At 37.1% G+C, this 72,089-nt stretch overlaps 1 protein-coding gene across 1 annotated transcript; it reads left to right on the forward strand.

Annotated features, from left to right (window-relative positions):
- The first annotated feature begins 1,463 nt into the window (after nucleotides 1-1,463).
- On the forward strand, nucleotides 1,464-30,649 carry RAB18 (RAB18, member RAS oncogene family). Its single transcript, XM_007188419.2, has 7 exons — nucleotides 1,464-1,743; nucleotides 6,067-6,122; nucleotides 19,900-19,961; nucleotides 23,908-23,980; nucleotides 25,296-25,414; nucleotides 25,488-25,554; nucleotides 28,698-30,649. Exons 1-7 carry the CDS (start codon nucleotides 1,676-1,678, stop codon nucleotides 28,871-28,873), a joined length of 621 nt encoding a protein of 206 aa, XP_007188481.1. The 5' UTR covers nucleotides 1,464-1,675; the 3' UTR covers nucleotides 28,874-30,649.
- Nucleotides 30,650-72,089: the final 41,440 nt, after the last annotated feature.

Genomic DNA, 72,089 nt, shown 5'->3' on the forward strand with positions numbered 1-72,089 from the left:
ACCTCTGGAAAACTCCACTCTAGTATCAAAGAACCAGAGTGAAAAAAGTAAACAGCATCTTGAATAACTATGAACATAGTTTGATCTTGTGTACATCCCTGAAGGGGATCTCTAGGGATCTGGGGACTACACTTTTAGAATCACTGCCCCAGAGCAGGAGAACTTGACAATATTGTGAGTCTCACTAATAAGCTCTTGATGCCATGGCCAAAAGTAGGCTGGATAGTCTTGATTGAGGTTTCAAGTGCTATTTTGAGAGGTTGAGGTTGCCTGGTTGACATCACCTTCCAATGTTAGGAATGGAAGAATGTTCATTCAATTAATTCATTTAACAAATATTTATTTAGCACACTTTATATGCCAGGAACTACTCTAGACACAGAGGGTAGAACGAACAAAACAGAAAAAATAAAAATCCTTGCCTTCATGAAGCTTCCCTTTTCTTTGGGGAAGATTAGACAGTGAACAAGGTAGTAGAATATATATCGGAGGGCAGTAAGTATACGCAGAAAAACAACAAAAAGAGGTATAGGGAATGTTGGAAGGATTTGCAGATTTCGAGTAGTGTGTACAGGGAAGGCTTCCTTAAGAAGGCAACATTAGAGCAAAGACCTGAAGGAGGTGAAGGAGCCATTTGGGTATCTAACACAAGAGCTTTTCCGGGTATTTACAAGGACTATTTCCTTAATTTATTTTAAATTTTATTAACATGTATTCTTTAATTAAATATCTATTGTATCTGGCATTAGCTGCAGGTAAAAGAAGAGAAGATGGGAGGCTAATGTTTATTTAGTGTCTGCCATGTACCAGGCACTTTGTTAGTTACTATACATGAGGTTTGCCGCCCTCACTAAGATTTATAGCTTGCCAAGAAGAAAAAGCATGTACATACAATTCCTGCAGTTGTGGTGTAGCAGCTCTTGAGTAACAGTTGGTTTGAGTAGCACCACCAGAGGTTTGTATGCACCTGATCTACCTGAGGTTTACATCTCTCTTTGAATATGAAGTGAGGTGTGAAGGGTATTTGTCAAACAGCCAGGAAGTTAATAATACCAGATCACACCTTTTATAGAGCGCTTGAGTTTACAAAGTGCCATCAGAAATTAACTCATTTAATCTTCATAACAATTCTAAGACGCCGGTCTTGTTCGAAGAAGTATAATTGTGCCGACTGAGGGGAAAAGGCTCAGAAGTCTAGGTAATGCAAAGCGGTTATACGGTGGCTGGGACCTAAAATTAAGATAATCTGCCTTCGCGCAGAAGACTCTTGCCACTGCAATGCAGCTGTTTTGAGCAGCTATTGAAATCAAAGAGCACCATACTCCCCTGACTCAGTCCTCTTCCGAGTACGTGCACCAAGGAAGGACGGTTAAGTGAGGGTTGGAGAAGGGGAAGGGCCTGCGAACCGGGTGAAAACACACCCGGCGCTCTCCCTCTGCGCTTGCGCAAGGGAGGGGTTGCCCTCTCCGGAAGGACACCTGGGACTTGGGTTTGCGCCGACGCAGAGCTACCTCCAGGCGGAACCCGGGCGTGCGGGGCTCCTGCAACCTAAACACCCGGTGTGAAAGGAAGGTGGCCCCGGCGGGGCGGGGCGCATGCGCGGCAGCTCCCCCTGGGGAAGGGCTGAGAGGCGGAGCGGGGCGGCCAGCTGTGAGCGGAGCGGAGCAGGGTCAGGATGGACGAGGACGTGCTGACCACCCTGAAGATCCTCATCATCGGCGAGAGCGGCGTGGGCAAGTCCAGGTGAGGCGGCTCTGCGGGCCGTGACGAGGGTGGCGGGGCCCTTTCCGCCTCGGTGGCCGCTGTGCCCTGGGCCGCGGCGGGAACGGTAAACGGCGGTGGCCGGGCGCGGCCCGGGCTGGGGCGGCCTCCGCTCGCGGCCTCCGGGCCTCCCCGCTGCGCGGCCCCGCGGCCCCGCGGCCCCGCCGCCCCGCCGCCCGGTCCACGGCCTCTGCCAGGCCCGGCTCCCTGGATCGCTTCGTCTCCTGTCGCACTCAGAGGAAAACAGTTCCGCGGCCGCCGCCCGGCCGGCGGTTTGCTGTAGAGGAGCCTAGGGCGCGGCGGGCGGGCTTGGGCCCGAGTCCGGCCGAGGGCGAGGCCTCTGGGCCCCGGGGCCAGGCTGCCCGCACCCCGCGAGTTGAGAGGTGTAGCTCTACCGCTGGGGTTTCGGTCGGCCTGCCTCGGAATACGTCAAGTTCTGCACGGGAAGTTTCGCGACGCCGTAGGTCGCATTCCTGGCCTATTATGGTGCACCCCGCAGCCGCTTTTTTTTTCTTTTTTCTTTTTTTGAAAATGAGTCCGTTGTGAAAGAACTCTTCAGTCTTCTGATTGCTTAAATAATTCACTTTAGTCTAAGACGGTAGAGTTTAAGCTGTGGGCCGCTTTTGAAAATCAAGTGATTGTTACTTGTAATTGTGCCGCATCATGTAGAGGTAAAAGAACACATTAGCATGTGTCTCTTCTTTCTTGACCCTTTCTTGGGGGAAAACAACGTTGACAGTAGTTAGAGTTGAGTATAAGGGAAGACGTGGAGCCTGGGGCGTATTGCAAGAGGGCTGTGATTTCATCCACATCCTGGGACAAAGTTCTCCAGTGAAGGTGTCCTCGCCATATGATTACGAGCTTCTTGTATTCTACGCTGCTTTGATCTTCCAATAATATCCACATTCCAGGAGCTGCAAGCAATTTCATATTTTAGCTACACCTCCTGATAAATGTATCTTTCACATTACTTCGTGAAGTCTTATTTTTTTAAAATACTTGAGTATTTGAAACCTTACTCTGTAAATATATTCTGAAACTTTATGTGTTTTTAAAGCATGACAGTACATTTTCATAGTTTCTCTCATTTAATGTACTCTGCATGTTAGAGTGAGGGATTTGTACCTAAGAAGGAATAAATTAATGAAACACTATGGGCTAAAAAGATAGTATGATTTGTGTGTGTGTGTGTCACTTAAAGGGCTGAATAAAATCACTTTCATGATCACCATCTATTGTATTTGAGGGTTAAAAAGCTAGGTAATATATAAACATTGTCTTAATAGGAATTCCTTGGCCTTGTGACCATTTTCTTCCTGAGATGTGACCCTCATTTAGGTTAAGACATATGAAATTGCTGATTTTGAAGTTAGGAATGGCTGAATGTCGTTTCATGTGGTTCAGCCCCAAACATGGTTGATTGGCACCTTTTCTAAATGTATTACATGGGTGATTACTTGAAGGCTAACTGCAGTGCAGTGTTCACATAATTGAAGTTCTTCCTCTGGAGTAAAATCTGTTAAGTGGATTTACTGGTTCCCTTGGTTCCCTCCCCTCAAACAAATTTATTTGGATCTAATATGCTCCAGACTTTTTCTGAGTAGTTAGTGGTGAATTATCAACTACTCACTGCAAAATTTTAACACCTTTACCTCTTTCAAGAAAGGATTGCATTTAACGAGAAAGTTGGCTTATTTTTCTGGCTAGATGTACATTTTTGGTGTATGTCATATGCTATGGAAAAAACTTTGAACACTTTCTGGATAAGATGAGAATAAATGACTCTTTAGAAGCCTATGCTTTTTAAGGTAAGTACAAAAACACTTGTCATGGATATAATCTTACAGGGTTGTTCTAACCAGTGGTTTCTATTTCTTTATAAATCTAGAGTTAGTGGAAGTGATACATCACTTGTGTTGTTGAGATATCATTGCACAACAAAGGATATCTTAACTAATTCAAACTAGTAGGTTATTTTTCCAGTTTATTTCGTACTTGGAGTGTAATGAGCATGTGTGAGAGGAGCCAGGAGATGAGAATGATGAAACTGGTGCTGCCTCTTGTGTGACCTTTGTCACTCAGACACTCCAGGCCTTCATTTCTTTGTTCGAAAAGTGAGGTTGGGTAGAAATCTCTCAGGCCCTATCACATGTTAAATGTGTAATAGTCTTTGATTCCGTGGCTAGCCATAGTGAAGTGAAGAAGTAGCAAGGTGTTTCAGAAACTGGGACGGATTATAGAGACCTTCTGTTATTTAAGTTGCTGTCCCTCCTGTGCCCCTTATATCCCATCCTTTTTGACCAATTTCATTTGTAAATTGAGAAATGCATGTTAGTTATAATCGCACTGATTAATTACAGATTTGGTCTTCTCCAAGTGGAATGGTGGTCTCCTTCCATCTATAGCTCTGCATGGAGAGTATTTTGCTCCTTTAACTTTGAAAATATGAAGGCTTAAACATACATCCTTTAGAGCAGTGGCTCTTAATCACTTTCAGGTTGTGGGTTCCTGTCAAAATCTAATAGAGAAATAGACTCCCTGCCTAGAGAACTGTACACATAGAATTTAGAATACATTTCGAGCTAATAGGTTACCCCTGGCTAAGATCCGCTGCCTTATACTCGAAGCCTGTGTTAAAATTTGTTGCTTTACACCCTTGTCTTTCCTGACAAAATACCATTAATGACAAGCCAAGAAAGACCCCTGGCTCAGTGTCTGCCGCGTTGTCGATGTTTAATAAATAACAGCCGATACCACTGTTGTTATTTATGTTATTATGGTGTTATCATTATTACTACTCAACAAGGTTCTACGTTTTTGTAATAATATTTTCTTTGGTGACTGAGTATAGATACACAACCTTTCTATTCTTAAATTGTGAGTAACTGAAATTTTTAGTGAAATCTTCGCTTTTATTGATTTGAAGTTTAATGTTGGGGAGAGAAGAAAATTCTTATGAGTAGTGTTTTAAGATTCTTATTAGTGCTGTCACCTAATTCATGTTGGAGGTAAGTAAAATTAGTTATAGTCAAGAGTGTTCAATGTTAAGTAGAAAAATCTACAATATGATTCTTTTTACTTTGCTTTTGTGGTGCTGGTTTTATGATCAACAAAAAGCAAAACCAGGAAAGGAAGAGTTAATCCTTCAAATAGAATATAATGACACTGGGTTTGGGAACTACCAAGAGGCCATTACGTTTTGCAACACTGTGGACAAAAAAAAAAAAATCTTTAGCAGCAATAATTATAATCTATAGAAATATTCATACATTTTTTTCCTGCAATTCAGACATGAGATAGCTATTGTCTTGATTTTATTAATGCAAATAGGTCAATAGAATGGTCTCGTCCTACTTAGGAGATCATGTGAGGGGCAATTGATTAATTTTATAAATCTAGGGCTTTAACAAAAGCTTAGATTTTATTTTTGAAGAGCTTCTAATAACTGACACTTCTGCCTTATGTTAAACAAAATAATTCTGGGAGACAAAATCTTGGAGTACTCTTATGGTATCTTTTCATTTCATGCCTTCCTTTCTAGTTTCTTTACCATTTCCTAGGTTTAGTCCTTCATGATCTCTTACTATAATCATGGCAGTTGTCTTCTGTTGTTTTTCTTGTATTTTTTTGCTGGCATTAAGTTTTCAAGATAAAGAGCAGTTCCTGCCATTCCTTTCGGTGAAAGCTTTTGGTAGCTCAATGTTGCCTCCTTGATTTCATACACCCTACCCAGCATTTGCCAGAGGCTACCTGCTCTGGCCATCATGTGACCTTTCTGCCTTTACTTTTTATTATATCTCTTTCCACTTAGGTAATAGTCTTACTACTTGTTTCAAAATGCTAGACTTCACACCTTTCTGTTTTTACCTGAATTCAGAGTGAATTATGCATTAGATTTTTTTTTAAATTAATTTGTTGCATTCCAAAAGACTTACTTTTCCCCTTTTTGTCCATGTCAGTTAAAGTGTCACATGTTTGCTAATATCATTTTCTCAGAAGGACATACCAATACAGTTATAAAAAAACAAAAAACACAGTCGTTTCCACACTTGGGGAATTGAGCAGGGGAGCATGGGGAACCTATTTTCTAGTAAACTGCTTTGTTTTTGGGATTCTTTAATTGCCGTTCCAATAATTTAATTCCTCTGTATATACCTGCACTGAGGCTGTATTTCTGGGAGCAGACTACATCAGCTATTCTTATCTGCATCTAACTGGTGACAAAATACAACAATCAGGAAGATTTATCAAGTGATTAGAAAGAAAAGCCAAATTACTAATCTGTCTCTTTCACGTCTCTTTTAGCCTGCTCTTGAGGTTCACAGATGATACTTTTGATCCAGAACTTGCAGCAACAATAGGTAAGCCTATGTTTAAAAATTTAGTAGAAATGCCAAATATTTTCTTGCTTCAGGCTGTTTCATCTAACTCCCCCTACCCATCCTCTCACCACCCCATTGCTTCCATGTCTGTCAAAATCTTATTTGTCTTTCAAGTCTTAACTTTGGTAGTCATTAAATTTCTGAATCTTTGTAGATCTCACCAAGCAAAAAAAGTCCTTTTCTGTTGTCTCATGGTACTTTGTTAACACTGCGGATATTACGATTATCTGTATACACATTCCTGTGCTATGGGTTGTCTGTTATTTAGCAGCATACAGTCATTTGAATGTTTATTGCATGCCAGGCACTGTCCTAAGAGGTGGGTTATAATGTTCAATAATGCAGACTTGGTCTCTGTCATAATGGACCTAGCAGTATCACCCAGCAGTAGAGTGTGTTAATTTTGTATTTTTAGTACAGTACATTTAGTACAGTACATTTTGTATATTCAGTACAGTATCTGGCATGTATTCTGGCAGCATATTTATTGATATTAGTTATTAAAGACTATTAGAAGCAGTAATACATAAATGCCTTTTAAAAATGAAATTTAGATTGCCTGAAAGTGGTTTGCCACACCAGCTTATTAGGATATATGAGAAGATAGAGCTAAATATTCTCGTGTCACATGTTTAGGGAGTAGGTGACAATGTGAAGGGACAAGAGACAGCTTGCAGCAGTAGGAAGAGCTGAGTCAGAGCAGGATAATAGTCTTGGCTCTGCCTTGAATGTTGTCATCTTGAGCAAGTCATTCACTTCCTTGTCTTCTGTAAGTTGAGGAATTTTGGTGAGAGAATACATTTTTCTTCTAGCTCTACAATTTCATGATCTGATGAGTAGAATGTAGTAAAGATGATCCTTGTATTATTATTAGGCAAAATAAAGAGTTTCTATTAACTGGGTTGATTTTTTTCCCTTTTTATTCTTAAATAATTTCATACTTAGAGAAAAGTTGTAAAAATAGTTCAAAGAATTCCTGTATATCTTAATCAAATTCCCCAAATGTTAACATTTATCACATATGCTTTATCATTCTCTCTCTACATACACATACACAGTATTCTTGCTTTTTTCGAATTGTTTGAGAGAAAATTGCAGACAGTGTCTTCAGTGTCTTTAACCTCTAAGTACTTTAGTGTGTATTTTCTAGATGAACATGGATACAGTTCTCCTGTATACAGACAGATTTCATCAGTTGCCCCACTGATGTCTTATATACCAAAGAAAGAGAGTTGCTTCTGGTCCAGAATCCAGTCCAGCATCACATATTGAATTTTGTTGTCATTTTTCCTTAGTCTCTTTTAACCTGAACAGTTCTTCACTCTTTCTTTGTCTTTCATGGCCTTGACATTTTTGAAGAGCACATACAGGCCAGTTATTGTAGACTATCCTTCAACTGCATGTGTCCGTGTGTCCTCATGGTTAGATTCAGGTTACGCATTTTGGCCAGGATTTCCTCAGAAGTGCTTGTCAGAGCACGGTGTATATTTGTGCCATTAGTGGTGACGGGACTTCGCTCCTTAAGATGATGTGCCCCAAGTCTCTCCACTGTACACTGTCATCCTGTCATTCCCACTATGGTGGTTGGCCAGCTGTGGATTTTCAAATTCCATCCTTCCATTTACATTTCTTATTTAGAATTCTGTAAAGAAGAGTTCTTCTTTGTTTCTTTCTATCAGTATGAGCTCACGGTGCCTCTAAATGTTTAATAAATTATATCAGGCATTACTTAGCTTTTGTATGACGTGTTAACATTGACAGATTTACTGTTATGTGTGTAAAAGGGAATCATTTAAAACACTAGTAATTCAAAATCTATTTAATTTGGTTTTGGTGTATTATTTGCTCCTTTAAAAAATCAGTTATTAATAAAACTTGATTTTGCTCAGAACATACCTGGTATTGGATAAGCGAGGAGTAGAAGAATAATAACTGGCAGGAAAATAAACTTGCCTAGAGTTAAAATTTTCCTAAGGGAGTGATCTTATATATACTATAAACTATCTGTCTTCATTTCAAACCCAAATGTAACTGGGGACTTGCAGATTGACAGATCATTCGTTGTCTTTATTACTAAAAAGGCTTTGCTTTAAAAGCAAATACTAAGATTGTAGCATACTGATGAGAATATACATAATTTGTTCCCCCAATGGGCCCTGGGTCTTGAGAAGTATCTTTTACATTTTGGCATCAGATAGTTTTCTGCCCTAGGTTATAACCGATATACATGAGTTTTTGAAATAAAAATAATTAGCCCAGTTGTTAATGGCCATATGAAAATTAGTATTTACCTCACAGTGTAATAGTAAGGAAAGCACACCTTTATCTTTCAGTAATACAGAGAGACACTCAAGTTTCTGTCTTGTATAAAATACTCTATTAAGGTAATTGTTGGATTTGGGGTTTGAAGATGGTACTATAGAGTTGGCATTTTCTTCTTTTGCTTTCTGGCAATTGACTAATAACAAAGAGAGGGAGAAACTAAAACCCCAACCCCATAGTCCACTATACTAGAAGGCGGCTAAAGCGCCAAGCCACAAAATAGGTGGTATGGCTGCCAAGAGCAGTGGGGACCAGACAGGCCGCCTGCAGGAGAAAGTAGGCGATGTCAGGGCTGCAGAGCTCAGAGCCAGCAAGAGGTGCTTCATGAGGTTGAGGGGCCCACTGTGAGGTGCAAAACCTGTATCCCTTGTTTGTAAAAGCAAAATGGCTTCTTAAGCTAATGACAGGAGTTGCCCTGCATCTGGTTTGGTTTTAAGAAGTTGGGAGTGTGAAGCCAAACAAGGAGTCATACAAACCAGCCATTTTTGCATTTTGTCTGTCTCTGTAGCTGTAGGGGAGGAGATGCCTTTGAAAAACCTCAAGGTTGCCTATCTCCTCCGAATGTTGAGAAGTAAAAAACTAACTGATTCTCATGTAAAACCCCGAATCAAGACAAAATTTTGCCAGTGCAGAACTGATCCACTATGGCTTTCTGCATGAACCTCCTGCAAATAGCTTGTCCAGGAAAACCTCACCACTTTCAACTATGACTTAGTAAAAAAGAATCCAGCTCAAGGCCACTACCACCATTCAAGAATCGAAAAGGAAGAAAGGAATGGAAAAACAAAGGACAGTTGAAGAATCCTCACCAGAAAAGAATATTTCTGTAAAGAAGATGAAAATAATGACCAAATATTTTGCCATGAATTTAAAAGCCTTAATGGAAATATTTATCCGTGAGAGCACAAAACAGTGATATAAGAGGTCGGGGAAGAGATAGTGCGACTACATGAGAAAATGCAGTGTGAGCTGATTGAGTGGAAAGAAAGAAAAGATAAGAAAATAAAACCATCACTGAAATGAAGGTGAGATTGGAAGGATCACAAGGGACAGTAGAAACTGGGAAACACAATAAAGAACATAGAAGCTAGGAATGGAAAAGTGGGTAGAATTTACCAAAGTGAATAAGAATATTAAAACAAATTAGAGTGAGAAAATGATAGATATGGAAATCAGAAAAGGAGATTTTACAGTCTGAGTCTTAAAAGAAGAAACATAATGAAACACAACCAATATTTAATGATATATAATCTGAGGTAATATTTCTGACATAAAAATAAACACACACAGACAAAATTGTAAGAATATTTTGACCAGGTTTTTGTTTGTTACATGGGAATGTTTGGGGAGAAAATAATAAGCATTAGATTTCTCTTTTTGTTATGGTCAGGCCATAAGATGGTGCTTAATTAGGTCTTTACCTGAGGTATTTAATCAACTGCATAGATACAATTGGTTGAAATTTAAGCATGGATATAGAAAGTAGTTACATTAACTTTATATAGTATGATTGATTAAATAGGCAAAATTTGTTTCATGCTTTTTGTTTTTGTTTTTTTAATTTACCCTATTTTAGGTAACCTTTGAATACAAAAAAGAGCACTTTAAGTAAAAATTTTCAAATAAAGAAATTAGAAAATTTAAAACTGGCTCTCTACTTAAGACAGGCTCACAAACTATTTCTTAATCTCTAAGACTTACAATTGTTACAGTATGTGAAAGTGTTTTTTGAGGGTTGATACATTTCAACTAAAGTTAGACAAATTTTGCTTGTTGTTGGTTGACTTTAGATCAGTGATTCTTATCACTCCCTTGGTAAGTTTTTATAAATACCCATGACTGTTTGGCTTCTAAGGGCAGGTGTCAGATCTGTTTCATCCACAAGTTACCTTACAGTTTGGGCTTACTTAACAGAAAGATAATTTAATTAAAATGCAAAGTAGTTTATACATCTTGTTTAATGCCACAACATAAACTTGTTAAAATACTTGGGAATATGAGATAATTCAGAAAGTAAAACAGAACTATTCTATTTCATATAATTTCATTCAATTAAACATGTTAAAGTAATAAAAATGGCTCTGACATTTCTTTATTTAGAATAATGACAAATGGTCTTGATCATATATAGATTGTTTCTTTCTTCCATTCTACTTAGAGGCTTTATTAGGAAAGGTTGTGATTTTTTTCATATGCCTTTTCAGCACTGACTAATGGTTGATAGACCTTTTTATACTGAAATGTCCTTGCTTTCTTAGATAAGCCTTCACTCATTTTGTTTGACGTATTTCTGGATTCTGTTGACTAATTTAGAATTTTTACTTCTATTTTTATATGTAAGATGGTCTCTCCTTTTCTGTATTTTTAAAAAATCAGAATTTGGTATTAAAGTTGTATTAGTTTATACAATGAAGGAGCTTTCCGTCTTTTTAAATTGTCCTTACTTGCTTAAATACTACTGAAATTATCTGTTCTGTGAAGGTTATATTTCATCTGAGTCAGTCTGATCCTGCTTCTTCCTCACTGTTACAACCTCTTCGGGTTCTCTGTTTCTTAGGACAGTCTTAGGAGTGCAGCTAGGAAGGAAAATCCCAACTCACTTGTTAAGTTAGTTGCATGTAGTATCTTTTTTTTTTTTTTGGCCAGCACACAGGATCTTAGTTCTTGGTTCCCAACCAGGGGTGGAACCCATTCCCCCTGCAGTGGGAGCACTGGACCACGAGGGAAGTCCCTGTAGTATTTGTTTAAACGCTTCATTATCTGTGTTTATGTTCCCTCACTTCTAAACTTGTACATTTTTTTGGTCTTTTCCTTAAGGAATGTATCTATTTTATTGTTTGAGGAATTGCTTTATTTTTTCCCCTCTTTCTCCTTCCTACTTTTATTTTGGTTTATTTTGTTAGTTTCTTAAGATGAGTATTAAGTTCCCTTCTTTTTAGTCTTTATTCTTTAATAAAGATGTCCTCTAAGAACAAGTTTTACTGTGTCCCAGAGGTTGTGATAGACTGTTTGTTTTTCATTGCTCTCTGCATAGTTGAAATTTTCAGTTTTGCTTTCCTCTTTGAATATTTGAAATCTTTGATTTAGGAATGTGTTTCCTAATTTCCAGGCTTTTTTGGGTCGTTTTATTTCTTATTTATTGGATAATGACTTCCATTTGGAGTAAAGCCACCCACCCCTCTGCCAGCCTCATGTCCATCAGCAAGAGTCAGGTTAGCCTCAGAATTTAGACTACTTCTGACGAGACCTTCCTCCACACCCCTCTTTCCTCTCCAGATGTTCTTATCTTGCTACTGCTAGCCGCCGTAAGACCATCAGGCATCATAACCGTTTTTCCCTCTAAGTAGTCTCCACGGAAAGCCCTGGTGTCTCTTCGTTTCCCAGACTCGGATCTTCGTAACGTTGTTCACCTTCTTTTCTTGCCTCCAGTGCTCACTCCTTCTCAGCTCTGTCTTCTGGGGGAGCAGAGCACTTGGCACATTTCATTGTTAATACTCTTTAGGTTGTTTGTAAACTGAGACTTGGGGATCTAGGTCCTCCTAATCTTGTTCTCCTTGGATCCTTAAAGCTTTTATGGTTCTTCTGCCTCATTTTTCTGCTATGGATTCCTTCTAATGTATTTTTCATTTCAGTTATTGTATGGTTCATCTCTGTTTGTTCTTTAAATCTTCTAGCTCTTTGTTAAACATTTCTTATATTTTCTTGGTCTGTGCCTCCATTCTTTTTCTGTGATCTTGGATCATCTTTATTATTGTTACTCTAAATTCTTCTTCAGGTAGATTGCCTATCTCCACTTCATTTAATAGTCCTTTGGGTTTTTGTATTGTTCCTTTGAAACATATTTCTCTGCCGCCTCATTTTGTCTGACTTTCTGTGTGTGTGGTCTCCTTTCTGCCAGCTTCAGGATCGTAGCTCTGCTTGCTTTTGGTGTCTGCCCCTGATGGGTGAGGCCGGTCATGGGGCTTGTGCAGGCTTCCTGGTGGGAGGGACTGGTGCCTGCCCAGTGGTGGGGGGAGCTGGGTCTTGTCCCTCTGGTGGGCAGGGCCGTGTCAAGAGGGTGTGTTTAGAGGTGGCTGTGGGCTCAGTATGACTTTAGACAGCCGTTTGCTGATGGGTGGGGCTGTGTTCCTGTCTTTCCAGTTGTTTGGTCTGAGGTGTTCCAGCACTGGAGCCTGTAGGCAGTTGGGTAGAGCTGGGACTTGGGGTCGAGCTGGACATCTCCGGGAGAGCACACACTGATTAATATTCCCTGGGCACAGGAATTCTCTGGTGGTCCAGCATCCTGGACTCAGCGCTCCCACCCCAGAGGCCCAGGCCTGACCCTATTTCCTGGCTTCTGGGGTCTCCCGTGTCCTCCCTTCCACTCCCACTGCCCATGCAGGTCACAGCACTGTAGGTGCTGCAGCAAAAACACCTGAGACCTTTAGGTGCAGGTAAAATGCCTCAGAGTGGTTACATACATACCTTTCACACCTTTTGTGAGATTTAGCCCTAAGTATTTTATAGGTTTTTATGTACAATGGTAGTAAATTTTTTAAAAATATTGTTTCTTTTCATTACTATTATATAGAAATACTGTTGATTTTTTAAATGTTTATTTAGTGTTCTCCAACCTTGCTAAACTTGCTTATTCTTTCTAGGTGCTTTTTTAATCCCATAGATTCCACTGGGTTTCTGTATTCTTCCTTTCCAATCTGGATGCCTTTTATTTCTTGTTTTATTGCCTTGGCTGAAGATCTCCAGTGCAGTGTTGTGATGAGAGCTGATATCCTTCTTTTGTTCCTGATATTAAGGGGAAAACATTCAGTCTCTACCACTGAGTGTGCTGTTAGTTGTATCTTTTCATAGATGCTGTTTATCAGGTTGAGGAAGTTTCCTTCTATTTCTGGTTTGCTGAGAGGTTTCATTAGGAATGCATGTTGGATTTTGTTAAATTCCTTTTCCACATTTGTTGAGATGTTCATATGAAGTTTCTTTTTTGGTTTAAAATAGTAAAATCCACATTGATTTTTTTTTCCCGTGTTATATCAACCTTTCATTTCTGAAATAACATCACTTGGTTGTGCTGTACTGTTCTTTTATACCTATTTGGATGACTTATGGTAAAATTTTGTTTAGGATTTTCATCTATGTTCATGAGGGATATTAATCTGTAGTTTTCTTTAATTATAGTGTCTTTGTCTGGTTTTGGTATCAGGGTACTGTAGAACTCATAGGCTGACTAAGGAAGTATTCATTCCTCTTCAGTTTCCTGCAAGAGTTTGTTTGTAATGGATTATTATTTAAATGTTCAGTAGAATTCATTTGGGGCCTGGAGTTTTTTCGTGGAAAAGTTTTCTCCACAGATTTAAATTCTTTCATAGATATAGGATTCTCTGGTTATCTATTTTTTATTGTGAAAATATACATAAGATAAAATTTACCATTTTAACCATTTTTAAGTGTATGATTCAGTGGCACTAACTATGTTCACATTGTTTTGCAACCATCAGTACTATCCATTTCCAGAACTTTTTCATAACCTCAAACAGGAACTCCACCCATTAAGCAATAACTCCCACTCCACATTTCCTCTCAGTCCCTGGTAACTTGTTCTGCCCTCCGTCTCTATGAATTTGCCTGTTCTAGATACCTTGTATTAGTAGACTCATACAATATTTGTCCTTTTGTAATTTGCTTATTTCACGTAACATAATGTGTTTAAGGTTCATCCATGTTGTAGCATATATCAGAATTTCATTCCATTTTATAGCTGTATGTATTGGAATTTCATTCCATTTTATGGCTAATAATGTTCCATTATATGTACATACCACATTTTGTTTATCCATTCATCTGCCCATGGACACTTGAGTTGCTTCCACCTTTTGCCTTTTGTGAGTAATACTGCTGTGAACATTGTTGTACAATTATTTGTTTGAGTTCCTGTTGTCAGTTCTTTTGGGTATGTACCTGAGTGGAATTGCTACATTGTATGGTAATTCTATTTGTAGCTTTTTGAGGAACTGCCAAACTATTTTTCACAGGGACTGTACCATTTTACATTCCTACCAGCAATGCACAAGCATTCTAATTTCTTAATGTCCTTGTTAACACTTGTTATTTTTCACTTTTTTCTTTAATTGTAGCTGTTTTAATGGATATGAAGTAGTGTCTCATTGTGTGTCTCATTTGCATTTCCCTAATGGATAATGATGTTGAGCATCTTTTCCTGTGCTTTTTGGCCATTTGTGTATATTATTTGGAGAAGAGTCTATTCAAATCCTTTTCCCCATTTTTGGATAAGGCTTTCTGTTGTTAAGTTATAGGCATTCTTCATATATTCCAAATACTAATCCCTTATCAGATAACTGGCTTGCAAATATTTTTTCCCATTTTGTGAGGTTTTTTTTCCACTCCCTTGACGTTGCCCTTTGATGCATATAAGTTTTTAATTTTGATGAAGTCCAGTTTATTTTTCTTCTGTTGCCTGTGCTCTTGGTGTTATATCCAAAAAATCTTTGCCAAATCCCATGTCATGAAAAATTTTTCCTATCCTTTCTTCTAAGGTTTTTAAGATTTAGTTTTTACATTTATGTCTTTGATCCATTTTGGGCTAACTTTTGCATATGGTGTAAGGTTAGGGTCCAACTTCATTCTTTTGCATCTGGATATCTAGTTTTCTGAGCATCATTTGTTGAAAGGACTGGCCTTTACCTATTGAATGGTCTTGGCTTCCTTGTTGAAAATCAGTTGGCTATATATGTGAGGGTTTATTTCTGGGTTCTCTATTTATTCCATTGGTTTAAATGTCTGTACTTAATGCTAGTACCATTGTTTTAATTATTGTAGTTTTGTAGTAAGTTTTAAAGTTTGAGTCCTCCAACTATTCTTTTTTTTTCAATATTGTTTTGTAATTTAGTGCCTCTTGTAATTCTATACGAATTTGAGTGTCAGCTTTTCCATTCTGCAAAAAAAGCTATTAGAATTTTTACTGGATTGTGTTGGATCTGTAGATAGTTTTGGGTAGTATTGTCATCATCACAATATTAAGCCTTCCAACTCACGAACACAGCATGTCTTTCCACTTATTTGTGTCTTCTTTAATTTCTTTCAGCAGTGTTTTGTAGTTTTCAGTGTATAAATATTAAAGCTCCTTGGTTAAATTTATTCCTGAGTACTATTATTATTATTATCATCGTCATCATCATCTATTTTTAAAGTATTTTATTCTTTTTGATGCTATTGTAAATGAAATGATATTTAAAATTTTTCTTTTTGGATTGTTCATTACTAGGGTATAGAAATGCAACTGAGTTTTTGCATGTTGATTTTATATCCTGCAACTTTGCTGAATTCACTTATTAGTTCTAACAATATTTTTGTATGTGTATGGAATATAATCATTAGGATTTTCTACATATAAGAAATGTTGTCTGTAAACAGAGATAATTTTACTTCTTCCTTCCCAATATGGATGCCTTTTATTTCCTTTTCTTGCCTAATTGCTCTGGCTAGGACTTCCAGTACTCCGAGAGTAGAAGTGGTAAGGGTATGCATCCTTATCTTGTTCTGATCTGTGGGGAAAAGCTTTCAGTTCTTCACCAATGAGTATGATGTTAGTTACAGGTTTTTCTTATGTATTCACTTGTGTTTTCTTCTTCATTGTCTAATCTGCTGTTAATCCCATCCTGTGTATTTTTTTTTTTAATCTCAGACATTGTCATTTTCATCTCTAGATGTTTGGTATGGGTTTTTAAAATCTCTCTCACGTCAGCTTAACTTTCTGAACATGTGGTATACAGTTATGTGTTTTTAATATCCTTCTTTGCTAGTTTTAACATCTTTGCTAGTTTTGACTCAGTTTCTCTTGATTGCTTGTTTTTCTTTTCATAAGGCAGATGATTCCATTGATATGTTGTGGTTTCCCATTCATTGGTATTTCTTTACAGTGTAGTTGATATTATCTTTGGTAAATTTTCATGTCTCACTTACTGCTTGTTTCAAAGGCTTTATTGGTTATATTATCTAGTTTTAACTAACTTAACCTTCATAAAATAGGCGTGTGCCTATAAAAAGATTCCTGCAGAGGAACAGAATTGAATATTGTATTAAAAATGCAAGCCCAAATGAACAACTAGAGAAAAGCTGAAGTGACAGTTCTTCTGTGATTTTGTAATTCATAATAAGAAATATATGTTTGGTTCCTAGCACTGAACTCTGAAAACCCTTGGATTTTCTTAAGTGATAAGAATCATTAAAGATGTCTTTTGTTTTTCTTTTCTTTTTTTTTTCTTTTTTGGCTGCACCACGTGGCTTATGGGATCTTAGTTCCCCGACCAGGGACTGAATGAACCTGGGCCCCGGCAGTGAAAGCACCAAGTCCTAACCACTGGACGGCCAGGGAATTCCCAGGATGTCTTTTGTATTTTCATAACAAGCCTTTTTCAGCCACACCTGAGTTTATGTTAATGATGTGACTTCTAGAAAGCCCCTAAGCATAGAGGCTGGTTGCCAGGAGAACCAACCATGTATTGGGTTGGCCAAAAAGTTCATTCAGGTTTTTCTGTAAGATGCTGTGGAAAACCCAAACAAACTTTTTGGCCAACCCAATAATTAGAGGGTTGGAACTTTTCAGCCCTATCTTACCTCCCTCACTTCCAGCGTGCGGAGAGGGGCTGGAGGTTTTGTTTAATCACCAAAGGCAAATGATGTAATCAGTCAAGCTCCATAAAAAAACCCCACGGGTTCAGAGAGCTCTGTGTTGGTGAACACGTGGAGGTACTGGAAGGACGGCATGCTTGGAGAGGGCATGAAAACTCTGTGTCCCTTCCCCATACTTTGCCCTGTGCCCAGATCTCTTCCCTCTGGCTGTTCCTGGGTTGTATCCTTTTATAATAAAATGATAATCTAGTAAGTAAGTAAGTAAGTAAACTGTTTTTCTGAGTTCTTTGAGCTACTATATCAAATTAATCTAATTGAGGAGGGATTATGGGAACCTCTGATTTATAGCCAGTTGGTCAGAAGCACAGGTAACCACATGGACTTGAGATTGGACTCTGAAATGGGGGTGTGGCAGTCTTGTGGGACTTGCCCTTACCCTGTGGGATCTATCTCTTAACTTCAGGTAGATAGTGTCAGAACTGAATTGAATTGTGGGACACCCAGCTGGTGTCCCTGGAAAGTCAAAGAATTGGTAGTTGTGGGAAAAACCCTATGTATTGGGTCACAGAAGTGTTCAGTGTTGTAGAGGAGAAACACAGGAGTGTTTTTTCCTAAACATTCTGCCTCTATTATGAGCTCCTTGTTTGTCATCCACATGAGGAGGTTGAAAAGATAGTTTAATCAAATGTAGTGAGAAGTTGGCAAAATAAAATTTATCAAAAACATTCCCACTGCTGCCACCAGTAAGGCAAATTAACAGCCACTTGCAAAACAGAAGACCCAGACTTGGTGAAGAAGCAGTTTGAGCATCTAAGAGCTAAAGAGATCAATATCTGTACAAGAGATTCACCAGAGGAACCAAGGGAAGATGAATGAGAACTGAGGGTCCTGTGTCCAGAAGAGGTACCCTTTCAGGTTGCCTGTCTCTTGACTTTGATGGTAGGACTCCAGGCGCAGTGTTTCCTGAGGGTGTTATCTGTAGCTTTCAAATCTGACATGTCAGAAGAGTAACTTGGAGACAGTTATTGACATGCAAATTATACGTATGACAGAGAAAGTCATTAGACTGCCAAGAAATATATGCAGGAAATTGTAAAAGAGAAAGAGGATATTGGGGGAGGGAAGGAGAACACAAACATTCTGGGAACACTGAGTTTCTTTTCCTGGGTAGACTAGCTGGTAGCAGTCTGCCCTTGAGCAGGTTTGTCTTAGGTGTTTAAGAATAGAAAAGTTCTTTCTGTCTTCTCTGAAGAACCTTGAGAATTTAACTGTGGAGCATGTGTGACAGGCCGTCTCTTTGTGATGTCTACCAGTGGCCTTCATTTAGTACCTCTACCAAGTCAGAACCATTTCTTCATCCACATTTTCTCAAGTTTGGGTGTCTTTTTTTTTAAGCTATATGAGTAAAATGTAAATAATTTCATATTTTTTATAAAAATGGTGTGGCAGATTTCTTTATCTAGACCTGGTGAATACAAGATTACTTAATATATAGAATTTTTTGTTTGTTTTGCCTCAAAGAAACTACACTTAGGTTTTCCTTGGACTGTGCAATTGGCACTGTCCTTTAACTCGTGGTTGCCTGACATTCTAGGAATGACTTTATCAACTTCTTTATCACCTTAGCCCAAGACACCAAACTGTTTAAAATCTTTGGCATGCAGAAAGACCTGGTGTAATGCATGTTTTGAAATGCATTTTTATTACCTAATTTGTGTGTGTAATGGATTGTCAGAAATCAGCCAAGAATTACTAATATATTTCCATATTGGTGACAGGTGTTCTAGGAAGCATTTAGTATTTGAGCATTTATATGTATCATCTTAGTTGTGGCTGTCCTGAATTAATTGTGATAAGCTAAAATCTTTTGAAAGTTTCTTTCCAAGTGTCTTGAGTTAATATGTTCCCTCTGGCCAGTGGGATAGACTGCACATTATTTTTGATACTCTTTTAAGACATGTGGGCAGTTACTGTTCATTTAAGCCAGATGGCATGTGTCAAGTCCTTTTCCAGGGCAGGGAGAGGTTTTGGGGGCTGCTGTAGTAGAGCCCAATGTGACTTCTTACGGAACTTGTCTTCTTTTCATATAAATCAGTACATACAGATTTCACTGCTCTTCGAGCACTCCTCTTTAACTTAAGAAGATTCTTAAAGGATTGGGCATAAACGTTTTTGTGTGTAAATTCTCTTTTTGCAGTTGTGCAGTAGCAAGTGATTATTGATAAGGTTATATAAAATGAATACTGTTTTTTAGGATAAAAACAAACAAAAACAAAGAATTCATAAGGCAAGGAAAGAGGGGCCCTTTTATAATTTTACCAGTCTTCCAAGCTGCCCACAGCCAGAATCTGACTTAGGGTGTTGGCCGGCTGTGGACAACGCTCCTAATAATAGCTTAGGGGGCCCTGGGAAAGTGCCCCAACCCACAGTCAGCCAGAGGTCTTCTCTACATCAGCACAGTGAACTCCAGCTCTTGGCTTTTAATGTGCAGGGTCGATCACCACCTTACACCTTACACTTTCATTTTTTTCAATAAAACGTTTGCTTTTTCAAGAAGTACAGGTAGGTGAATGAATTTTACAAGCATTTGGTTTTCATTTTTCTTGATTAAATTCTAAGCTGCTAAACTTTAGTGACACTTTTTCTTTTATCTTCACATCCATAACTCTAAGAATTCGGATGTGAATTTGGGCATTTAATAAAGTGGCTTTTCTGTTTCTTCATTTTCTTGGTAATTGATTTAAAATGTATGTTTTACTGGAATTCTTATCAAAATTTTCATTTTTCCAAGGTGTTGACTTTAAGGTGAAAACAATTTCAGTGGATGGAAATAAGGCTAAACTTGCAATATGGGTAAGAATTTTTTAAATGTATTTTGTGTAAATATTAAACTTGTACTTTTTGAAGAAGCAGAAATTGATGTGTGTAGTGTTGTAGAGGTGAATGAGCAATGTGTGTTTAATAACTTGGGAGATTTGATGTTGATTAAAGGATAGACATAAATAGTTATATCTTATAATTCTGTAATCAGGCAGAGACTTGTTTTACTTACTCAGATTTTTAAAATACATAATCCCTTCAGAATATTTGAAAACAGAGTATTAAAAAAATCATCGTCTGCCAGAGAGAATCACTGTTATTGAATGTGTTTCTTTAAAGTTTTAAAAAGACAACCTACTCTGAACTAATGCTAAAGGCAGTTGTTGGGGGGAAGGGAATGAAGCGATACTTAGAAAAAATGATTTTTCATGTTTGTTAGTGTGAATATCTATAAAATTTGAGCTTGCCAACTTTGGATTTTTTTTTAATACTGATGCCGAGTGTTTACTTACTACCGTCTTTTCACTCGCCTGTTAACCCAGCTGTTCTGATCCGCATTCTCTGCTAACTAGACCTCTTCCTGGAAGTGCTGAATAAGGTAGCACTAGCTGCCGGAACGTCCAGCTTACTCAGCCTGTGTCTGTCTGCTCCTCTTTCCCCCCCTCCTTCCTTCCTTCCTTCCTTCCTTCCTATCTCTGTCTTTCCATCTAAGTATGATTGCTTATATATTAAATATGTTACATATAAAATTTATAAAAATATACTCATAATCTAATTCCCACATATGCTATAGTTAAATATCTAAGTATATTTTTATAACATGATGATAATATTAGAACTGGTCTGCAGTCATCAAATTGAGTCATACTTTGGTGGCTAAGTAGTAAATGCTGGCTGGGTGGGTGTCAGTTACAGATCGAAACAGCAAGTGTTCGTGCACTGTATGATCTCATTCATGTTAACGGCATTCTCTGAACGGCACACTATTTCTAACACACATTTTATTCCAAATGACTGTGTGTCTTATGTTTTTTTTGTTAATTTTTTTCTAAGATACAATGCTTTACATGATTGGTAGCCTGTTTGTCCCTTCCCCAAAATATGTTTAATATCAATCAGTACAGTAATGTCTGACAAGAAACAATTTGGAAAATGTTGGACTAGACCATAGTAAAATATATATTGAAGTTTAAGAATGCTCCCTTCTTTCCGTACTGAAGTGGAGCCTGATTTTCCATGTTTTTCTTGTTTGATTTATTACCTCTTCTGCCCTTGCTCCTGCTATGACATATACAATTTAGAATAGGATCTGAGGCTTGAAGGGTGCTGTGAGATCTTACTTTCATACAAGAGGTTTTTTGTTTGTTTTTCATTTACTTTCTAGTTCCTGCTCCATAAAAAGGTTGGCAGGTATTACTGAAGTGACATCTTTATCATAGGCTTATAAATATTTTTTAAATAAGAGAGGCTTCTCCTGACTGCAAGGATAATATAGTTGCATTCTAAAAAGGATAATCAAAATAGTATGAAATTAATAGAGAAGAAAGTTCATCTTTAACCAATGTCTGCATGTTAGTGAACATCCTATAAAATATGTCAGACACATGCACGTTGTTACACGTGTTGTATATGCAACTTTCTGAAAGAAAGGATTAAATCTTCATCCTTTCACCTGCTTCCACCCTCCCCCAGCACACTGTGTGCATTGTTCCGCGTCAGTAAATATAGAAGTACCTCGGTTTAAATGACCGTCTTAAGATATCTACGCTGTTAATAGTTTTTCACAAAGATCAGATGTGCTGTGGTGAGCATCTGTGTGTACGTGTTCAGTTACTTCACAGTGTACGCTTAGAAGCTGAATTAGTGTCTCAGAGAATATGAAGATTTAACATTGGGGTGTAGGAAGAAGGTCTTCCGTGCTATATATTGTTAATCTTTCTCATTTTTGCCTTTCTGAGTAATAATTTTTCACTTATATTTGCATTTCTTTTGATTAGTGAGATTTTTTCTTACATATTTATTGATTATATTTTAATGAATTTTCTCTTATATGCTTTGCCCTTTTTATATTAGTGTTCATCTTTTTCATGATTAAAGTCTTTATATAATAAAAATACTAGCTTTTTGTCATACGCCACATTTTTTCCACTCTGTCATTTGTCTTTAAAATTTTATTTAGGAGGAGTATACATTAATGTTCTTATGTGTGTGTGTAATACTAACTCTGTCATACGCTGCAGATTTTTTCCCCTAGTTTGTCATTTACGTTCAAATCTTGTTGAGGATGAGTGTTGCGGGGGGCGGGGAGAGAGCATGGTGTTGGGGAGGGGTGTTCTTGCCATACCAAGGGTTTAGTATTTACATGATTAAATCAGTTATTTTCTTCATGCATCTGGGTGTCATGTCATATTTAGGAAGGCCTTCTCACTCAGTATTAGAAATATATGAATCTACTTCATGTAAATAAAATTGGTTCCTCTCCCTCTTGGATGCTCCTTCTAGGATTATTCAAATAGAATAGTCAGGCACAGCCCTGCCTCCTGTGCCCCCGAAAGAGCTGCGCACTCATCATGACCTACTTGGCACCCACCTCTGAGGTGGTGCTTCTCTACATCCTTCCCTCACTTCTCCCCACATTCTGTTATTTAGCCTTTCTAGATCCTTTCCAGCTTTGTCCGTTTCTGTCTTTAATAATCCTCTCTTCTCCCATCAGAAAATAAAACCACATATAATAAGCTCTGCTTCCTTTATCTTACAAAGATGTTATTACTTACTGCAAATTCCTGTTTTGAAGACAAGCAAAGATCTAACTTCTGACTATTTAAACATATAAATTATATAGTTATTATACCTTCTGATCCATCTGAGCTTCTGCTTGCCCCATAGCTAAACTCACACTTACAACCATGGAACTGGCAGTTGTTGACGTTTGATATACGTCTTTACTTTTCTTCAGGTTATTTGACATTAGCAGACTGCAAACTTTTTCTTAAAAGACTGGAAAATAAATATTTAGTTCAACCCCAAGGTGGGCCGTACAGCAGTACATAAGTGAATGGGCCTGGCTGTGTTCCAGGAAAACTTTATTTAATAAAAACATATAATGAAACAGCTGGTGGGCTGAGGCAGCAGTTTACCAACTGCTGCTTTGCTTAATCTTAGGTAGACTTGAGCCACAGTCCGAGGATGGTAGAAAGAAGACAGAAGGAACCAGGCCCAGAAGAAGAGACTTGTTAATTAGTTTACTCCTTTTTTTTTTTTTCAACAAAAGTTGAGCAACTATTCTATGGCAGGAGTTTCTCTGGGCTCTGGGGTTAAACTGGTGATTGAGCTGATGTGGTCCCTTCCTTGTGAAGTTTACATCTCCCAGCTTGTGTACATCTTATATTCATTACCCCTAATACGAGTCAGAAATGTAATAAGGAGTGGTTTGGTTTTAATGCATTTTCCTGGAAGAAGATCCATAGAAAACATTTTTAAAAGTACAACCTAAAAATTGCCTACTTAAAATAAAACACCGCTGTAATTCTCTTTAAATCAGTGGTTCTCAGCCTTGATTCTATGTCAGAATCACCTGGTGGGAAGAGTATTAAAACTTCTGTCATACCCTAGTTAAGTCAGAATCTTCATGGGTTGAAGCTAAGTGTCTGTATTTTTCATTTCCCAGGAAAGTTTATTTTGCCACCGGAGTTGAGAACAATGGCTTTCAATGAAATGGGTTTCATGTGTGATAAAAATCTTAAATCCAAAATGGTAGAAAACCTATACTTTGTTACATTTTTTCTAGCGATGAGGCAGTATTTGTTAGTTTCTATGTTACATTTGTCAGTAAAAAAAAAACATGTCTTATTTAAATTTTAAGTTTTAAATGAGCTTGATATTTTAATAATGCTGTTCAACTTTCTGCTCTTGAATTAGTATGTTGAAGGTTTTTATTTATACTTTGTTTTGTTTAATAATAATTGATTGTCACTTTTAGGATACTGCTGGTCAAGAAAGGTTCAGAACATTAACTCCCAGCTATTATAGAGGTGCACAGGGTGTTATATTAGGTAAGGTTGTACTTTTCATATACCGTTTAAAAAATAGTTTTATTACTCGGGAATTTCTAGTTTTCCTTGTTTGTGAAGGTCAATACGTTTTTGTTTCATTTTTCTTTAGGGCTACCTTTATGTGACTTGAAGTTATATTAACTTCATGTAATATTAATGAATATTTAAACTTTTAAGATTTTGTTTCAGCCCTTTGTCTAGCAATTAAAAAATAAAGATCAGAAACATGTAGTAAGGAGTGGTTTGGATTTATGCATTTTCCTGAAAGAAGATACACAGAAAACATTTTTAAAAGTACAACCTAAAAATCGCTTACCTAAAATAAAACGCCCCTATAATTTATCTGGTTTAAAAGCACGTGTTGCTGAGGACATAATTGAGGACCAGTCCTCCTGTCATTGGTCTGTCTTAGAGTATTACCAGAAACCAATCTTCAGTCAGCAGCTTACAAATATTTACTGCCAGATTATAAAAGAAGGAGAGTGTTGGTTGCTTAGCGGAATTTATTAGTCTTGAAAAATAGCACAAAGCACTTAGTACTATTGATTTATAATCACAGAGAACTTAAAAACCAAGTGTGGATTTTCAATATACTTTATTGAAAAGTGCTTGTTCTTAATATTCCTGAGAAACTGTTTAAAATGAATATTGATCAATTGTAGGGAGAAATCTCTTTTTATATCATGACTTGTGAGGCTTTGGTTTCATTTCTGTTAATTTGACAGTGACTCTCATAGTTCTGGTTCAGCATCTCCTAAGTTCAGAAAACACTTTAAATTAATAAGCTCTTTATTTAGTGTAATGCAGAGTGATGCGAGATGAAAAGTGAAAACAGAGGAAGACGGTCAGGATTCCACCCACCAACTTTACATATTTTTTCAAATTTTCAAATTCTGGTCCTTTTGAGAAATAAAATAACAGGGTCATAGATGTTGAAATTTATGTAAAATTTTTTGGTATTTTGCCACAGATTTGAATCTAAACACCTTTTGGTTTTCAGACAAACTTTTTTTATTGTTATAAATGGAGACAGCTGTTGTTTTGCTTAATTTTCAGTTATCACATAGGATATAATTTCATTTCTCTCACAACATATGTAAATAAAGTTGAAGTATGTATGTAAATGCATATTTTTTTTAAAAAAATACACTTGTTTCTTCCATCTGGATCAGTAGGCACTGATTTTTAAGCATTGAAGGCTTAAAAAACAGACTTGTCTGCATAGTAATGTCAGTTCCTAGTACATATCAGAAATATAATGTCATTGTTTCTTACTTTTGATATTTATTTAATAAAATGATTCTTTTTATTTCAGTTTATGATGTCACAAGAAGAGACACCTTTGTTAAACTGGATAATTGGTTAAATGAGTTGGAAACGTACTGCACGAGAAATGACATAGTAAACATGCTAGTTGGAAATAAAATTGATAAGGTGAGAAGTCAGACACTTGGCAGTGTGGCTCTATATTTTGGTAGCTTTTCTTAATCTTTGATTTATCTTTTAGGAAAATCGTGAAGTTGACAGAAATGAAGGCCTGAAGTTTGCACGGAAGCATTCCATGTTATTTATAGGTAGGTGTGTGAATCTTTATCTTTTCATTATTAATGAAGAGTTTTTAAATGGAGTTTCTGTTACATTGTTCTCTCTGTGAACCGTAAAACGTGTGGCTATAGCTCATGGTCGTCTTGTGCTATAAAACTAACCAACTGGAGAGCCAGGCTCCTTATGTTCCTTTCTGTGCAAAGGAACAGGATCGCATCATGCAAAGCGGTACAGCACACGGTCGCACCGTGCCGCGCCTTCAGTGAAGCCAGGAGCCCAGCCCTGCAGTCGCACCTGCTGGTTCATGTGCTGGCAGCAGTGGCGCCCCCTGAGAGCTTGTTAGAAATGCTTCATGTCAGACCCCAGCCCAGCTTTTCTGAATTAGAATCTGCATTTGAGAAAGATGTTCGTGTGATCTGCGTGCACGTTAACACGTGAGAAGCACGGTAGAGCAGGTGTCGGCAAATACAGCACGGGCCAGGTGTGGCCCCACCGTTTGTGTGGGAACGCACCATGCCCGCTCCTCCGTGATGCTGTCTATGGCCGCCTTCGTGCTTCATGGCGGAGTGCGGTCATTACAGTGGAGGCGGTATGGCGTCGAAGCCTGAGATATTTACTCTCTAGCCACTTACAGAAGACGTTTGTTGACCCCTTGTCTGGCACAGTGGACTGGCTCTACCAGTTGGGAGCTTTTAAAAATTACAGCTCTCTGGGCCTTACTTATCACAGGTCTGAAACAGAGCCTCGAAGGCAGTTTATAAGAAACGCCCTAGTTGATTCTGATGTGAAGCCAGCTTTAGGAATTACTGTTTTAGCTATTATTCCACTGTATTAGAACCTAGTAGGAATCAGGAAATGGAAATGGGAGAACATCACACATAAAGAGAAGTGGGGTGGTATAAGTGGAAGGTATAGGGAATTTTAGAAAGGGATTGAGTAGTATCTCTATGGCTTACTCGCTAGGTGTCTTTCATTTCTATATGTTAGTTTGTTCAATTAATATTTATTGAACACTGAGGATACAACAATGAACAAAATGGTCCAACTTCCTGTCCTCAGGGAGTTTACCTTCCAGGCTGGGAAACAGACTTGTATAAGTAAGTAGTGCTATGCAGGAAATAAAACATAGTAAGGGGAGAGAGAATGACCAGGGTGGGAGGTAATAAGCTCATTTGAGCAAGAATTCGTGGTATGAAGATCAAGACGGAGAGCGTCTCAGGCTGAGAGAATAACAAGTATTTCCTGAGGTAGGAACCAGCTTAGTGTGCCTGAGCAACAGGAAGAAAGCTTGTGGGCTGGAGCATAGTGTGGGCTGGAGGAGAGGGTGGTGATGATGGGACAAGAGATCTTAAAAGGTCATGTTGGGCCTCCTAGGATATGGTAAAGAAATGAATTTTATTCTAAGCAAGGTGGAAAGCAAGGGAGTAGTGCTGTGATTTGATATTCTTTTAAAGAGCCTCATTTGTGTAGAAACAGGCCCGTGAGAAGCAGAAGCAGGAGGCTGGTTGTTCTCTTACACTGGCCTAGATGAGGGACGCTGGCGGCGCTGACTGCGGCGGCAGTCGTGGGTGGTGGGGAGTTGGCAGATCCAGGAGACGCTTGAGGGTAGAGCTGACAGCAGACAGGTTGGGTGTGGAGGGTAAGGAAAGAGAGCAGTCAGGATAAGTTCAAGCCTCTGGCATGAGCAGCTAGGTGAATGGTGGTACCATAACTGAGATGTGGAAGTCTGAGGTAAGAACAGGTTTAGGCAGAGGAATAGGGAATCAAGATTTCTGCTTAGACATAAGACCTGTCTTTCAGACAACCAGTGGACATCGTGGTCATTGGCACTTAGGTGGCATTTAAAGTCATGGGACTGGAGCAATCACTACAGGAAAAACTGGATAGAAAAGGGCTGAAGATTGAACCCTGGGGTACTCCCAACAAGTAGAAGTCAGCAGAAAGAGGAGGTGCCGGCAAGTAAGGCTGTGAATGACATGCCAGCGAGAGAGGCGTGCCAGGAGTGTTCAGTGTCCTGGAAGTCACGTGAGCACAGGAGTTACAGGAAGAAAGCGGTCAGCCGCCTCAAATGCTGCAAGGCGTCAAATGAGAAAAGGACGTTGGATTTGACAAGGCAGGGGCTGTTGGTAGTCTTTAAAAGAATAGTTTCCATGGAGTGGTGGGAACAAAAGTCTAATTAGAGTAGTTTGAAGAAAATTTTGAGATAAAGTGGAAACAACTTATATGGACAGCTCTTTGTGACAGTTTTGCTTTGAGAGAGCAGAGAAACTAGGTGGCTACTGGAGGAGGTGTGGGCTGGAGGGCAGGTTGGCTGGTTGGGCGGGTGGGTGTTTAGTAAGACGGACAATAATTCTGGTGGGCTTCTAAGCTGACTGGTATAATCCAGCAGAGAGGGCACATGATTCTTCAGTGAATGAGGAGGGATGGGATCCCGGGAACTAGACAAAGGGGTGGCCTCGGACGGCAGCCGGGATGGTTCACCCGTTGTAGCAGGAGTGAAGGCAAAGCCTAAGGATACAGATGTGGGTGGGCTGGTGACCCTGTTAGTGGGATGATCAGTGGTTCTTGCCAGGTTGTTGCTGTTTTTCTCAATATAGAGCTAGATCATCAGCTGAGGTAGAGGAGCTTTAAGATGAAGGAATAAATAGTCATCTCAGACTGGAAAAAAGGTAGTCACTGGGGAAATACAGGATGGGGGAGCAGTGCTAAGTGTCCGCATGCGTCTCATGAGCATAAATTTAAAATGGGACTAGTGTTCATGGTTGTATGTCATTTATCCACCCACCTATAGCTGCTGGGTCACAGGCACAGAGCAACCAGATTGTTTAACTTAAAGCCTAGATTTCCTTATTCTAAAATGGGAATGATACCTGCTTCAGGGGCTAATTTTAAGAACTAAAAAAATTAAGAACTTTGGCATAGTATTTGAGTAGGGCTTTAAAATTTACAACTCTATCACAAAATCTTGGGCTTATATACCGCTAGTCTTATGGATAGAATTTAAATAGCTCAACTTTGAGAGTTGCAGGAAATGCACTAATCTTAAACCTGTGGGGAGAGATTTGGCTTTTTATATATCATCAGCTGATATTTCTGCTGTAATAGTTTTCCAGAAGAACGTAGAAATATGATCAGAAGAGAATGTACTCTGACATTTTTCCTTGAATTTCAGAGGCAAGTGCAAAAACCTGTGATGGCGTACAGTGTGCTTTTGAGGAACTTGTTGAAAAGATCATTCAGACGCCTGGACTGTGGGAAAGTGAGAACCAGAATAAAGGAGTCAAACTGACACACAGGGAAGAAGGCCAAGGAGGAGGGGCCTGTGGCGGTTACTGTTCTGTGTTATAAACCCTGGGAACTCCCATCTCTTTTGCATATTTCATCAGATAATGTCATCTTTCTGTATATAAACTCTGTAACTGCTATTTTAGGGTCCTTGCAGTTTGCACATATTTGTTTCGTATCATGGCAGTAAATATTTGCGAGAAATCCCACTTATCGACTTTTCCAGGTAAAGCATTATGGTAAGCATGCACAGTTTGCAATCTGCAGTTTTTTATGTAACATAAAATAGGTGTACCTTTATAAGTACATTTGATTTTATGATTTACATTCATCATGTGATTTCTTAAAAATCCACTTATCTACTATATGTTGATACAAGGTCTATTTCTGGTCTCCTTTTCATTTAAATACTCATCAATTACTGAATTAATTGGTATGTAGCACTCCTAGGACCACTGGGAGATATGCAGGTATCATCAAACCTGGCAAATTTCCCTTCAGAAATAACAAAGAGCGTGATTCCATAACTTTTCTAGGATGTTTGCTGATGGATTCTCTTTTAGTACTAAGCAGACTTCTCTTCCAGGATGTAGTCCAGGCCAATTTATAATTAAATCTCTGTTTGTTCTGATGATGCTTCTAAAATAGCATCGATATGTTAAAGAAGTTTGGTCTTACTTTTAATTTAGTTCAAGAGTAGCTCAGTTGCTTAACTGGAGTATTAATTCTGTGATATGTACATGGGATTCATGACCCTTTGTGCAGCATTTTTGGTTATGTGGTATTTGACAGGATGGCAATAAGGTTTCCCATTTTGTTTTCAGAAGGACAGGAATAGTGTGTTTATGTAACTAACTCATGTAGTACTTACCACTTTTAAAAACAACACCTTTTCCCATAAATGTTGGTGGTGTTTGTCCAAGTACTTCAATTGTAGCTTGTGTAATGTTAATGAATATCTGTATCTTATGACTTCCATAAATGGCTAGTTGATACTCAAAAACCTACTTCTGTGTTTTGAGGGTTGGGGGAAAACACACTAAATTATAATTTGAGAAAGGCATATTGCGTCCAGATTTTGATGTGTGTGGGAAAATACTGTTGCAATGAAAATCTTGGTAATTTACTGTAACAAGTAGCCAATAGTTTATCACAACCAACTTGTACAGACTAATAAATCTTTTCCACAGTATTCAGTTTTCTAACCTCTTGCTATTGTACACTGTATATTTTTTCACTCATATATTTAATTTACATTGATCTCTGCTATTTTAAGCCTCCAGATAAGTAATTTGTCCTTTCAGGCAGGTTACTCTAATACCCCTCAGTAAGATTAATAAGAAATATTAATTTCTGGGCAGTTTGTTCTCTGTATACAGTTGCAAATGATAAACATTTTTGTGGGTCACCTTTGCAATATGTGTGATAATGGGCTGAAGTGTACATCTTCACATAGGAAAACCTTACACTCTACGTGGTTCACAGTTGTTAGACTACATTACATTTGATTAAAGGTTTTCTGCATTATGTATGTTTTTACTAAATATGAAACATATACTACTTTAATGTTGGAGAAAGATAGCTAACACATGTACTTAACGATTTGTTGTTACATTAAAACTGTAGATTTGTATATTTATGTAGTTTCTGTATTGACATTTCTGTTTATTGCTTTTTGCTCCTTGAACTATATAATACTCTTTCTGTGCATTGGATTGTCTTGATTTGGTCAGAATTTGGATACATATGAGTCACTTAACTTTTAACAAACAACTAATTTTGTTTGATTTATATTGTAACCTTTTATAGTTTTTAAATAAATACAGCCTGCTTTCCCTAGATGCATTTGTGCAGGAAGTATTGTACATTTCCCTGTTACTCTCATCAGCTGAGGACGTCCTGAATACAGTGTTATTCACATTGTCACTATTTTGTTGCAAGCTTCTCGTTTCATAGTGTAGGTTTTCTAAGTGACCTAGTAGTACTATCTAAAATTAGTCACTTAACAGGATTTTGTCAGTTCTTCGTTTCTCAGTCATTTGTAGTAGTTTTAAAGTGCCTTTTGCAGATGGAGAAAATCAGAACAATTAGAATATAGTGTTTTGAGTCTGGGAGTACTGAGATAGACCTAAACAAAAAAATAACTTCAATTTATATTAACAGTAATAGTTATTGAATATTTATTGAAAACTTACTGGGTGTCAGGTCCAGTTCTAAGTACTGGATTATCTCATTAAACCTCACAGCAGCCTTAAGAGATTGGTTGGTACTGCCATTATGCCCATTTTAAAGATGAGGATAATGAAACATAGATGTGTTAAGTAACTTCCCAGAGATCACAAAGCTAGTCAGTGATGGAGCTGGATTCCAGTCAAGGCATCGTCACTCCTGAGGCCCTACTGTTAACCACTGCTCCCTTTGCTATGGCTAGTCTTTGTTTTCACATAGCAGGTTTATCATTCTTTTGTTACGTGTAATTAATAGAAGCTTTTCAGGTTTTTTGGTTATAGAGTAAATCCCATTGATGTAAACCGACTGTGTAAATCATTTGACCTAGAAGTTAAGGTAGTAGAGTAGGTGGTCTCTTAGTTCTTTTACCTCCTCATAGTGGAATGAAAATCTTTGACTTAGTAAGGGTACAAAATCAGGGGACTTACTTAGGGCACCTTAATTTCCTATTTGTAATTGGATATGGGAAAAGTTATTAAATCTGGGAATAGCCTTTCGGCTCAAAATTGAAATCTAGGGGATGTTTTCATTTCAAGTACTCAATTGCCATCTACAAATTCACACTTGGCTTTCTAACTGAATACAGTGGAATTGGACTTGATTTTGATTCATTGTAATTTGCATATTTGAAATATACATGATTACATGATTCTGTTTTAAGTGTGCGATAGCACAGACCTACCTCATATCTATAATATCTTTAAATATAGTTTAATATATATTTTTTCTAACTGATTTTCAAGTGAACTGGGATAATCCTCTAGATCCCATAGCTTGTAGGTCTTTTCAGTATTCAAGCGTTATGCTTCTATATTTTGGGGTCCATTTCATCAGTCATACTTCTTATGAAGTTTTTGCGTCCTTCATTTATTTTCCCTTGTTAGAGATAGGAATAAAAACATTTAATCAGCTTTAGAAGATATTATACTAGTTCTGACCCCAGCTATGCTGAGGGTAATCAACTATAGATTTTCATCTTGGGTTTTGTCTGGAAATGTTGAAGGAAGAGAATAGAAAGAAATAAGCTGAGTCAACACTTGGAGCTAAGGAACAGATTTACCCAGGAATCTCTGTTTTTATTTTTTATTATCATTTTTAATGGGAACATCTATCAGGTTGGAGGAAAAGAAACATGCTCAACTTCTGTTACATTATGGGCTTTAAATTTTACTGTTTGTTGCTAGCTTTTTGTTTCATATTTAGGAATCAGTAACATTTCTGATAGTGGTATAAAGTTTGCTTCAGTGCCTCTTAGTTAAAACTGTTTTGTCACAAACGTTTCCAATAGTACTGTGAGCTTCTATTCTCACAGGAGCTGCCCCCTCACCATCTCTCTCTCTCTCACACACAAGCAATGTTTCTTTTTCTTTTATTAACCTGATAATTTATGTAATTTTATTTGTATTTCTTTGATTACTAGTGTGGTTGGGCACTTTTAATATTTTATTGGATATTTGTATTATTTTCTTTTATTCCTTGTTCATGTTATGTTGTGCTTGCCCATCTGGCATCCACCACCCACTTTTTCTTTGGATAACTGCCCTCCATCATCACACATGCAGTTTGCATGGGATTGTCACACCTTCAGCTCTGGAGCTGACGTGGTTATCTTTAACCAGTGCCGCTTCCCCCCACTCCCCACAGTAAATGGTTCAGATAAGGCTACTTAGTTCTAAGATGTTTGCTGAGGCTTCCTCAGGAACTGCAGAAGAAGACACTTTCTTGGAGATAATGTGGTGTGATAATTCTGAACTTGCTGCAGCCAGCTTTTCTAATTTAAAGGAGCCAGCCCGAGGGCAGTACTAAGAAAATGAAAGTGTGTCCAAGTTGGACCCTTGATGCAAACTGGAGCCTCTGGATCAAACTGGACCTGAAGTTAGTTACACTTCTGGACTTTTCACTTATGTGAGCCAATAAATTCCCTTTTGGTTTAAGCCAGTTTGAGTTGGATTTCTTTTCTTTTAACCAAATGTATGCTCTGTGAGTGTATACGGTCTTTGTAGGGGCTCTTTGTACACTGAGTTCAGTATGTTGATGACTATCACTTGAAAAACCATTATTCTTAAGTAACTTAATATTTTAGTGCGGTTACTTTCATATATTTCTTTGTGGATGTATACATATATATAATTTTAAGGACTCCTTATTTTATAGGGTCTCATGTTTTTTGGTTTAATTTCCTCTGTCATCCCAACACTCACTCTTCCCCTTTCCCACCTGAGATAATCATTGTTACAACCGGGCATGTGTACCCTTTCTGCATTTCTCCATGCCTCTTTAATCATATGCAAGTATGTATATATACATTATTTTACTCTTGTTATTTTACAAGAATGAGATCGTCTGTATATTCATCTCTGCATGTTGCTGTTCTTACCTAACAACAGGCTGTGAAAATACCTCTAAGCCAACTTGGATGCCTCTATTATCTATTTCAATGATTGTACAATATTAATATTCCATGGTATGGATTATCACAGTTTATTTAACCATTCCTCTAGTAATGGGCACTTATATTGTTTCCATTTTGGCCTTTGCAGATGATGCTGCAATAAGTATCCTGGTACACATATCATTTTGTTTCTATGGGATAGATATTTAAGAGTTGGATCTATGGGCCAAAGAAAATGTATATATTTTCTAGTTTTGATAGATCTTATAAATTGCTTTCCAAAAATCTGTAACAATTTACATTTCTACTAGCAATATGTAAGGGTATTGTTTTTCCCCCTGCATTCCCCATCAGCAGTAGGAGGTGTTCACAAAATTTAATTTTTGCCACTTTGATGTACATTGGTTTGCATTTTCTGCAGAGCATTTTTTCATGTTTGTAGGCTATTTGGAGTTACTCTTTTTTGAAATGATTATTCATATCATTTGTCAGTTTTTCTGTTCAGGTTTTTTTCTGGTTTTATTATGTTATACGAGCTCTATAACCCATATATAGGTAAGTTTTAAGCATTTGTTTCTAACCCAATGTTTGTTTTTCAGTTTGTTTATGCTATTATGTTTTTTCTTACAATTTATTTTTTAATATTTTATACCTTTTGGGTTCCTCGACTCTTAGACTGTACATGCAATCTCCTTAACCTCTTCTGAGACTTTTGTTTTACTTTTTTCTTTTTAAGTCCTTAATAACTTAGAATTCACTTTTGCTTACAACACAAAGTAGGGAGCCATCTTATTTTTCATATGGGTAGCCAGTTGTGTCAGTACTACACATTAAATAAACTTTCTTTTCCCCACTGAGCTGAAATACCAATTTTGCCCTAGATAAAATTCCCATAAGTACTGGAATCTACTTTGGCCTTCTATTTTGAGCTCTCTTCACCTTGGAAGGTTATGGATTTCAGTGTAATTGGTTTTCTCTAATCCCATGTGTTTCATTTATGCTTTAAAAACATTCTTAGAAGGGCTCTGTGGGTTCCATCAGACTGTAGCAGAGGCCTGGCTAAACAAAGGTTTTGATGTTAGTGGCTCTATAATATGTTCATGGCTGATAAGGAAGTCCTTTCTCACTCTTTTCAATTTGTTTTTTTTTTTTTTACATATGATTCTTTCACTTTATCCTTTGCCCATTTTTCCTTTTTGTGGTTCCTTTTTTTAATAGAGGTCTTTATAAAATGTGATATGGATACTAGTCTTTTGTCACTAATATATATTGCTGAAGTCTTGTCACAATTAGTGGTTTGTCTTTAGAATTTGTTTGAAATAGTGCATAATTAAAAATTTTAAACTAAGAATTTAATCATTTTAGTCAGTTTGTAAAAACTAGAATTCTAATTGGAATCACCTGATAAATATTTCTATGTTAATTATGAGAAAACTGATAATTTAATGGTAAGACTTGCCATTAGGAAATGAGCTATCTTTCTGTCTATTCAGATTTTATACTGTTTTTATATTTATAGTTTTCTTTACATAGGTCCTGAACCTTCTTTTTCAAAACTATTCCTAAGAACTCGTGTGTGTGTGTGTGTGTGTGTGTGTGTGTGTGTGTGAATAGAGTTGGTCTTCTCATTTCAGAATCTATGAACATGTTGCTAATAAGGAAAAGCTGTTGACTTTTCTGTCTATCCAGCTGACTAATCAATTTGGTACTTTGGTTTAAAATAAGGTTTCTTGGGACTTCCCTGGTGGCACAGTGGTTAAGAATCCGCCTGCCAGTGCAGGGGACATCGGTTTGAGCCCTGGTCCGGGAGGATCCCACATGCCATGGAGCAACTAAGCCCGTGAGCCACAACTACTGAGCCTGCGCTCTAGAGCCCACGAGCCACAACTACTGAAGCCCGCATGCCACAACTACTGACGCCCGTGTGCCTAGAGCCCATGCTCCACAACAAGAGAAGCCACTGCAATGAGAGAAGCCTGTGCACCACAAGGCAGAGTAGCTCCCATTCACTGCAACTAGAGAAAGCCCAGGCACAGCAACGAAGACCCAATGTAACCAAAAATTAATTAATTAATTAATTTAAAAAATAAAATAAGGTTTCTTTGTTTTCTAGGTAAAATAGAAAAAAATATAATTTGTAATTTTAATACATATATATTTATTTAGAGGAAATTACAGCCATCTGTTTTGTTTCTAATATCATTTTGAATCTTTTTTTGACAAAGTGTTTGGAGGGAGCCTCCCATTTCACAACTGCTGTTAAGGTCTGCGGCCTTCCAAAGAGGCAACTAACATGCAGCTCCTCAACCAGCCCTCCCAGCCTCTCCAAGGCCAGGGGTCTTCTTAGAATTCCACAGGCCGAGCTTTCCCTAGGATCCACTGCTTTCTGCTTTTTTCATACGTGGTCATAGTGAGACTTGGCTATTGTTTCTGTTGGTGCTAACTTCATGTTTTGCAAGATTCATAAAATTGAGGATTCTATCTTTTTCTACATGCTGGAATACTTAATTTTAAAAATGGGGGGCTTCCCTGGTGGCGCAGTGGTTGAGAGTCTGCCTGCTGGTGCAGGGGACACGGGTTCGAGCCCTGGTCTGGGAAGATCCCACAGGCCGCAGAGCAACTGGGCCCGTGAGCCACAACTACTGAGCCTGCGCGTCTGGAGCCTGTGCTCCACAACAAGAGAGGCCGCGATAGTGAGAGGCCTGTGCACCGCGATGAAGAGTGGCCCCCGCTTGCCGCAACTAGAGAGAGCCCTAGCACAGAAACGAAGACCCAACATAACAATCAATCAATCAATAAATAAACCTTTAAAAAAAAAAATGGGTATTGCCTGTTTGTTGTAGGTTTCCTAGACTTGGTTCTCAGTTTCTTCAAATTGAAAACGGGATAATAATAGTCTCAACACTTCGTAGGGTTGTTCTGGGCATTAAATGAATTAGGGAGTATAAAGCTTGACAGAGTACACTTCAATAAGCTTAGCTATTACTAGCATATCGTGATCATTGGTCTTCTTAGTTTTTCTATTCTTAAGTCAGTTTTTATAATTCACATAGAGAAAACAGTGGGCTTTTTTTTCTTCTGAGATTTAAATTTTTCTGGAACAAAATTGGGTATACTCATTTGAAAATTACTTTTCTAAGGTTATAGTTTCTCATTCCATACGTGTATACGTGAATTTTCCTTTTTTCTCCTGCAAGCAGTTTGTCTCTGGTCTTTTCAACAGGCAAAAACTAGCATAGAAGAGTGAACTGGAAATAAATGATACAGTGATTTCTAAGGAGAGCCAATAAGTGCAAATGAGGCGCGTGTTGAGGATGCTGCCAGGTTCCCTGCATTGTGAAGACCTAGATGTTGACAGCCAACCCCACGTCAGGCTCTAAGGCATCCTGTGTGTCCCAGCCTCTGAAGTCTGCACCTGCCACCATGTCAGGAAATAGGACAGGCTCCTGGCCACGAGGCAGTTGTCCTTTTGAGATTCATGTACCTTTAGCCATATTTCCTTCACTAGGAATTTTAAGCTACTTAAATATTCCTGTGTATCACACTCATACCACCTTTTTTAGGTTAAAAACACAAGCAACATCTAAGTTTTCTCTAAAACAACACTAATAACTCTTGCAGTGCTGGATAGAGAGCATAACCAGGTACATTAATAAACATGTCTGTTTACACGTACCTCTTGCACAGTTCACTTTTCATTAATAGAAATACGAATAAATCACTCTTTACAAAATGACTTCAGAGTTATAATACCAGTAGAACTACCAAGCATGAACCTGCTAAGAAAATGTCAAAATTCACTTGCATTCTTTTTAACCTTAAGGTGTTTATCTCACTATGGATGTACAGTCAAGTGTTCAAATTACTTGAATACATATTTTTATATGTGGTCTTATTATCTATTTGATATAAGTTCATTTGTTCCTGCATATATTCAATTTTAGGGTTACTTTTTTCATCCCTTTTAATTTATTTTATCTTGAATAATTAAAACATTTCACATGGCTCAAAAGTCAATACCATATAAAAAGCTAAATCAGACAAGTCACGTTCCCAAACCTATTGACCCCACTGTGATCTTGCCCTCCCTATATGTAGTCGTTATCAATAGGTTCTGGTTTATTCCTCCTATGTTTGTTTTTGCAAAAATTATGCAATAGTCTTTTTTTCCATTTCTTATACAAAAGGTAGCATGCTGTAGACACTCTTGAATCTTACTTTTTTACTTAACAGTGTAACCTGAAAAATCACTCCATGTATCCTCAGTTCATAGCGTTCTTCCTCTTTCTTTTCTTTATGGTTGCAAGTCCTCCATTGTCCTAGGTTGCACAGTTTATTCAACTAGTTGCCTGCAAATGGGCAGTGAATAACCGTATGTGTTGTTTCCTATCTGTGGAGGATAAGTTCCTAAGGCAATTTAAAACATCTTTATTTATTTTTTTTTTAAATTTATTTATTTATTTATTTATGGCTGTGTTGGGTCTTCGTTTCTGTGGGAGAACCTTCTCTAGTTGTGGCAAGCGGGGGCCACTCTTCATCGCGGTGCGCGGGCCTCTCACTGTCGCAGCCTCTCTTGTTGCGGAGCACAGGCTCCAGACGCGCAGGCTCAGTAATTGTGGCTCACGGGGCCCAGCCGCTCCGCGGCATGTGGGATCTTCCCAAACCAGGTCTCGAACCCGTGTCCCCTGCATTGGCAGGCGGATTCTCAACCACTGCGCCACCAGGGAAGCCCAAAACATCTTTATTGAAGTATATTTTACATTAAATAAGTTCACCCATTTTAGGAATGTAATTTGATGGGTTTTAATAAATACATACACTTATGAAACCGCTATCACAAGATCTGGAACCTTCCTAGTACCAGGACATCCAAAAGTTCCCTTGGGTACAATGTTTGGTCCCCTTCTTCCTCCCATCTCCACTATGCCTGACACTGCCTGGGGCTTCCTCTGTGACCCCAGGCAGAATGGCTCTCGCCTCTATTGTATTCTCCACCTGCGAATTCTAGACCTACAGTTTCTCCTCTTTTATCCAATAGAGCCAGCCATCTTTTCTCCATTTTGCATAAATCTAGAATCATATTATAATGTTCTTCACTGCCTTCACTAAGAAGATTTGTTCTTCAATTTCTTTAATATATTTTTAACATGTGTTTGGGAGGACATACAAACAAACTCACGTGCTTGGGTGTACCCTCCTAAGCTGGAGCCATCTTTTTTTTAATTGAAGTATAGTTACTGTACATTATTATATAAGTTACAGTTGTACAACATAGTTATTCACAATTTTTAAAGGTTATACTCCATATATAATTATTATAAAATATTGGCTATATTCCCCACATTGTATAGTATATCCTCATAGCTTATTTTATACCTAATAGTATGTACCTTGTAATCCCCTACCCTGATACTGCCCCCCCCCCGCTTTTCTCTCCCCACTGGTAACCACTAGTCTGCTCTGTATATCTGTGAGTCTGCTGCTTTTTTGTTATATTCACTAGTTGTATTATTTAGATTCCACATATAAATGAACAGCCATTGTTAACGAGCGAGGTCAAAAAGAAATTGTTGATGGGGGAAAAATGTAGAACCAAAGGATGGGTGTTCCCAATAGGGTCAAATATTTTGGAATGGATATATCAAGGCAAGTGAGCTAGAAAGACAGGCAATAGTGGAGAGATGCTTGATAATGAGATTCTGGGAGTAGATCACAGTTACAAACATGTATGAGTGCCTGATGTGGGGTGAAGAGGCCAAAGTACTAGACGGGTCATGGATGTTTCTTCAATCAATAGATACACAGTTGAATTAGTTCTAGGTTCTATTCTGTTCCACAAAGGTAGTCCTCTGCCAGATCATAATGATTTGATTTGCAACATATTTATAAATCAAGTTTTCCCCCTCGCAATTTTTTTTTTAACATCTTATCTCGGCAATCATTTTATCCAGTTACAAAATAAAGTTCTTTGGAATTCTGACAGGAGCCTCATTATATTTATATATTAACTTACAAGCTGACATTTTAAAAAGTCTTCCAATCCAGAAACATGGCATATCTTTCCATTTACTGAGTTCTTGCTTTATGTCTTTCAATAAAATTTTAGAATCACCTTCATATACACCCCCTAGCTATATTTGTTAATATATTCCTAGGCATTTTATTGTTACTATAGTGTATCATGGTTTTTTTTCTTATTTCTTTTTCTCTGTAATAAAGAAAAATTAGTTTATATGTTTCTTATAAACATCATCTTAATGAGTTTATTAATACTAATCTCTTTAGTGTTTCTTATTATCTAGGTTCATAATAATATGTGTGAGTAAAGATAATTTTATCTGATCCTGATTTTATGGCAATAGTTTCAGTATTTTGCTTTTTAATGTACTATTTGCTTTTTTCTTTATTTCAATAAATAGCCTAATTAGAATATTGGTTTACATTCATACTTTTAATATTTGAATTCAGTCTTATTAAGAATGGCAGCTGGGGCTTCCCTGGTGGCGCAGTGGTTGAGAGTCTGCCTGCTGATGCAGGGGACACGGGTTCGAGCCCTGGCCTGGGAAGATCCCGCATGCCGCGGAGCGGCTGGGCCCGTGAGCCACAACTGCTGAGCCTGCGCGTCTGGAGCCTGTGCTCCGCAACGAGAGAGGCCCGCGCATCGCGATGAAGAGTGGCCCCCGCTTGCCACAACTGGAGAAAGCCCTCGCACAGAAACGAAGACCCAACACAGCCAAAATCAATCAATCAATCAATCAATCAAACATACGCATCTGATTCAAGATCCTCATTAAAAAAAAAAAAAAAAAAAAAAAAAAAAGAATGGCAGCTGAATTTTTTCAATTTTTTTTTTGCCACCTATTGATACAAGCAAATGGTTTCATTGTTTTGTTTAATGTAGGAATCATGTTGAAGATTTCCTGTTGCAAAACCATCCTTACATACTAGGAATATATCTTACTTGTCTGAATTGTATTTTTTAAAAATATTCTACTGGCTTCAACTTGCTCACATGTTTCTAACTCTTGCATCTATAAGCTATCTGAAGACGTCAAGGGAATCTTGTAAATTGATCTGTCCTCAGCACCAAGAAAAGGGCAGCTCATGCATATAATTGTGTTTCCCCCCTCCACCCTGTAGACTTCTGGCGTCTTTTATAGGAGTGAATTCAGTGAGCACAAGCTGTGTGGCCATCCAGGGAGGCCCTAGCTAGAAAAGTGGCCTATAGTAGATGAGTTTACCATAAATTTTCAAATTTATTACCATATATAAATAGACGAATATATAAGGTCTCCTAATTTCTTCTGTAGTTGGGGTTTTACCTTGTTTCTTACCCCTTAACTATGTATTTTCATTTTCTCTCTTGTATGGTCATACTTGTTGGGGTTTAATGTGTTTTATTTGTATTTTCAAAGAACAAGATTTTATTTTATCAATATTTTTAATTCTACTTAAAAATTTTATCATTTAAAAAAAAACTTTTTATTTTGGCATAATTATAGATTTGCAAGAAGTTGCAAAGATAGTACAGAGAGGTCCCATGCACCCTTCACCCAGTTTCCCCCAGTGGTTACATCCTACATGACTATAATATAATATCAAAACCAGGTGATTGACGTTGGTCCAATAGGTGGGTGTATTTCTACATTTTATCACATATGTAGATTAGTGTAACCTCCACCATATTCATGATACAGAACAGTTCCATCACACAAAGCTCTCTCCTGTTCTATCCTCTTATAGTCATGCCTCCCTTTTCCCCCATCATCCCTAACACCCAGCAACCAGTGTGTTCTCCACTATATAATTTTGTCATTTCGAGAATGCTCCTGGGTTAGCCAAGAAGTTTGTTTGGTTTTCCGTACGATGGCTCTAGTAGTACTTGGTTGTCTTTAACTTCATTCGAAACAATTTTGTTAGATTGCATTGTGACAGCTGTCATATCAGCGTGCATTAAAAAAAAATCAAAATTGGTGAATTTTTGTGTAGCAATTTTAATATTGAAGATGCAAGAAAAAAGCAACATTTTTGGCATATTACGCTTTATTATTTCAAGAAAGGTAAAAACCCAACTGAAACACACAAAGATTTGTGCAATGTATGAAGAAGGTGGTGTGACTGATCAAACAGGTCAAAAGTGGTTTGCGAAGTTTCGCACTGGAGATTTCTCACTGGAGGATGTTCCATGGTTGGGTAGACCAGTTGAAGTTGGCAGCGATCAAATCGAGATGTTAATTGAGAACGATCAATGTTATACCACACAGGAGATAGCCAACATACTCAAAATATCCAAATCAAGCACTGAAAATCATTTGCACCAGCTTGGTTATGTTAATCACTTTGATGTTTGGGTTCCACATAAATTAAGCGAAAAAAACCTTCTTGATCATATTTCCGCATGGAATTCTCTACTTAAACGTAACGAAAATGTTCCCTTTTTAAAACAAATTATGACAGGTGATGAAAAGTGGTTACTGTACAATAATGTGGAACGGAAGAGATCGTGGGGCAAGTGAAATGAACCACCACCAACCACACCAAAGGCCGGTCTTCATCCAAAGAAGGTGATGCTGTGTATATGGTGGGATTGGAGGGGAGTCCTCTATCATGAGCTCCTTCCGGAAAACCAAACAATTCATTCCAACAAGTACTGCTCCCAATTAGACCAACTGAAAGTGGCACTCCATGGAAAGTGTCCAGAATTAGTCAACAGAAAATGTATAATCTTCCATCAGGATAACATAAGACCACATGTTTCTTTGACGACCAGGCAAAAACTGCTACAGCTTAGCTGGGAAGTTCTGATTCATCTGCCGTATTCACCAGACACTGCACCTTTGGATTTCCATTTATTCTTTACAAAATTCTTTACAAAATTCTCTTAATGGAAAAACTTTCAATTCCCTGGAAGACTGTAAAAGGCACCTGGAAGAGTTCTTCGCTCAAAAAGATAAAAAGTTTTGGGAAGATGGAATTATGAAGTTGCCTGAGAAATGGCAGAAGGTAGTGGAACAAAAGGGTGAATACATTGGTCAATAAAGTTCTTGGTGAAAATGAAAAATGTGTCTTTTATTTATTTATTTATTTAAATTGAACCATCTTTTTCCCTTTATTTATTTATTTATTTATTATTTTATGGCTGTGTTGGGTCTTCGTTTCTGTGAGAGGGCTTTCTTTAGTTGCGGCAAGTGGGGGCCACTCTTCATCGCGGTGCGCGGGCCTCTCACTATCGCGGCCTCTCCTGTTGTGGAGCACAGGCTCCAGACGCACAGGCTCAGTAGTTGTGGCTCACGGGCCCAGTTGCTCCGTGGCATGTGGGATCTTCCCAGACCAGGGCTCGAACCCGCGTCCCCTGCATTAGCAGGCAGATTCTCAACCACTGCGCCACCAGGGAAGCCCCCCCGTGTCTTTTATTTTTACTTTAAAACTGAAGGAACTTTTTGGCCAACCCAATATATAACTAGAATCATACAGTATATGACCTTTTAAGATTAGCTTTTTCTCACTCAGCACAATGCCCTTCAGATGCATCCAAGTTGTTGCATGTATCAACAGTTCTTTTATTTTTATTGCTAAGTAGTAATTAATAATATGGCTGTACACGGTTCATTTACTCATTCACCTATTATAGGGCATTTTAATTGTCCAATTCGGGGCTATTACAAGTAAAGCTGCTATGAAAAATTTGTGTGGGCTATGAAAAATATGTGTGATGCCCAGAAGGGCTGGGCATCATCAAGGATGATGACCCAGACCCCCAAGGAGTGTGGGGGGCTGGGTCATCATCCTTGATTCTTAATTCTCTGGCTTTCTTTTGATTGATTATAATTTTATAAAGTGTTCTTTAGTTGCACACTTATTTATTGTCAGTCTTTTTTAGTAATAGAAACATTTAAATATTCTCCACTGTATATAGTTTAGCTATGTTCCAGATATTTTGATATCAAGTATTCTTTTATTTGTAATGTATTTTAATTATATGTTTGAGTAGGAAACTATTCAGAGTGTCTTAATTTCATATTGTAAGGACATTGTTTTTTTCTCTTTAGGTTATTTTTTCTTCTTGTAAACTTCTAGTTTACAATTCAGTTACGGTTAGAGAATGTGGAACATAAAATCTCTGTACTTTTGGGGATTCTTTAAGGTTTCCTTGGTGGCCAAGAATTTTATTTTTATTACTGTTTGGTTTGTTCATATTTTTTCATTACTTATTTTAGATTTGCAGTCGTATAGCCCAGGGCAACCAAGGGCAAGAGCAGTTTACCTGGCACACTGTTGCAGTGTGTGGGGTTGCTGAGTTCAGAGCCTTTAAGTTTCCCAAGTAGAGGAGAGCTGTGATGTGAATGAAAAGGACTAGTACGCAAGTTGCAGAACATGGCACCAAGAAGAGAGATCGTTACAGAAAGAAAAAACAAACGCTATTATTTACCATCTCCTAGGGGCCAGTTCCTGTGCTTGGCTTTCACTCATTAATCATTAAACTTCAAATGCATTCACCACACTGTACTGCATGGAATACACTATGTAAAGACACATGTGTTAACAATATTTCTAAGAGTGGTAGAAAAAAATTATTAAATTGTCACAACAATCCAGTGAGCAGGTGTGACAGTTTTTATTTTATGGAGAAGGAAATAGAAACTCAGAAAAATTAAGTAACTTTTCCAAGGTCACACAGCTAATAAATAATAGAGTTGGAATTTTGATTCATTTTTTAAAATGCTTCATGGATATTAGAAATTTAATACACATCATTTATAGAGAACAAAGTTTTATACAGATATATCTACTAAGTAAAATATGTATCTTTCACATCTTCTATAACATTGTTATTTTGTGTATTTGAGCTGTCAAATTCTGAAAGAGTTAAAGGATATTATCATGATAGATGATTTTATCAAGTTCCTGTAGAGCTACATGTTTTAGCTTTCTGTTATTTAGTCCATAAGGAAACAGAATGTACATATTCTTTATGCTTGTATCTTTTATCATTACATAAACGCCCCCTTTGTCTTGTGTAATTCATTTGGACCTTGAATTTTGCTTAATCTAATAATATTGTAACCATGTACTCTTTTGTTTTTATTTCATTAATTTTTTCATGTTTATAAGAGAATATGGGTAAATGTATATATGTTATAAAGAATAATATGACGAACACCCATTGAAGTCCTACTGTGTGTGTGTGTATAAAATTTATTTTTGGAGAGTTCTTCAATTTCTATACTTGGAGATAAAATCAAAAATAGACTTTTTCCTTTAGATTTTCTCTTCCAACTTTGGAAAAATTTGAAGAATGTGCACAATACAGGAATTCAGATTTGTTTTAAAACTATGTTAATGTCTAAGCGCAAGCTCAAAAGAGTACAGCGCTGGAGTGGGGTCAAAAGTAGGTGAACAAAGTTAGAAAAGCCTTACTTTTTACACAAATTTGATGGAGAAGAGTTCCTTATTGAAGCATTCAAAGAGGATATGGAAATACCAAAATTCACTTAGTTTCTAAGTGATTAAGATGCAACTACTGGAAATCCCATTTCAAGCTCCAGTGATAAATATCATTTGTATAAATTACATGTTAGATTCGTCAATTAACTAGATGGGAGGAATCCTTTCACAATGTATATTTATATCAAATCATCATGATATACATTTTAAATGTCTTACAATATGTAACATATTTCCAGTAAAACTGGATAAAAAGAGCTTTTCTTTTTTTCAAGAATGAGTCTTATAAAGGATAAGTATTAGGTTAGTATTTGAAAATAGAGACTGAAGTAAATTCAGTAGTTTCTAAAACTTTATCCTCTTTGAATTTAAATTTAAAAGAAAACCAATCTTATTTTGTGGATGGATGGAGAAATTTCTATCCACATGGCATCAAATGTTTTGAAAAACTTAGAAATGCAACCAAGGTACAAGTGCTAGTGGAAAAATTGATGGTTGTCATTGTGTAAACCAGTGTTAATTTTCTAATTCACACAGAAGTATTTCAAATTGCCTACAACCTAGAACAAGACAGACAAGCTCCCTACTTTCCTGGAATTTCTATTCTATTATAGTAGAACAAGACAGACAATTTAAAAATTAGATTTTGAGGTCATTTTTTCCCTTGATCAAAATGCACACTATAGCATATTATCCTCCCCTGCAGAAAAAGGCATGTTGCTTTGCTCTGCTACTAAGATATGAAAGTTCCTTGGAAGTGAATTTATTATTGTACTTTAGGTCTTGAGCTTGCCCATTTCTATTGCTAGGATCGCATGGCTTGAGATAAGACCTGAAATTGGTAAGGCAACAATACAAAAGATAAGAAGGAAAGAGTTTTGATTTTTCGATCAGGATGTTGCAGGGAAGGTGGACATGGGGCAAGAAGACAACCTTCAATTGTGCTGCTCTCTAAACGTTGAAATTTCACTGTTAGATTTGTAAACTGTGTGTTCAGGGCAGAATTGTAACCTGTCACATCAGACTGTTTCTCTCCACAGTCACGTGTGGGGCAAAGAGTTTGACATCTAAATCCAAATAAAAACGTAAAGTGAAATTCTATATTTTACTGCTTTCATATGACTGTGCTATATAATACCAGGGTCATCAAAAATTAAATTAATTATTTTTAAAGGAAAATTATGTATCAAGAAGAGTGGGCATTTTCTATAGAAAATGTTTGTGCCTTTTTTTTTTTTAATAGTCCAATAAAAGAGAAGAAGGCAGGATGTAAATGTGTGATTGCAGAATCAAGGCTTCTAAATGAGATCTTTCAGTTCTCCATGAGGGGGCAGCAGCTCTTCAGTTATCTGAGAATTTCTGCAGCGAAGGTCACCGTCAAAGCCTTGACACTGTCCAATTTTTTGAGAATTTTTACAGCCTGTGGGGTTTTTTTTTGTTTTTGGTTGCTGTTGTTTTTTGTTTGTTTGTTTTTGTTTTTTTGCCATCTTCCTCCTTTCTCTCTCTGTCTGTCACTGTCTCTTGTTTCTTTTCTTTTTTGGCAAAGTTCAGCCACAGATCACCTTTTTTTTATTAGATCTGAGCCTTTCTGTTCTGAAATGGCCTATTTATACTGAAGTCAACAGACAGACTTCACAACAGTGCTCAGGACCAAATTACAGCTCAGCACCCACAAGGGTTGATTTCGCCGGAGGCGGAGAAAATGGAAGCATAGTTGGTCTCGCAGTTTGGAAGAGGACTGCTTCCTTCTGTGGTATGCCTTCATCATTTTAAAGAGAAGTTTGGAGAATTGAATAGAGGCATTATAGATAAAATGAGGATGCCACAAATAGTTTGTGAAGCTGAGTTAATTTAAGGCTTTAAAATTATTTACTTTTATGTTTTTGATTTAAAATCAGTTTAGAGCTTAAAGATGAGATTATATTAGGCTTCTTTTTGTGAGGAGAGAGAACTGTTTTCTGGAAACACTCAGTTAAAGGATTTAAAATTGCACTTCATTTTCCACCAAACTTTTAAAACTAAATTGTTCGATGATTTTGACTCCAGTATATTGAATACATTTAATTCTCATAGGCTATTTTTCTCCAAATGTTTCAAATTATAAGACAATTCTGTCATTGTATTCTTCATCAGAGTCTGGCACTACCTCTCTTTCTCTGCTTACTTTGCTTAAATGGCACTGTTTCTGGACTGAGTAATAGCAGACATGCTTGATATAAATATATGTTTATAATGTTAGTCATTTTTAGAAGGTTCAGAAGTCTTCAGCTAATGTTCTTGATCACACTTGCTACTTTTAAGATGTTCGTTTTATTGATAATATGTCTACATTTTTATTGGTAATGTTTCTATTTAATTTTTGCTTCTGTATTAATTCTTCCCTCTACTTAAAGAAATCGACTTTATTTTTTATAGCAGTTTTAGGTTCACAGCAAAACTGAGCAAAAAGCAGAGTTCCCATATATCCCTGCCCTACATATGCACAGCTCCCCCCAGCTACCAGCATCCCACACTAGCTATTTTTCCAGCTATTTTTTGTTATTAATTTGTAGTTTAATTCCAATGTCATCTGAAAGCGTGTATGATTTCTATACTTTCAAATATGTTATGGTGTGTTTTATAGCCTAGAAAGTGTTCCCTCTTAGTGGAAGTTCCATGTGAGCTTGAGAAGAACGTGTGTTCTGCTGTTGTTGGATAAATTTGTCTATAGATGCCAGTTACACCGAGTTGATGGATGGTGCTGTTGAGTTCAACTATGCCTTATTGATTTTCTGCCTACTGGATCTGTCTATTTATGACACAGGGATGTTGAAATCTCTCACTATAATAGTGGATTCATCTATTTCTCCTTGCAGATCAGTTTTTGCCTTATGCATTCTGATGCTGTGTTGTTAGACGTGAACACATTAAGGATTATTATATCATCTTAGAGAATTGATCCCTTTATCTAATGACCCCATTTATCCTTGAGAAACTCCTTGCTGTGCAGTTTGCTCTGTCTGAAATTAATATAGCTACTCCTGCTTTCTTTTGATTAGTGTTAGCGTGGTATATCTCTCTCCATCCCTTTACTTTTAATCTATATGTGTCTTTGTATTTAAAGAGGGTTATTTGTTGTCAACATATAGTTTGGTCTTGTTTTTGATCCACTGGTAATCTGTGTAATCTAAATGTCAATTGGTACATTTAGACCATTGACATTCAAAGTGATTATTGATATAGTTTGATTAATATCTACCATATTTGTTACTGTTTTCTGTTTGTTGCCCTCGTTCTTTGTTCTTATTTTTGTCTCCCACTCTTTAACTGCCTTTTGTGGGTTTAATCAAGCATTTTATACGATTCCATTTTCTCTCCTTTCTTAGCATAGCAATTATACTTCTTTTTAAACTTTTTCTAGTGGTTGCAATATGCATTTACAACTAATCCAAGTCCACTTTTGAATACCCTTATACTGCTTCATGGGTAATACAAGTGCCTTATAAAACCAAAATATTCCTAATTCTTTCCTCTCATCCCTTTTATCACTGCTGTGATTCACTTCACTTATACATAAGCATACATAAACAAACACAAAAATACATTGTTGCCATTATTATTTTGAACAAACTGTTATCTGTTAGAACAAATAAGAGTAAGAAAAATAAAAGCTTTTATTTAACCTTCACTTACTCATTCTCCAATGCTCTTCCTTTACGAAAATCTGAGTTTTTGACCTATATCATTTTCCTTCTCTCTAAAGAACTTCTTTTAACATTTCTTGCAGGTCTACTGGCAATAAATTCCCTCAATTTTTGTTTGTCTGAGAAAGTCTTTCTCCCTCACTTTTGAAGGATAATTTTGCAGGATACAGAATTCTGGGTTGTTGGCTTCTTTTTTCTCTCAGCATTCTAAATATTTCACTCCACTCTCTTCTTGCTTGCATGGTTTCTGTGGAAAAATTTGATATAATTCATATCTTTGTTCCTTTATAGGTAAGATTTTTTCCTGAAGGTTTCTTTCACTATTTTTTCTTTATCTTTGATTTTCTGCCTTTTGAAAATGATATGCCTAAGTGTAGGGTTTTGGGTTTTTGTTTGTTCGCTTTGTTTTTGTTTTTGCATTTATTCTGCTTGGTGTTCCCAGCTTCCTGGTCTGTTGTTCGGTGTCTGACTTTAATTTGGGAAAAATTCTCAGTCACTACTGTTTCATATATTTTTTGTGTACTTTTTCTATCTCTCTCCTTCTTCTAATAATTGTTATGTGTATGTTATACCTTTTGTATTTGTTCCACAGTGTTTGGATGTTCTGTTCCATTTTTTTTTCATTCTTTTTTTCTCTTTGCTTTTGGAAGTTTCTATTGACATATCCTCAAGCTCAGTGATTCTTCTCTCAGATATATCCAGTCTACTAATTAACACATCAAAGACATTATTCACTTCTGTTAGTGTTTTTGATCTCTACCTTTTTTGTTGTTTTAATTTTTATTTGATTAATTATAAAGGAAGTTGAGCATCTTTTTTTCTAATTTTTTTCATTGTGGCAATATACACATAAAATTTACCATCTTAATCATTGTAAAGTGTACAGCTCAGTGATATTATATATATATTCATAATGTTGTGCAACTATCACCACTGTCCATCTCCATAACTCTTTTCATCTTGTAAAACTGAAATCCTACACCCAGTAAACAGTAACTCCCCGTTTATTTCCCCCCAGTTCCTGGCAACCATCATTTCAACTTCTGTCTCTATGATTTTGCCTATCTTAAGTATTTCATGTAAGTGGAATCATACCATATTTGTCTTTTTGTGACTAGATATTTCACTTAGCATAATGTCCTTGAGGTTCATCCATACTGAAGAATATTGCAGAATTTCCTTCCTTTATAAGGCTGAAAAATATTCCATTGTATGGTTATACCACATTATACTTACTCATTCATTCACTGATGGACGCTTGTGTTGCTTCCAAGTTTTAGTTGTTGTGAATAATGCTGCTATTGACATGGGTGTACAAATATCTCTTCAAGACCATGCTTTCAACTATTTTGGGTATATGCCAAGAACTGAAATTGCTGAAAATGTGGCAATATTATTTTTAATTTTTTTGAAGAATTGCCATGTTGTTTTCCACAGTAGCTGTACCACTTTACATTCCCACTAGCAGTGCACAAGTGTTCCAGTTTCCCCTTGCCTATTTTTGAACAAGGTTGTTTTCATGTTGTTAAATTTTATGTTGTTGTACTCTATATTTTGGGTATTAATACCTTATCAGATATATGATTTGCAAATACTTTCTCCCTTTCCGTAGGGTAACTTTGTACTCTGTTGATATTGTCTTTTGATGTACAAAATTTTTTATTTTTCATGAAATCCAATTAAAATTTTTATTCTGTTTTCCATGCCTTTGATGTCATATCCAAGAAATCATTGCCAAATCCAATTTGTGAAGATTTTGCCCTATGCTTGTTTCTAAGAGTTTTATAGTATTAGGTCTTACATTTATGCCTTTGCTCCATTTTGAGTTTATTTCTGTGTATGATGTTAGGTAAGGATCCATCTTCATTCTTTTGTATGTGGATATCCAGTTTTCCCAGCACCATTTATTGATAACACTATCCTTTCCCCATTGAATGGTCTTGGCAGCCATGTCAAAAATAATTTGATCATATATACAAGGGTTTATTTCTATCTATTCTATTCCATTGGTCTGTATGTCTGGCTTTGTGCCAGTACCACACTGTTTTGATTACTGTAACTTTGTAGTAAGTTTTGAAATCAGGAATTGTTAGTTCCAAAGCTTTGTTCTTCTTATAAAAAGTTGTTTTGAGGGCTTCCCTGGTGGCGCAGTGGTTGGGAATCTGCCTGCCAATGCAGGGGACACGGGTTCGAGCCCTGGTCTGGGAAGATCCCACATGCCGCGGAGCAACTGGGCCCGTGAGCCACAATTACTGAGCCTGCGCGTCTGGAGCCTGTGCTCCGCAACAAGAGAGGCCGCGACAGTGAGAGGCCCGCGCACCGCGATGAAGAGTGGTCCCCACTCGCCGCAACTGGAGAAAGCCCTCGCACAGAAACGAAGACTCAACACAGTCATAAATAAATAAATAAAAGAACGTGAATTTCTAAAAAAAAAAAAAAAAAAAGTTGTTTTGAAAAAAAAAAAAAAAAGTTGTTTTGGCTATGTAAGTTCACTTGAGATTCCATAGAAATTTTAGAATGAGTTTTTCTATTTCTGCAAATAATGATGTTGGGATTTTGATAAGGATCGCATTGAATCTGTAGATTGCATTGAGTAGTATTGACATCTTAACAATATTAAGTTTTTCCAATCAGTATATATGGAATGTGTTTCCATTTATTTATATCTTTAATATTTTTCAGCAACGTTTTGTAGTTTTCATTGTACAAGTCTTTTACCTTCTTGGTTAACTTAATTTCTAAGTATTGTATTCTTTTTGATGCTGTTGTAAATGGAATTGTTTTTATAATTTCTTTTTCAGATTGTTCACTGCTAGTGTATGGAAATGCAACTGCTTTTTTTGTATTGATTTTATATCCTGTTGCTTGCCGAATTCATTGATTAGTTCTAACAGCATGTGTGTGTGTGTGTGTGTGTGTGTGTGTGTGTGTGTAATCTTTAGGGTTTTCTACATAGATCATATCATAAGTGAACAGAGATAATTTTACTTCTTCTTTTCCAATTCGGATATCTTTTATTTATTTATTTTTGCTTAATTTCTCTGGCTAGAGCTTACAACTATGTAGAACAGAAATGGTGAAAATGGGCATTCTTGCCTTGTTCCTGATTTTAGAGGAAAAGCTTTTATTGAGTGTGATGTTCACTCTGAGTTTTTCACATATGGCTTTTGTTATGTTGAGATAATTTCCTTCTATTCCTACTTTGCTGAGTGTTGTGTTTGTTTTAATGATGAAAGGGTGTTGAATTTTGTCAAATACCTTTTCTACATCAGTTGAGATAATCATGTTCGTTTTGTCCTGCATTCTGTAAATGTGCTGTATTATACTGATCAAATTTTGTATGTCAAACCACCCTTATATTCCTCTCTCTGTCTCTCCCTATTCCACAGAAGGCACTTCTCTTATTTGTATCTTTTAAACAAAATATGATTTCTGCTTTGATTATGTTTTGGCTGACATTAATATTGCCAAAGTGCTACCATTTACTTGGTTTATCTGTTTCTACCCCATTATTTTCCATTTTTTGTGTCATTTTGGTTTATGTGTGTATTCTGTAAACAGTGTACAGCTAAATTTCATTTCTGTTTTTGTTTTTAGGTCAGTCTAAGAATCTCTGTCTCCTGACCACACACACACACACACACACACACACACACACACACACTGGATTTAACCCATTTATTTTTACTGCATTAATTGAAATATTTAGTATTATACTTCTTACCTTGGTGTACGTTTCCCATTTATTTTACTTTTATTTTAACCTATTAAGTGTTCTTGTTTCTTTTCCTGTTTCCTTTCCTCCTTCTCCCCCATCCCTTCATCCCTTCTATCCTTCCTTTTTCAATATTTTTGTGGTTTGAAAGTTATACATCTTATTATTATTCTCCAAATTGGTAACTTTGTGTTTTTTCTATCAACATTGACAATCCATCTTTTTTACCTGCCTCTCTCAGAAGCTGAACAGTCAGTGGTTTGGCACTTTCAATCCCTCTTTTTGTCTACTAATTGCATTGACTTTCTGAAAAGCATGTGGCATCGGTATTTGCAGATTTTTATTATTTTAAAACCATGATTCCTCTACTTTTAGAGTAATGGTTTCTCAAGTCATATTATGCTTCAAAGCCATATAGAAGTAAAATGTCATGATCTTACTGGTTTCACTACTTTCCATTATTTCTTGAATTTCATGATGGCTTTTTTCCAACTTTGTTGTTATTTTTTTTAAGATTTTTTTTTAAGATTATTTATTTATTTTTGTCTGTGTCAGGTCTTAGTTGCGACGTGCAGGATCTTTGTTGCGGCGAGCAGGCTCCGGGGCGCGTGCGCTCTGTAGTTTGTGGCACACAGCCTCTCTAGTAGAGACACGCAAACTCAGTAGTTGTGGTGCATGGGCTAAGTTGCCCCACGGCATGTGGGATCTTAGTTCCCCGACCAGGAATCGAACCCACGTCCCTTGAATTGTAAAGATTCTTTTCCACTGGACCACCAAGGAAGTCCCTGTTGCTGTTATTTAGTGAAGTACATCATCTAGTAATTCCTTAGGAATGGGTTCCGTGAGAAGTAAACTTTCTACAGAATCTTTGTAATTTGAAAATATTTTTTGTGCCTTCAAAATTATATGATGGTTTGGTTCTATATTTGAATCCTAAGTTTAAAATTATTTTGCTATGGAGATAATATATTCCTCTATGGATAGCTTGCAGATGTGAAGTCATATGCTAGCCTACTTAAAATATTTGTAGGTAGCCTATTTTGCACTTTGCTCTTCTTCCCTCTCTCTCTCCCTCCCTCCTCCCTCCCTCCCTCCCTCTCTTTCCTTCATTCCTTCCCTCTCTCCATTTCTTCCTTCTTTCATTCCTCCTTACCTCTCTCGCTCTCCCTCTTTCTTCCTTCCTTTATTTCTTCTTTGGCACCTAAATAGCTCTATCCTTATCAAAAATCTCAGTTAGATGTATCTGGTATGACTTTCCCCCATAAGTCCTGCTAGACTTTCCGTGGACTCTTGTATCTGTTTTCCTTGCCTCTTTTTCTCACAATTCATTACTCTTTATTTTGCACTCTATTCCAGAAGAATACCTCAGCTTGCATTTCCAGGTTGCCAATTTAATCTTCACTTATTTCCATTATGTAATTCAACTCATGTACTGAGATTTGTTTGTCAAGTTGGGGAATGATAATTGTTTCTATTTTCCAACTACTCTGATCACTTTTTTCACACCATTTTTTTTCTTATTGTGATAACCTCTCATTTCTTTGAGGATACTTATGATTATTTTCCTCTGGTCTCCTTTGCAAATTATGTTTCCTCAAGTGTCAGTTCTGTTTCATATTTTCTCAGGTGTATGTGGTTCTTAGAAATATGCTTATATTTATGAGGAGAGATTTTTGTTTCAGCGCTTCAGTTAGTTGAGAAATTTTGTTTTCCTGGAACTGAAAATATATTCCCAAGGTTGTGTAAGAAAGACAAGGAGGGTGTGCATGCAGGTGGCTACCTTGTCTTGTGGGTGTGGGCTCCCATCTTTCTTGTCTGCTGAAATGTAAGTGGAATGCTACCCCACTTCTGTGGCCCCAGTGCTTTTAGCTCTGAAAGTCTTTCACGTTAGACTCATAATTTGTTTAGAGGAAAGTACTCTCAGCCTATTAAAATACAACAGCAAGGTTTCCTCGTAGTCACCTAGTCAGTAATCATGAAACACAAACTTTGAAAACTGGAAAGGTCATCAAGATTCGAAGGAACGGAGTTATAAGTCAGTCACTTTTCAGTGGAGTGGAGAGGTATTAGTTTCCTACTGTTGCCATAACCAACTGTCACAAATTTAGTGGCTTAAAACAGCAGATTCATTGTCTGACGGTACAAGAGGTCAGAAGGCCTAAAATCAGTGTCAGTGGGGCTGTGTCCCTTCTGGAGGCTCCAGGGGAGAATCCATGTCCTTGCTTTTTTCTGGATTCTTGAGGCACTTGCATTCCTTGGCTCAGGGCCCCTCCTCCCTCTTCAGAGCCAGTGTCTTCCATCCGTCTGTCTGTCTCTCTTCTCTGAATCTTTCTCTGATCTCTACTTTCATCACCACGTTTCCTTCAGTGAGCCTGATCCTCCTACCCCTCTCTTATAAGGACCCTTGTGATTACACTGGGCCCACTCAGATCACAGGATAATCTCCCTATCCCAAGACCCTTACCTAAGTCAATTCTGCAAAGTCCCTTTTGCCATGTAAGGGGCATGCTCACTCATTCTGGGAGTTAGAATGCAGACATCTTTGGGGGACCATTATTCTGTCTACTTCTGGGGGCTGAGAGGTTTGGGTCGCTTTGGCTGGTGACACATAGCAGGGGGTCGTCTCAGGAGCAGGTAAGAAGGGGCTATCCTAGCTTTGGGGTGGATTCTCTGCCCTTTCCCTGTTGGTTTCCCCATTCCCCTCATCCACCCTACCAGCACTCGCACCATCCCTATGGGGCTCATGTGTTCCTTTCCTCTCTCCTTGCTCAACACTAATAGCCCAAAGTCATCCGACAAGGACCCAGAAGCCATACCAGCCAATTAACAAAATTCAACGGATAAATGTCAATGATTTACACAAAGTATTGTCAGAAAGAATATAAAAAGTAGGAGGATTCTTTATGGATTCTGTAAGGGCCTGTAACAATCCAATTTATGTACCAGAAATGACTACATATGTTATACAATCGAAATACCTCAACCAAACCCCGAAATGTATATGTGTTGGGCCTGCATTTAATCTAGGGTCGTCTCTTTAGATTATGATGTGAAACGCACTTTTGAGGACTTTGATGAGAACCACATGGCAGGGTTCTGCCGCTTAGCTGCAGAAGGGGGTAGCCCTATCCAGCACAGTGCGTCCTGTGTAGCTTTCATGTTTGAAGGATGGCTTGCTTTTCTGTGTATAGGACAGATGCATCTTTCTGAAACAGGAAATTTGTTGATAGAGCCCATAATTAATATATTTAACCTGAGCTGTTGATAGAATGAAACCTTTATTATCTGAGGATGCCATCCTTCCTCCACATAGGAAGCAGAGTGTTTTTCCTTGTTATTGTTGATCTGGCTAATGTCTTTCCACAACACTGCACTCCCAAGGAAGGGTGGACAAGCCAGAGACAGATAAAGAACAGAGTGTCAAACCCCAGCAAACTCATTTATCACATGTTGTGGATGGAAGCCAGCTAAATTTTAATCTTGCAATATTTAAGAAGACAGTGTATGATAAACAAGTTAATAAACATAATTTCACATAAGCTCCTGGTCAAAACACAAGTTTTTCTTTCACAAAATATTTTTCTTAATTACAAAATACTTCAGACAGAAAATAGAGGATGAAACATCTATGCATTTAAGATCCAGATTTAACAAATGTTAATGTTTGCCTTGTTGTTTTCAGATATTTTTTTTAAAAATAGGTATGTTTAAAGCCCCTTTTTTTCTTTTCCTGATCTCATCCTCTCTCCCTTCTTCCCTCCACAGAACTAGCCACTCTCTTCAAGTTGGTAAGTATCTTTCTATCCAGACTTTTGGTTCTTAGGAAGTTTTTGTATAGTCATAAAATAGACATTTTTGTTTGATGTACTTGGGACTTTATGCACATGTCATTTTGCAACTTGATTTTGTTCTTCAACTTTGCTCTTCAGATTTACTCATGCTCCCATTCATTCATTAAATGACATCATTCTATTCCACTCTACTAATAGGTCTCATTTTATTTACCTATTCTCTTATTTATAGGTATTGAAATTGTTTCCAATGTTTTGTTACTTCAAAAAAAAAAAAAGCTGCCAAAAGACCCTAATTTTTGCTTTTCTTGTTTCTGTGTATGTTTGTATGTGTATGTTTTCTTTCTAGTTTACTAATTTCTTCTAAGGCTTTATCCTTCTACTTTTCTTTTTAGATGTACTCTATCAATCTTTTCCTAGCACCTTGTATAGAGAAAACTCCTCTGTGTCTCCTCCTAGCTCTACTCACACTGAACACTTCTGTGACCACCAGCTGTGTGGGTGGTTTTCTCACACCAAGCAACTCTGCAATACCAGCTGGGTGTCCTACAAATAATTCCATTCTGACTCTATCTACTTGGAGACAGCATCAGACCCCACAGGTTAAGGGCTCAGTCCCACAAGACTGCCCCTCCCCCATCTCACACACACACTTCAGACGCCAGTCTTAAGCCCAAGGTTATCGCCTGTGAGTCTGACCAGCTGGCTATAAATCAGAGGGATAAAACATAGGAAATCACTAATATCAAAGATTTAACTGGCAAGAAATGTCAGTTTCTTATTTTTCAAAAACATATTTACTGGACTTCCCTGGTGGTGGAGTGGTTAAGAATCCGCCTGCCAATGCAGGGAACACAGGTTTGAACCCTGGTCCGGGGAGATCCCACATGCTGCGGAGCAACTAATTCCGTGTGCCACAACTACTGAGCCTGCGCTCTAGAGCCCGTGCGCCACAACTACTGAAGCCCACTAGCCTAGAGCCCGTGCGCCGCAACAAGAGAAGCCACCGCAATGAGAAGCTCGCGCACCACAACGAAGTGTAGACCCCGCTAGCCGCAACTAGAGAAAGCCCGCGCACAGCAACAAAGACCCTATGCAGCCAAAACTAAAATTAATTAATTTAAAAAACATATGTATTTTGTTTTTGAACATATTTCAAGCCTCTAATAATCTTGAGGTAGCCTAATGTACCTTCCAATAACCACTAACTATTGATTACAATAGTTTTGATTTCAGTAGTAAAAGATGGTCCACAACATCTCCTTTGGATCAAACTGAGCACTATTTTATATACCAAGGAGTTGTAATGGTTCACTTTGTTGACAGGATATTTCTCTAGGTAGGAGTGTGGTATTCCAGGAACAGGAGCAAGATTGTGGCATATTGCTCTAGACTTTTCATCTCATCAGTGACAAAGGCTGAGTTGAATTTAAGATTTTCTTCACAAGCTAAATAGGAACATTTGTTTAAAAGATGTGCACACCTGGTTGCATTGCCAAGGGATAAACTATCCTGGGCTTTCAGGCAGAAATGCAGAGTTTATTCTCAAATTCAATGGCAGAAGCAGGGTTTGTACCATGTCTAGAGATGAGGATCTTGGGCTGAGAGGCCCATGTGTTACCAGATCCCTGTATTAACTGACATCAGGGGAACTGCTCTGAGAGCACTCTGCAAAGAGAAAGTGGGTAGTAGTGTCTGCTGGTAGAATTTTTAAATATAAGTTTATTTCACACACTGATTGTTCATGTTCACCCATTCCAACACCTAGTTCCAAAGAAGAATTTTAAGACGTTCTTACTTTGATGCTCTTCCAGGAGTATACATACTTTAAAAGAGAGCTCTACATACTCACATGTTCTTTTTTTAAATTGAAGCATAGTTGCTGTACAATATTATATGTTACAGGTGTACAAAATAGTGATTCATAATTTGTAAAGGTTACACTCCGTTTATAGTTATTATAAAGTGTTGGTTATATTCCCCGTGTTATACAATATATCCTTGTAGCTTATTAGTTTGTGTCTATTAATCGCTTACCCCTGAATTGCCTCTCCCCCCTTCCCTCTCCCCACTGGTAACCACTAGTTTGTTCTCTATATCTGTGAGTCTGTTTCTTTTTTCACACTCACACGTTCTTGGTTGGAGGGTAAATTGGTGCAACTTTAGAGAAGGTAGTGTGGAATTTTCAATCATGTATTGAAATACACTTACCCTTTGACCTTAGCAAGCAATTCCACCCCTAGATAGAAGCAAAACATTGGAAACACAAATGACCATCAATGGAGAACTGGTTAAATAAAATATGGTTTAACCATACACTGTAACAAATGAGGCATCTTTAAATATACTAATTATAGAAAGACTTCCTTTGTTAAATGAAGGAAACAAGTTGCAACATAGTGTATGCTGGCATTTGTATAATGAAGGGTATATATAAATGTTTGAAAATGCATAGACTATCTCCAGAAGAAATTATGAGAAATTGGCAACAGTGCTTATCTCATAAAAGAAGAACTGTGACAGCTAGACAGAGGAAGAAAGGATACTTATACATTCCATATATTATTCAGATGTGTATTAATTTCCAAATATATGGAGACATTTTAGATATATTTTTGTAATTAATTTCCAATTTAATTCTATTGTGGACAGAGAATATTTTGTGTAAAATTTCAATCTTTTGGAATTTATTGAACTTTATTTTATGTCCCAGCACATATGCTCTATTTTAGCAAACTTTCCATGTATTGAGAATCGAGCTCTGAAATATCAATTTAGATAAAAGTGATTAATAGTATAGTTCAGGTGTCTTCTATACTTCCAAGGAGTTTTAGTCTAGTTGTTCTATCAATCACTGAGAATGGGGTTAAATTCTCCAATTACAATTGTGAGTTTCTCTATTTCTCCATTTAGTTCTCTCAATTTTTGCTTTGATTAATTAGGAAGACAAAATTCCAAATGTGTTATTTCAAAATTAAGTGCATACACATTTAGAATTTTGCCTTCCTGATTAATCAACCCTTTTATCATTATAAAATGATAAAATTCTTTTTCTTGAAGTCTACTTTGATATCATAGACTCACCAGCTCTTTTTTTTTTAAATTTATTTTTGGCTGTGTTGGGTCTTCGTTTCTGTGCGAGGGCTTTCTCCAGTTGTGGCGAGCGGGGGCCACTCTTCATCGCGGTGTGCGGGCCTCTCACTATGGCGGCCTCTCTTGTTGCAGAGCACAGGCTCCAGGCGCGCAGGCTCAGTAGTTGTGGCTCACGGGTCCAGATGCTCCGCGGCATGTGGGATCTTCCCAGACCAGGGCTCGAACCCATGTCCCCTGCATTGGCAGGCGGATTCTCAACCACTGCACCACCAGGGAAGCCCCACACCAGCTTTTTATTTCATGGAATACTCCTTTCCATCCTTTTACTTTCAGTCTAGCGTGTCTTCAAATTTAAAGTGTGTCTCTTGTAGACAGCATATAACTGGGTTTCGTTTTTTTAAAAAAGATCATATCTGGCAATCTCTGCCTTTTTAGTTAGAATATTTTGGTATATTTACATGAAATGCAATTATTAATATAGTTGTATGCATATCTACCATTTTATGATTTGTTTTCTACTTATACCATCATTGTTTTTTGGTTTTGGGTTTTTGACGTTATTGCTGTTGTTCCTCTGTTTCTCCTCTCCACCTCTGGATCTAAGAGATAATCTCAGTTTTGAAATACTTCCTGAGGAATTAGAGCCACAGATTACACTGCTATAGTACCAACTCTTAAACATTTTATTGCAAATAGGACTGTCTCAACTTCCCAGGATGGCCCAGTTTTTGCACATAGTGACTAGTTCCTTTTTTCTACTTCCTTTTCTTCATTTATGTGACATGAATCACCTTATTGGCATCATACCTTGATACTATGGTTTATTTCTCCTTCTGCTGCTGCTGTTGTTGTTATTATTATTTTGGTCAAAATGGGACTAGTTCTAGGATGTTTTTGAGTCTCTAGAGTATGAAGGTTTTTGGTCTGAGTCATGTGTAGGCTCTTATAATCAAAATTGGTCTTTTTTGAAATGATAAAGTTCCACCTTGGCTCCGAGAGCTCTTGCTATGGTTATAGGTGGGCTTTGTCTCCAGTCTCTCAAAAAGCAGAAAAGTGAAAAAACCCAGCATCTTGGGTTCATGTAGCACTTATATGGCTCAGGTCTTTCTAAGTTTCAAGAGGAAGTAAACACCCTCGCAGTATTTACTTGCTTTTATCTTTTGAAACTTTTCCTTCAAGATTCACTGAACTTCCTCCAGTCTTGTCAACTTCTACTTCTGCATGATTTACTGAGATTCAAATTTTTTTGAAGACATATTTCTAAAAGAGAATTATTGCTTGAGTGCAAAATTTAAAAGAGCAGAATAAGAAGACAAGTGTTTCAGAATAACTGCCACCATATTTTTCAACTCTGCATCCCAGAAACACAAAATTGTCATATAAGAAACACAAGTAAGGGATTCTCTCTGGAAACCAATAACAACAAAAATAGCTTAAACAGCACACACACACACACACACAAATTTAAGTAGATTATAATTAAGGAAATGTTTTACACAAATCCTGCTAGTAATCTAAATGCTGATGTTTTTATCCTGTTTATAATAGTTTTGGATTGAAACTCAAAAAGAATGCCTCAGAGTAAAATTAAAACTTATTAATGTATCATTTTTGCCTATATTCTCCTGAGCAGAGGTACATTCTGGTTGGCTCATATAATTGTCATAGTAAAAGGAACAACAGAAACTCAACTTAAACAGACAATTGCAACTTAGCTGATGTCATCCCAGAACATTTTATAAGCTCAAATATTTGTTGCAAGATTTAATTGATTGATTGGAAAACACTAGGATAAAATTTAATGACATTCATTTAAAAATAAATTTAGGTGAAACTTATTTTTAAATTAAACTACACAGAGTCATTTTAGGAAAATTAGAAAATTTAGATAACCAAGGAATATGAACACATAAGAGCAAGGTTACATGTTACTGATTCCCATTCTTGACCCAAAAACCACTCTCAAAAAAAAAAAAGACTAAAGAAACAAAATTGGGGGGTGGGGAGTAAAAGAAGACAAGTCTTGAATTTAGGAAAATGCCAACTACCTTGTGCAAACATCATGGAATTCTTGCTGCATACATTACAGTTTGGACCAAGTGAAGGAAGGCATGGAGAGTCCTCAGTCTCTTCCTTTTCTGGGAAAGCAGTACAGTGTTTCTGGGAATACAAAAAGGACATTCTGGAAGTGGTGGTGGGGTTGGGAAGGGGGGGCAACACTGTAAGGGCCGGGTCTAAGGCACTGGGGACGTCCCAGTCCTCAGGGGCTGGGTTGTCAAGATAAAAAATAGAACAAAGAAGAAACTGGGTCAGATTTACTTGGGGTTATTTCCACCTCTTTGGACCAACACTAGTAAAGGGAAGAGTAGCTGTGAATACCCTCATCACACAGAAAGCTGATGCTCACTAAGGTTGTTGTTGTTGTTTTTTTTTTTTTTGTCATTATTAAAGTTCTTGGTAATATGGCTGGTTAACACTGCTGCAGGGTAACATACTGAAATCACAACCCTATCTCCTTGGTAGGTCATTATACACCTCTGAGACACTGTATTTCCACCAGAAACACGGTTCCAGGAAACCAAACAAATGTAACAAACAGTAACATAAAACACAAAAATGAAGTTGCCAAAGGCAAAGTTCCTGGGCTGTTTGGCCCAGGACACCCACATTCCTCCTGTACATATCAGACTGCTGCGTGGTCCATGGATAACAACATAAATCTGCATCCTTCTGCTTATTTTTTAATGTAAATATTTTATTTTTGAACATGTAATGCATACACATGTTAAAAAATCTCACAGGATACAAAGATAATTTTAGTAATCAGAAATAATCCCTTTTTCTTTTTATTATTTTTTAATTACAATAACTGATATGTGCTTCTTGTGGCTGAAGTAAAGAGGGAAAGCTGAGCTGTGTTAGTCTCCTGCTGGAGCAAATGACCACAAACTTGGCGGCGTAAAACAACACACATTTATTCTTTGATCGTTCTGGTGCCAGAAGTCGGAAGTGGATTATTTTCCCCACCTCAAGATCCCCAGGGGTTCTGATTCAATTGGTCTGGGCTGTTGATCTGGGCATCAACATGCACGAGTCCTGACCTGAGGTGCTGCTTGGTGACAAAAGTGGGTGATTAACTTGTTTTATGACTCCTGGAACTCTCCACTCTAAGGCTCATCCCTGCCTACTCCTTGCACTCAGGATGTTAGATCCAGGGTGTGGGCTCCTGCAGGTTTTTGAGCCCTTTCCTATCATCCATTATTAGATACCCCTGGGGAGTATGACTTCATTAGCTAAAATAATGATAGATTTGTGGAGTGTAATTATCTCAAAAGAAAAATAACAAACCAGAGATCCCTGGGAGTATTAGAACCAAATGGACCAAGATATTTAAATAAACTTAAGGGACTTCCCTGGCATCCAGTGGTTAGGACTCTGTGCTTTCACTGCAGAGGGCGCAGGTTAAATCCCCGGTCGGGGAACTAAGATCCCACAAGCTGTGCAGTGCAGCCAAAAAATAAATAAATAAATAGACTTAACACATGTGAAAAAATATAAATGGACAATATAGGCACAAAAACATAAAAAGAACCTAATATTAATATCAAGTATGAAAAAGAAAATAATTTGAAATAAGAACATAATGGCATAAAAAATAGAAGAACCAGCTGATGAGTTAAACAGATTGAAAAACTCTCCCAAGAAGAAAGCAGGAGAAGACAAAGAAATACAAAATAGAAAAGAAATAAAAACATAGAAAAAAAGCTAAGCTATATGGAGGACAGAGTGCTAACGTCTACTATAAATGATTCTAGAAGGAGAGAAAAATAATAATGAAGAAAATATGTGAAGAAACGATGTAGAAGTTTTCCCAGAATTGAAGAAATGAGAAAGACTTCAGATTACAAAGGCTCCTAAAATTTCAAAAAAGAAAAACATGTTACCTTCAAACAAATGATGTTATTCTTCTTCCCATTAGAAACAGATGCAGGAAGACAGTAGTGTTTCAATGGGTTGAAGCACAAAACTTTTAGTCTAGAATTTTATATCCTTTGAAATTTCCATGTGTATGTCAGAGCTTAATGAAACAATCTCAAACATACAAGGCTTCAAAAGGGTCACTACACAAAGATCCACAAACGGTTTTCAAGAAAGTCTTCAAATATGAAGAGGAACAAATCTAGGAAATGCTACAAATAGATATGGAAAGTTAGAATGATCAAATAACTGTGTAAAAAAACCCACAATATAATAAAACAGAATACAAGTAAAAAGATAAGCAAAATGAAGAGAGAAATTATGTACATAACAGCCCAGGATCTAAATGTTAAGAAATGTCACAAGACCAAGATGCCCAGGGTATAAAGGGAAAGAAAGGAAGATGAAAATGTGTTTAAAGTTCTAATCTTGAAAGGAGGGTGTTGTGGGTTGAATTTGTCTCCAGAAAGATAGTTCAAGGCCTAACCCCCCAGTACCTGTGAACGTGGCCTTATTTGGAAACAGGGTCTTTGTAAGTGTACTCAAGTTAAGATGAGGGTCATACTAGATTAGGATGGGCCTTAAAAACAGTCACTGGTGCCCTTATTAAGAAGGAAACACTTGGGGAATTCCCTGGCGGTCCGATAGTTATGACTCTGTGCTTTCACAGATGAACTAAGATCCTGCAAGCTGTGTGGCATGGCCAAGAAAAAAAAAAGAAAAAAGGAAACATTTGGATGCAGAGACACAGACATGCAGGGAGGAAGGCCATGTGAAAATGACACACAGATTGGAGTGATGCAACTACAAACAGGAACTGCCAGAGGCAGGTGAGAGGCAAGGAAGATTCTCCCTCAGAGCCTCCAGAGGGAGCAGAGCCCTGCCAACACCTTGGTTTCAGACTTCTAGCCTCTAGAACTGTAAAACAGTATTTTTCTGTTGTTTTAAGCCATCCAGTTTGTGGTACTTTATTATGGCAGCCCCACAAAACTAATACAGAGAGAGATACAGATATCAAATTTAAAAAAAAAAACAGTAAGGAAAAAGAATATAGCAAAAGGAGGGAAATTGAATGTAAAAAAGTAAGATGATAATCACAGTTAATATAAATGAACTAAACTTGCTAATGAAAAAAGAGAGAGTGATAGAGTAGATTTTTAAAAATCCAGCCATATGCTGATTTGTAAGACAGACCTACATAAAGCTATAGAGAGTTGGAAAGTAAAAGGATGGAAAATGTATGTTAGGTAAATGCTAATTAAAAGAAAGCTGGTGTGACTGTATTAATATAAGAAATATAAAAAACTTTAAAACAAAAAGCGTCATTAGGGATATAGAGGTTTACTATACAATAGTAAATGTTCAGTTCATAAGAAGATATAAAAATTCTACACATGTATACACCTAATAAATTAATTTGAATATTCAAAAATTTATAAAACTACAAGAAGATATTGGCAAATCCAATGTCATGGTAGAGAATTTACCAAACATCTCTTGTTGATGTAAGAAGAAAATATAGATTTGAATGACACAATTAAGCTTGATTTGATAGACACATATAATGTTATAAAAATTCATTATTCTCTAAGCTGTAAAGCAAATTTCAGCAAATTTCAAAGAATAGGTATTATACCGGCCCTAAAAACAGAGACTGGTGCCCTTATTAAGAAGGAAACATTTGGGGAATTCCAAAACAAGAACCTGAAATTTTTCATTATTTGGAAATTTAAACAATCTATACTTCTAAAAAGCTCATGGCTTGGGGCTTCCCTGGTGGCGCAGTGGTTGAGAATCTGCCTGCCAATGCAGGAGACACGGGTTCGAGCCCTGGTCTGGGAAGATCCCACATGCCACGGAGCAAATGGGCCCGTGAGCCACAACTACTGAGCCTGCGCGTCTGGAGCCTGTGCCCCGCAACGAGAGAGGCCGCGATAGTGAGAGGCCCGCGCACCGCGATGAAGAGTGGCCCCCGCTTGCCACAACTGGAGAAAGCCCTCGCACAGAAACGAAGGTCCAACACAGCCATTAATAAATAAATAAAGCACACCTAGTATAGTGTAATTTAAAAAAAAAAAAAAAAAAAAAAAAAGCTCATGGCTTAAATATAAAATTGTGAACAAAATTAGAAAATAATTGACATATACACGCTAATATATATAAAATAGATAACTAATAAAAACCTACTGTAGAGCACAGGGAACTCTACTCGGTTTTCTGTAATGATCTATATGGGAAAAGAATCTAAAAAAGAGTGGATACGTGTACACGTATAACTAATTTACTTTGCTGTACACCTGAAACTAACACAACATAACTATACTCCAAAAAAAAAAAAAAAAGAAGAATGACATTCTTTTCAATCACATGAACATTTGAAAAATGACCCACATATTGTGGTTCTCTGAACACAATGAATTAATCTGGAAACCCAAAGGTTATTAGAAAATCCTAATGTGTTTGTCATTTAAAAAGTATACTTCTGATAATTTTTATGTAATAAAAATAATAACCCATGGGTCAAAGGAGAAGTCTTAATATAAATTAGAACATGTTCTGCAAATAACAGAAATCATATTAAAACATGTGGTATACTAGTTATATTACACTAAAACATATATTTAGGAAAATTATAGCCATCAATGCATAAATTAAAAAAAACTGCTGAAAATTAATGAGTCAGGCAAAATAAACCAAAGAAAGTAGAAAGAAGGAAAATAATATCTTACAACAGTAAAAATAACTACGACAACATACAGCGATATGAATTATAATTTAGTAGTGTTCAGTGGGAAAAAAGGCTACATTTAGCCTGATTTTTTAATTCATAAAATTCAGAGTAAATTGCTTTCTATTGTTTTTGAATGGCTTACTCAGGTATAATTGTTATACAATTAACTGGACATGTATAAAGTAAACAATTTGATCAGTTTTGATATATTTATACACCCATGAAACCATAACCACAATCAAGCTAACCAATACAGCCGTACTCCCCAAAAAGTTTTCTCCTGCTCCACTGTAACCCTTCCCTTCTGATTCTCCCCATCACCCTCAGCAACCATGGATCTGCTTCCTGTCCCAATACATTTGTTTCTATTTTCTAGAGTTTTATATACATGTAATCATGCCATGTACTTTTGGCTTCTTTCATTCATGATGTTGCATGTATCAATAGGCCATTCCTTTTTATTGGCAGATGGTATGCCATTGCATGGATCTAGCATAATTTCTTTACCCATTCATCTTTTTAATTTTAACCATTTTAGTATGTGAGTAATGGTATCTTGTAGTTTTAATTGGCATTTCCCTAATAACTAATGAGGGTTAGTTATGAGCATCTTTTCATGTATCTCTTTGCCATCTTCTTCGTCGAAGTGTCTGTTGAAGTCTTATGTCATTTTTTTAGTCAAGGTTTTTTTTTTATTATTGAGTTTTGATAGTTCTTTATATATTCTAGGTACAAGTCTTTTATCAGATATATAATCTGTAAATATTTTCTCCCAATCTGTAGCATGTGTTTTTATGCTAAGAGTGTATTTTGAAGAGCAGAAGTTTTCAATTTTGCTGAAGCCCCATTTATCAATTTGTACTTATGCAGACTGTACTTTTGGTATCATATTTAAGAAATCTTTGCCTAACCTAAGGCCACATACATTTCTTCCTATAGTTTTTCTAAAAGTTTTGTAACTTTAGGCTTTCCATTTAGATCTCTGGTCCATTTTGAGTTAATTTTTGTATACTGTGCAAGGTATGGGTGAAAATGTTTTTTGTTGTTTGTTTTTTTTTTTAGCACGTGGGTATCCAATTGTTCTGGCACAATTTGTTGAAAAGATCATCCTTTACCACTAAATTGTGTCTGCATCTTTATTGAAAATTGGTTGTCTGTATTTGTGTAGATTTATTTCTGGACTCTTTAATCTGTTCTAGTGATTTGTCTATCTTTATTCCAGTACCACTGTCTTGGTAACTGTAGGCAGAGAGAAGTAACATATTAACCACCAATGAATGCAACTTAACTGTCAGTTGACTTCCTACTTCCTAATAGCTACATGGAAAGCCAGAGACAGTGGTAAAATATATTTAATGTGATAAGAAAAAGAAACTGTCAACCAGAGTTGTGTACCTACAAAAATTATCTTTCAAGAATAAGGGTCAATAAAGCATTTTCAGTCAAACTGACATAAAATTGTTGGGTAATAATAGAGGGGCCCCCACTATAACAAATTCTAATAGATGTTTTTCAGGGAAAAGGAAAATGATCCAAGGTGGATGGTCTGAAATATAAGAATAAATATAAAGGAAAAAATTGGTGAAAAACAAATATTAGTCAGTGTAAACATTAATAATAATGTCTAATTTGAGCTGTAAAAATAAAGTAGTATCAAAATTGGGAGAAAAAAATGATCAAAGTAATGTTCCAGGGTTCTTATATTACTCAGGAAAAGGGGAAAGATATTGACTAGCACTGAGTTGTTAAATATGTTTATTAAATTATCTAGAGAAACCTGTAAAGATAAACATTGATAAAAAAACACTAACCGAGTGGAGAGAAAAACTTGTTTCATTCAAAAAGACAAGAATGGAGGTGGAAAATCTTTGAAAAGTCTGGAGAAGAGAATGTATAAAATAATACAGGAGGAATAATTGTAAATGCTACATATTAATACAATATATATAAAGATACAATATACTCTCTAGGTAAAAGGCAAAGATTACCAGATTAGACTTTTAAAAAATTCAGCTGTATTCAATTTTAAAAAGATACACCTGGGAATTCCCTGGTGGTCCAGTGGTTAGGACTCCATGCTTCCAACGTGGGGGGCACGGGTTCGATCCCTGGTCGGGGAACTAGGATCCCACATGCCCACAGTGCAGCCAAAAAGTTAAAAAATTTAAAAATAAATAAAAATTTAAAAAATAAAAAGATACAACTAAAGCATAGGAACTCAGAAAAATTAGAAGTTCAAGATAGAAAAAGATATATGCACTAAAATAAAGGTGGTGTTGCTAATTCATACCAGATACAAAATATTTTAAGGCAAAATTCATTACTGGTAATAAAGAGGGTTCCTGCATAATGATTAAAGGTTCAGTTAACCAGGAAAATAGAACACTCTATATGCTTCTATGCACTTAATACCATAGCTTCAAAATATGTGAAGCATATATTGAGAAATACTAAGAAAAATTAACAACCCAACATGATAGAGATTAGGGCTCTCATTTCTCAATATTTCACAATAAATTTCTTTATTCCTTCAGCAAATATTTATTGAGCACCTACTATGTACCAACACTGAGAATACAACAGCGAATAAAATAGGCAAGAATCCTTATCTTCAAGGAACTTTGATTCTGAGGCTAGATAGAGCAATAACAAAATTAGTAAGGACACAGAACATTTGAACAGCACAGTAAACAATCTTTATCCAATGGACACATGTAGAACATGAAAAACACTTATGAATACTGACTGTGTTCTAATTCATAAAGTCAACACACATACAAAATCTAAGAATTAATATCCTATAGACCATGTTTTCTGACCACTATGGATTAAGCTAGAGATTAAAACTAAACTTGCAGGAAAGATTTTTGCATCATTCAGTAAAGCTACAGATGTGCATTTTCATTGACCCTGTAACTACACTCTTAGGTTTCTACCCTTGAGAAAATCTAACACATGTGAACCAGGAGGGATGTATAAAAATGTCATAGATGCTACACCTGTTTTTTTTTTTTAATAAAAACTATTGGTGACAGTTCATCCAGAAACAAATGATAGATTAAAAATAATTGTGGTCTATTCTTATAATCAGTAACAGACATTTATGAACTACACCTGCTTGCATCCATATAGATGCAAAACTCAAAAGGTTAGTTTCATGTTATTTCATCTAGACCTAGTGTGAAGTTATGTACTTATTATGGAATGGTACTGCTTCATGTCGCATGCAAATGTGATGAGGGGGAAAGAAAAGCAAGGGGAGGCTAGATCCAGAATTCAGGATTGTAGGAAGGGGTAACATCAGGGAGGCACTCACAGAGGATTGACAATGTTTCCATCTTTTTACCTGGGTGCTGGCTACAAGGTGTGGTAAGAATGACTCTAAGATGGCCCCAGTGATCTCTGTCCCTAGTGTTACACCTGTGATTATGTCACTTAATATTGCAGAAGGGATTTTACAGACATAATTAAGGTTACTAATCAGTTGATTTTGACTTCATCAAAAGGGAGGTTGTCTGGGTGGTCAAACCTGATCACTTAAACTCTTTAAAAGCAAAGCATTTTCTCCAGCTAGTTGCAGAGCAGGAAGTCAGAGATTCAAAGCATAAGGATTTGACTGACATGCCACTGTTGTCCTGAAGATAGAGGGGCCACACATTAAAGAAGTGAGGACTTAAATCCTACAGCTGCAAGGAACTCAATTCTGCCAACAAGGATGAGCTTGGAAGCTGATTCTTCCCCAGAGCCGCCAATGAGAATTCAGCCCAGCCATGACCCTGACTTCATCCTGTGATACCCTCAGCAGAGAACCCTGTCCCACCATGCTGGACTTCCATACAGAACTGTGAGCTAATAAAAGGATGTTTCTTGTGGTAATGTGCTACAGAGCAATAGGAAACTAATATACATAGGCATTTAAATTGTTGGACTTGTACTTTTTACGTATTTTATAAATAATCTTTAGTGTGATTTCATTATTTAATAAAATTTTAAATTTATAGAATTTTAAAAATTTATTTTTGAGATTTAATTGACATACAGTATTGTGTAAGGTGTACAAAGTGTTGGTTTGATACATTTATATATTAAAGAGAAAGCTAGCAATTAATTCTCTTGACTTTAGTGGGCCTTCTGAACAATGCAGGTGGTGGGGGGTAGTTGTGTGTGAAAAGAATTTAAAGATTTGGCCTACACAATAATGATAATGTGTCTTAAAGACAAATCATGGGTTATGGGCCATGCCCAAGACCATTTTTATGGTAAGTCTTTTATTAGACTGCATAAAGTTACAAAGCAAAGATTATACACTGGGCCAAGAATGCAGACTGCTATTTATGGAGGCCCAGAATTTGGGAAATGATTCAGTCCTGTTTATTCTATGTAATGATGTTATTGCTGCACTAAACATAAGGGTTGTCAAGTGATTCTGTATGTCAGTTTAAGTGTGTAAATACTTCTGTTATGGCATCCTTATGTACACTGACCATGAATATTTTATTTTATAGTGTGCTTGAATTAAATCCATTATAACCAAAGAAGGCATTTGATCCTGGAGTAAAGTTGGCATGGCTGTACCCTGAACCCATCGAGCATGGAATTACTACTAATAATACACGTGAAATATGAGCAAAACCCCTGGGGGCTTAAGACAGCAACTCCATTGACTCCAACAGACAGTCCAACAGACATTAACAGATGTGAGGTGAATGACACGAAACAAATAAAACCTAACGTGAATCATCAGCCACAGGATGGCATTTGAATGCTAATATATTTAAAGTCTGGGACAGTACTGTAACTTAAACACATAACTATTTTAATCTCTTCCCTTCCCTGGTCACTTTTTTTCATATCACCATGTGAGAAGGTCACAGCTTTAATTTCTCTGTAGCCTAAGAGTCATGAAACATTTTATTTTTCAACTTATTTTTTATCTCTTGTGATGGTTAATTTTATGTGTCAATTTGACTGGGTCATGAGGTGCTCAGATATTTGGTTGCACATTATTCTGGGTGTTTCTGTGGGGGAATTTTTGGATGAGACTAACATTTAAATTGGTAGATTAAATAAAGCAGATTGCTCTTTATAACATGGGTGGGCCTCATTCAATCAGTTGAAGTCCCTAATAAGTTGATCCTTCTTTACATAAGAGAGAATTCTCCTGCCTGATGACCTCCAAACTGGAACATAAGCTCTTCCTGATTCTACAGCAGCCTACTGGTCTTCAGACTCAAACTGGGACATCAGCTCTGCAAATTTTGGACTTGCTAGCCTCCATAATTCCATAAGCCAATTCCTAATTATTTATCTATCTACCTATCTATCATATTGGTTCTGTTTCTCTGGAGAGTACTGACTAACTATATCTCTCAATTTATCGTGATTAACTGCCCACTATAATGGAAGTTCCATAAGAGCAAGAACTTTGCCTTGTTGCTATTACATCTCTGATGTCCAAACTGGCTCTTAAAAATTATGCAAACAATTATTTGCTGGATGAAAGTGTCTTGGCGGGGAACAGTGATGCCTTTAGATGTTTTGGGGGTGGCGCTGAAGGGGGACAAATACATCAGCTTTAGAAAATGGCATCTACTTGGGTGGATGTTGAAATCATTTCACAGTGATATGAAAAGCAAAATGTAAGAAAATTTTAAGAGAGTCAAGCCATATTGTTACTAAATGGGGAAGTTTATGTAAACTCTGCTAAAAGGAAAGCAGAATCTATTCCTGAGTTTTAAATGTTGTTTATAGATATTTGGAAATTATATATGTTGGTAACAAAATTTGGGACTGTTCTCCTGAAGTTTTGGCCAGCACCAAAGTCTGCAATCACACGTTTCTGTTGCCCTAGAGATCCTCAGTCTCACCCATGTCATTCAGCTGAAAGCAAACCATAAAGAAATCAGTGTCAATTATGATTAAATTTTGGTTGCCTTTCTTAGGAAAAGATGGAAAGATAGGAATCAAGGGAATGAATGAAAGGGAACTTTGTAAATATTTTGTTGATGGTGGTCAAGACTATGAATGTGAGTTGAGGGGATCATGTGTTGTGTTTATGAGCTGCAAATTCTGTTACAAATCACCATGTCTTAGGGCAATGTTACTGGGATAAAGTGGGTAAGTCCTCTATCATAACCAGTCTTACAAAGATTTTTTTTTAATCGGACAAGCACTATATTCTGTGTAACTGACTGACTTAGTGGGCTGAACAGAGCGAGGGTA

This window comes from Balaenoptera acutorostrata, chromosome 3 (genome assembly GCF_949987535.1).
Source record: "Balaenoptera acutorostrata chromosome 3, mBalAcu1.1, whole genome shotgun sequence".
NCBI classification, from domain to species: domain Eukaryota; kingdom Metazoa; phylum Chordata; class Mammalia; order Artiodactyla; family Balaenopteridae; genus Balaenoptera; species Balaenoptera acutorostrata.

Coding starts and splice junctions, on each gene's coding strand:
- RAB18 (XM_007188419.2), top strand. CDS start 1,676: ATGGACGAGGACGTGCTGACCACCCTGAAGATCCTCATCATCGGCGAG. Junction 6,123..19,899: donor AGAACTTGCAGCAACAATAG/GTAAGCCTATGT, acceptor CATTTTTCCAAG/GTGTTGACTTTAAGGTGAAA. Junction 19,962..23,907: donor AGGCTAAACTTGCAATATGG/GTAAGAATTTTT, acceptor TGTCACTTTTAG/GATACTGCTGGTCAAGAAAG.